The 72,089-nt window shown below is 40.0% G+C and overlaps 1 long non-coding RNA gene across 1 annotated transcript; it reads left to right on the forward strand.

Annotated features, from left to right (window-relative positions):
- The first annotated feature begins 8,595 nt into the window (after positions 1-8,595).
- LOC110148646 (uncharacterized) lies at positions 8,596-14,362 on the forward strand. Its single transcript, XR_002317220.2, has 2 exons — positions 8,596-8,919; positions 13,658-14,362. It is a non-coding gene; the product is annotated as an uncharacterized lncRNA (long non-coding RNA).
- The last annotated feature ends 57,727 nt before the right edge of the window (positions 14,363-72,089 follow it).

Genomic DNA, 72,089 nt, shown 5'->3' on the forward strand with positions numbered 1-72,089 from the left:
GGAGTTTCCTTTCAAAACTAAAAATAGAGCTACCATGTGATCCAATAATCCCAGCCCTGAGCATATGTCCCCAAAGGACGAAAACTCTATTTTTAAAAGATAACATGCACCTCAATTTTCATAGCAGAACTATTAATAATAGAAAGCTAGTTTTTATTCTTGTTCTCTAAGTCAATGAGAGCAGACACCTCAGAAGTCATATACCAAGAGTTAAAGGTGACCAATTCCATCTATTTAGCCCAGAGACCCTTCTGAAATTGAGTTCCAAGCATCCAGTTTGAAGAAATATGAGGCTCCTTATGGCTACTCCCAGCTTTCATGACCTACTGAGGAGGCACATGAAGAGGAATTTTAGTTCAGATATTGCCTGGAGGAAATTGTAGTTACTTCATAGTAACCCCAAGAAGCATACAAGCTCACTCTGAACTAAGGAATTCTGAAGACCTATGCCTTGCCTCAGAAGTTCAAAACTGCTCTAAAGAAACCTCGCAGTAGATCTGTAACCCAGAGTCACCTCCCTGGCGAACCCATCTTCCTTCCCAGATCACCCCTGAAGAACTCAGGTAAGTGCGGAGGTGCTGGGAGCTGTCCTCCACTAGTGGTGCTGAACTATGAGAGCTGAGCTGCCTGCCAAGACACCAAAGCAATATTGAAAGAGATGGGAGATAATGAGGAGTAGCTGCTGTCATCGTCTATAAAGGTTTCCAAAAGGAGCCATGATCAAAAAGTACCACCACCTCTCACCACTGAGCTGCTGTCACTGAGATCAAGTGCCGATCGGTCCTGGCCAATCGAGCAGCACCGTAAGTTGGGATTCCCACAGACGGGGCTATTCCTGGATGTAGCAGTGTCAGGCTAACGAGGAAGGAGCAGAAATTTTTCCCTGAGGGATTTTTGCAGCCCTTCTGCCTGCACCCCAGTGCAATAACACTCTTGCAATATCCAAAAGTAAATGGAATTATACAGCTTTAAATTTATACAATGTTATATGTCATATCTATGTCAATGTTCTTAAGAGAAATGAGAGATCACTGGGCCTTTGATATGTTTAGGGAAGGCCTTCTGATAAATTCACTGAAGCTAAAGGACAATTTTATACTCACTAATTTCATGGAGATGAGAGACCCAAAATGTGGGGCAGCATCTACTGTGTCTTCAATACCCAAGCCTCTGACTCTCTAGGTCCCAGTATGTGACACTGGAAAAGAACATTACAGATAATAAGATGGGGTCAATGGAACATTGCTTTTATAACTGCTTCAAACCTCATCTATAAACTGTGGTTAATAATATCTCCCTCAAAGATTGTTGTGGAAATTAAATCATTTTTAAAGTATGTGAAAAGTCTCTGGCATACTGGCTGGAAGATGCATATTAAGTGGGGGAGAATATATAAGAAAACCAAAAGTCAGGAAATTAATTAATTTTATACACATATAGAGATAGAGATTGCCATGATAACACTTATCACAATAGTAACAATTATAATTATGCATTTGTGTATATCCTTCAAAAAGACAAAATGCATATTTATTCAGATTCCTGTGTCTAGCTACTAAGATTGTTTGAGTGCTCAGTAACTATCTGTTGAATTAATTTTACTCGGATTCCCCACTACTAGCCTTGAAGCATGAAGAATGGAGACTAGCAATGAAATTATTGGAGTGTTCTCTAGTCTTCCTGCCTAGTACCCAGAAACATCAGTGGATTATAGCAGCAGCTATTCCTCCTTATCTCTAATCTCCTTAAACATCTCTCAGCATCTTAGCAGAAAGTCTAACATACTTGGTCCACTACACCCCATTAATGTGCTGTTACCATCTACTTATCATGCTTCCAGGCTAACAGTAGAAAAATACCACATACTTGAAACGTGCTTTCTGCACTGCTCACAGGTCAAACAGCAGGAAAGGGGGAAAAAGAAAACAGGACAAATGAAAAAAGAATTTGTTACATTTTCTGCTCTCATACCTGTGATCACAGATGCTGGACACTTTAGCTACATTTTTTTCTTTTTATTCCTACAAAAAATTCCGGAAGGTTCACTGAAGAAACAGCATCATAACTCTGCTATAAATCTCCATATGTAAGTTTTTAATTTTATTAATGTTTACTAATAAGTTAGTCCAAACTATGGTTAGTAATGTTTACTAATAAATCAGTCCAAAGTCTAGAGTATAGATGACATTTCTTAAAGCAAATAGATTACTAACTTAAAAAAAAAAAATTCTACTAAGCCCTGAAAATTCTACTAAGCCCTGGCTCATGGATGTCCATTTTACAACTCAGCCTACTGCTTCTAAAGAGCCTACTGCTTCTAAAGTGACAACCTCTAGACATTTCTTTTTTTAAATTCTGTTTCCTGTGCATAATTCCAAGTATATGGAGAAGCCTACAGATGTGGCACTAAATGGATTATCCAGACGAGAAAGAGCTTTCTTGCTATATGCATATTTATGATCAAATACATTTGCAGCTTCTAAACCCCAAACTCAACATTGCTAATATACAGGAGGAGTGAGGCAACACAGACCATGTAACACAAAAGCCAGGGCATTGATATGCATGATGAGAATTCACATCAAAAGATGTCACATTTGATCATGGACCCGGACATAGCTTCATAGTAAAGTGTAGGTATTTTGGGTCTTTGATGTAGATAATCAAAGGAAAAAAAAAAAGTCAGTGGTGTTTGATCAGATCTCAGAAGGAAATTAATCATAGCTGTCCCATGAAACAACTTGGGGGAAAACTCATTTTACAGAAACACATAACCTACATTTGATACTAATTTCAGACACTGTTTTAAGTACCTGTACCAAGTTATGACTAAGCCAGTGTAGAAAAGAAAAGTGAAAAACAAGTCCCCACCTCAATGGAAACTGAACAAACATTGAGAAAGAGCTCCACCTACTGGAATCAGTTTCCTTAAAACTGGCTAAAAATAGGAAAACACTCGAATCAGACTGGAGAACCACAAAGGTGCCCCCAAACTTTTCTGAACTAAAACTTCAACAGCATCAGAGGTCAAAGAACAGGTGCTGGTTGACCCTGATGTCAAGTCACACTGAGGTGCAGAAAATTTTCCAGTCAAGTCAAAGGAAACTTTTTAAATTAGTTATCTTCTTTCAACCATTGATCCAGAGAGTTGTATTCTAGCATCCAGAATCCACTTTATATAGAAAAATAGGGCTTTTCACATTATATTTCTAAGCAGTCAAACAGAGATAATAATAGTATTGCCTAACATTTGTGTAAGTCTTTAAATTCACAGAGCTCTTTTATATATATTATCATTAAATAATATCTAATAATAACTGGGAAACTACTGTTTCCATGGTTAATATCCAGCCAGAGCACACCAATGTGACACATTAAAAGCATTCATTTTAACTGGTCAGTACCTAAATGGTACCAGCTTTAGTGGTGGTGGTGGTGGTTTGGTGGTTTAGTCACGAAGCTGTGTCCGACTCTTGTGACCCCATGGACTGTAGCCCACCAGGCCCCTTTGTCTATGGGATTCTCTAGGCAACAATACTGGTACCAGCTTTAGATATTTTTAATATAACTTTTGACTCTATCACACTCAAATAAAACTAAATTGAAAACAGAAATCTGAGTAAATTTCAATCAAGAGATAAATATTTTCTTAAACCTATGCTGCCATTCCATCCTCCCACACAAACCCTAAGTCAATATTTGAGCTGGGGTGGGGAGGAGGGATTATAGCCACCAGTTCTAACCATAGTCTTCCTCGGTCAGAGGGAAATACCTTTCACAGGATTTATACACACTCACACCTTATACACTCACCCCACACACACACTTACACAATACACTCACACACCACACACATACACACACATCTTTTCCCCACTTTTGAGGAAACTTCAATTCCTTCAGTCAACAGACTTTACTGAACAGTACCATGTACCAATTGAGTTCTAGAAATATAAAGAAAATAATGAGGAAACTAAACCTGGATCCCTGCTCAAGCACATGCAAAGTCCTATACAAACTCTACCTGGATTACTTACTATGTTAGTTCAGACTGCTATAAACAGCAAGAGTGTCTTTCTCACAGTTCTGGAGGCTTAGAAGTCCAATCTCAAGCTGCCGACACACCTGGTGTCTGGGTGAGGGCCTGATTCCTGGGTTACTGGTGGCTGTCTTCTTGTTGTATCTTCACATGGTAGAGAACAGAGAGAAAAGGCAAGCTCTCCCACGTCTCTTCTTATGAGGGCACTAATCCCATCCACGAGGGCTCCACCCTCATGACCTAATTACCTCTCAAAGGCCCCACTTCTGAGTACCATCACATTGGGGATTGTATATGGAAGTCAGCATGTGAATTTGGGGGAGACACAAACTTTCATTCCATAACAGTTACCTAAATGCTAAAATGGTAGTAAAAGAAAAAGCAGAAGACCTACCATGACCTAAGAATGGGAAAAGACTTCTTAAACTGCAAAAACACAAACCAAGAATCAAAACACTGACTAATTAGGCTTCATCAAAATTAACTTGTCAGTTCCATAGAGAATACCATGGACAAAATTAATACAGCACTGACAGAACAGGAGGAGATATTCACAAAGCTTTACCTGTTTGAGATTAATATCTAGAATGTCTAAGAAACTCCTAAATCCAAAATAAAAAGACAGCACTCTCAAAGGAAAAACAGGCAAAGGATTACAAAATGCAATTTATGATAAAGGAAATCTTAAAGGCCAAAAGCATAAGAATAGACATTCAAATCAACAAGTAATCAGAGAAAGGAAAGTTAAAATAACAATGAAATGCAACTTTACAACAAGACTACTGAAATTTAGAAAGCTGGATTATGCCAAGTGTTGGCTGGGGTATAAGACAGTGAGAACTGAAAGACATAAAAAAAGATAACTAAGACCATTGTCACAATAGTGACTAATGATATCATACAGATCAAAAATATCTTTTTTAAAACTACAATTTTGAGCACCTGCTCTGAACCAGCCCCTGTCCTACTCATTCTAACATGCATTGTCTCTTTAATGTCTGTGACAATCATTACTATTCTCCACACTTTGTAACCAGTATAAGACAACTTCTGCTCAGAGAGATTAAGCAGTGCTCCTAGGGTCACACACCTATGAACACTTAGTTCAAAGGGCATTTAAAACCATGTCTTCTGACTCAGAGACCAAGGTTCTTTCTCCTGCACCAGAGTCCTTTCCCATTTCTCTGTATCCCCTACCCCTAAAAATACTCTAATGGACCCAGGAAAGAAAACTTTCTTTTAGAAATAAAACACTGTACCTGCTTCTGAAGCAGTCATATAAAATAACAGGAAAGTCAACTCCTTTGTTTGGGAAAGCTAATTAATGATCTTTTCTGGCTATGCAAAGGCAGGACCTTAGTCTGAGGTATACACTGAAAGAAATTATGAGCTTTTCACTGGCAAGTTCCAAAGGACAAGAAGGGAATGAATGTATGAAGTGTCCAGACTTAAAGGTCAAAAGGAGAGAAAAATCAGCATAGGATGAGAGAAGGGGTCCAGCAATAAGGCGGAGCCCAAGAAATGACTTAGGAGAAAGAGTGCCTGTGGTGGGGAGTGATGGCAACCTATTTAGGAATACAGACATTTTAAACCAATAGGAAATAGCTTCCTATTCTGTTCTGAGCTGGGACTCCAGGATCCCTAGTCCTCTAGGAAGGTCTGCCTTATCACAGCCAGGCCTTAGTCGTGCTGATTCATAACCCCTCTCCCCCCAGCCCACCAGGCGCAGTGGCATCAGACAGGACATGTGTGGCATTGTGGACATACACATATTTAACCAGCTGCACTGACCACAACTAAATCCAGGATTGTTTCATCCCTTTTATACATACAACCAACATTCCTTCCCTTGTGGTTCCATTTGTCTGCTGCTCAAACCCCTCCAGAACTCCTTCCCATACCTTACCATTGCTTGGAGCTATCCAAACCATCACTGCTCATCCTCTGATTAATAATCACTTTACTTACTTGTGGTTTTTCTTACCATGATTTCTTTTTTTTTTTCCATTTATTTTTATTAGTTGGAGGCTAATTACTTTACATCATTACAGTAGTTTTTGTCATACATTGAAATGAATTAGCCATGGATTTACATGTATTCCCCATCCCGGTCCCCCCTCCCACCTCCCTCTCCACCCGATCCCTCTGGGTCTTCCCAGTGCACCAGGCCCGAGCACTTGTCTCATGTATCCAGTCTGGGCTGGTGATCTGTTTCACCCTAGATAATATACATGTTTCAATGCTGTTCTCTTGAAACATCCCACCCTCGCCTTCTCCCAGAGTCCACAAGTCTGTTCTATACATCTGAGTCTCTTTTTCTGTTTTGCATATAGGGTTATCGTTACCATCTTTCTAAAGTCCATATATATGTGTTAGTATACTGTAATGGTCTTTATCTTTCTGGCTTACTTCACTCTGTATAATGGGCTCCAGTTTCATCCATCTCATTAGAACTGATTCAAATGAATTCTTTTTAATGGCTGAGTAATATTCCATGGTGTATATGTACCACAGCTTCCTTATCCATTCGTCTGCTGATGGGCATCTGGGTTGCTTCCATGTCCTGGCTATTATAAACAGTGCTGCAATGAACATTGGGGTGCACGTGTCTCTTTCAGATCTGGTTTCCTTGGTGTGTATGCCCAGTTACCATGATTTCATTGTCATGGTGGAGTGAGGGAGACCATGCAGCCAAGACAACCCAGAGGAGTGTGTGCTTAATTCAGTCTCACTAGACACCCTGTTCCATTAGGTCCCTTTGGTCTGGAGTAAGGGGAAACTCAGGGAGGCCTTCCTGGAAGAGGTAACATCTGAACCCAACCTGGAAGGCTAAGCAATAATTTGCAGACAGAGAAAGAATAACAGAACATTCAGACAGAGGAAAGGTGTATATCTGAGATAAATGGAGTGTGGAATGACTGGGAATAAAAACAAGGCAGGATTTGCTGGGACACAGAGCTGAAGAGGGCACTGAACAATGTGCATTTTCCCCTGAGAGTGACAGGGTGTTAAACTTAAGAATGACAGTTAATTCTAATAACCTAAGAACATGCTTTACTTCACCATACTGAAGGATTGCCTTGTGGAAGGTCAAGCAATGTTTTTCCTATTTTTTAAATCAATTGCTATAAAAATATTTACAAAGATTTTTTTTTAATGTCACATTTGTTTCCTTCTCAAATCCATAGGCATACCCTAAAAATCTGTGACACAGATACCAAATTACTTTCTGAAATATAACAATGGAAAGATAGTTCTTGTTCTCAGAGTCATAACTCCAATTTTTAAAAGGACACAGGAGTAAAACTTCACATCAAGAAGTTAAGGTCATCTACAAAAATCCAGGAGGCCAGCATATGGTACTGAAGACAAAACACCAGGTTTGAGGAGGAGGTCCTGCCAGGCAGGCTGGTAAATGACTTAGCCAGTGGCAGGGGGATCTGCCAGAGCCATGGGAGCGACAGAAGAAACTGGGCAGAGATGTTACTATCAGAAAAGCTTTTATCCCTAAGGTCTAAGACCAACCAAGGAATCCAGATGCACAAACTAGATCCTACAGGACTCACGCCTGCCCCTCAAAGAATCCTCTCAAGTCATGTGGGCCACACATGGCGCGACAAACTCTGTCCTCTCTCCCTCTCCTCGCCTAAACTCTCCTACATAACTGTCTCTCCTTTGCGTGCACTTACTTAGGTGCTTGCCTATTTCCATATGCATGAAAATCTGCCAGATACACACACACATGCACACACACACACACAATGCACCTGAGTGTTTGACAAGTACATTGTCCCCATTTCCACACTCTATAAGTATGAAAAGTTCCCATAGTGTACTTTGGCCCCAACCACCCTTGTTATCATCAGAATCAACCAGAAGCCCAGTCTTCTGTGCTGTTAGAGAAAGTACAACATGGGCAACAGTTTCTGGAGTTGTGCATATTGTTTAGTAATTCCCCTGCCAGGAATTTATCAAATCAATAGGCAAATGTGTATGGAAAATACCCATCACAGCATTGTGCATCATAAAAAATGAAAGTATTAACAACTTAGATAATCATCATTAGGAAAAAGGTTAAATAAATCACGATACCATACAACTGCACAAAGGAATCCTACAAAGAAATTAAATTTAATAAAGTAATTTCATATTGACTAGAATATAAAGATCTTTCATGATATAAAAAGTTGAAAAGATTATAAATTTATATGTCTAGTATTATTCACTTTTGTAAAATATATTCAAGAACATATTAAATACATTCCTAAAGTATGATGAACTTACTTAGGTGACTTTTTTCTATTTTTTACATTTCTTAAAGTTTCCACAATAACAATAGTTATATCTTTTATAAGAAAGACCCATGGATTTCAGTAGCCATCATAATATGAACCAATAACATAAGTGATACAAACATAAACCTGGTAGAAGTGTAGCGCTTAATAGTTCTATTCCTAGTTAATAGAACATAGTGTTGAGAACCTGGAAGGCCTAAACTCATTGTCCACAATACCACCTTCCAGTCTGAATTCCAAGTGTTGAGCGTGACATGAATAAACAAAAAGCTCATCCAGAGAAATGTTCCCAGGAGAGCGAAGGGCCAAGGACTGATGAAACTGAGATGTTTATCCCTGACACCAGATTCCCTGGGGCTAGCACGAGGGTTGGCATCAAATACAAAAAAGGGCTAACGTGTATAAGAAAGATCTGCATCATTCTATATAGCTTTGGAGAACCAGTGAGTGGAAGTATAAATAAATCAAGATTTCCATTTACAACAGAACAAGGAACAGGAGAAAAGATGGAAAAAAGGGAAGGAGGAAAAAACCAAAAAGAATCTTCTAACAATACAAACTTATTGAACTGAATAGGCTGAAGTGGTAAGTTAGATCATCATTGAAAATGTACAAACTGTAGCTGAGGTCCACCTGTCAGGAACAGTATAGCAGGGCTTCTTGTATCGGGGACCATCCCAAATATTCTTTCCAACTCTAAGGTGTTAGAGAATTCACTCACCCTCAATTTACTCCAATATACACTCTACAAAACAGACGACAGGAAATAAATGCTTGGGTTCAATAACCCAGAGAAATAAGGATAGCTAACTCCCTTGAGTGCAGAATGACTCATTCAGATCATTCACATTTTTTCTGTAGAGTTTGAAGAAACTGTTAGGAAAATGTTAAGTGCATAAGAAGTGACTGTCACTTAAAGTTAGAATTCTCTCATGTTTTCACACTGCAGTAATAACAGCCTCTTGTCCATCTTCCAGATCTAGTTAATCACAAAGAAAGTTGGCCTGAGGATTTGGGTAATGTATGGTCTTTCAACCAGGGAGGCTGCTAGTTGTAATCCTTTCTTAAGAAGTTCTTCTCACACAAAAAGTTGTCTCACTACTGTGATTCTGTTTCATCTTTTGAAAATGAATGGAATATCAACATATCTCTCATAAATATAAGGATGAATAATAATAATAAATTATTTAACTAGAATATAGATGAACTGTAGTGTGGGCTTCCCTGGAGGCTCAGACTGTAAAAAACCTCTCTGCAATGCAGGAGACCCAGGTTCAATCCCTGGGTCAGGAAGATCCCCTGGGGAAGGGAATGGGGTTACCCACTCCAGTATTCTTGCCAGAATTCCATGGACACAGAAGTCCATGGGGATGCAAACAGTCAGACACAACTCAGCTAATACTTTCACTTTTGATGATAAAGTGTATTTTGTTAGCACAATAAAAACATCATAGAATAGGAAATAATAAAATAATAATATAGAATATTGTAATGCTAATAGAATAGATACTATTCATAATATACAATAGTGTAGTATATATTACATTCTATACAATAATATTAATAAAATAAGCCCACATAGAATCATGCATCAGACCTTATGATCATTTCTGTGTATGCAATTGTTACCTAGCCGTGCCTCATGATAACAGCATCTGCACATTTCAGCATCCCTTAGAAGAGTGTGGTCCTTTGTCAGTAAGATTTCCCCATGTCCCTTGAGTTCTCTTACCCAGGGTGAACAAGTAGAGAGCAGTGGATCAAGGTCAGAGACCCATGATCCCATCAGACAGAAATACCAGACTGAGGGAAAACAGCCACCATGTCATATACGATGATGCTTCAGGCTCTCTCCAGGGAGTTCTCTACAAATAGTTGGTCGAGAAGATAGTCATACTCAAATGTCTTAATTTTATTGTTCAACTGAGCCAGAAATATGTCTTCACTGTAAAATAAAATGAGCCATTTACGCATTTAGCATCCACTTCTTTGGGGCTTCTCCAGAGTTTCCAGGGATTTCAGTAAGTGAGTAAGTGCCTCTGAAGCAGTACTTATGATAATCAGTTAATCAACAAAATTTACTTTTTCACTTATTGATTTAGAAAATTTAGGGAGTGCCTACTATACCCAGGCACCAGACATCAAGGTTATAATGATGAATGAGATGGTCAGTTCTCTCTCTCAAGGTTATAGTCTAATGGGAAAAATTACATTGAGTATCTATTTTTTACTGTCATATGCTGAAAACTGATTGTGTTAGCTGGGGAAATACAGGAGAGAGGAAGAGAGGGAAGAAAGAAGGAAAAAATAATATACCATGATATTATCTGTTCTAAAAATTTTTTCAACCTAGTTGGAAACACAGACATAAAATCAACAGAAGTGAAACACCATAAACTTTGGAATGAAAAGTTCAACTTCAAAGGGATCACACACACACACACACACACACACACACGCGCGCGCGCGGTTTGAACTTTGGTATCATCTCAGTAATGTGTCAGCAGTTTTTCTTGTCAGTGAGGGAATTTGTCTGAAAAAGCCCTAATTAATGAGTCTTCCTCTGAAATCTGAGTTGAAATGCTAAAAGGGCTCTCCACACTGACACAAGGCAATCTGTACACATTTGAGAAATGATTCTGTAAAGAAAAGCTTCAAGAACATCATTACATTTGGAGTACACCTGCTGGGGAGCCAATTGTTGGACATTATTAGATGATACCTCAGCAGCTGAAGAGGTTTGAATGTGTAACTATAGTATTCACATTTTGCCAAAATTCTACATTGTAAAATATTGTCATTTTCCATACAATCTTTGACCTGCTCTTTATGCCCTGGTCCGTTTGCTTTCCTAGTGTAACAGTGACTTAAAGTTGGTGACTGTGAAGCACAGAGTCAAGCTGTTCCATTAAAGATAAACAGAATATTCTCCTCCCTCAATTCAAACTTCTTAAAAATGCAAAATACACAAATCTGAGCCGTTATGATATATGCATCATACATGAAGCACAAAAAACCGGTATGGAAATAGGTTACCTCTTGAAATCATTCTTTTTGCTAAAGCAATTTTTTTTTAGACTCTAGAGTTATGCCTCTAATACCACAAAACCAAGGGTAACAAAATATGCCAATTCTTTATTATCTTAAAATGAACTGAATTAAATGAGAAGTGCTAGAAATACATTTTTGCAATTCTTCCTAGGCAAGTTCATCTCTGTGAGCACAAATGCCAGCTCACACATGTAATAACCCTATGTGACCACAACTAAAACAGTAGTTGGCACTTCTTAGGAGGGACTTAGTAAATATTTTTTACCTGAATGGATGATTTGAGTGAATGAATAAATAAATTAATGACCTCAAAGGACCTCTAAATGAAAGGAGCTTAGGAGGTTTCTTTTTAGAAAGCAGAGTGAGCAAGCAAGACAGTACTATGGGACAAGGGTGAGGATGAAAACAAGAACCAATAACACAGCAGCCTGTGCTCCATCATAAAGAGATAGAGTGTATTCTTGGTAACACTGGGAAACTTCTGATGAATTTGTAGCAGTCCAGTGACATGATGTGTGCTTTAACTGACTGCCATAGTTAGAATAGAAGAGAGTTAGAGCAGAATATAGAGAACAAAGTAGCAACTGAAGCAACTTAGCACAGTGTTTCAAAGAAAGGTGAGGCAACTTGGGATAGTCCCACAAAAACTGATACCTCAAAAGATCTGAAACTAGAGTATATCAAAGCCATGTTTATACATGGAGCACCTGGATCTAGCCAACTAGACAGTGCTACACAGAGAGTTTTCTTTCTTAACCTTCTGGGTAACAGCTGGTTTGCAAGGAGGAAATGTCATTATTCTGGGGAATGTATTCAACTACAGGTCCTGCTTGGCTTGTAAACTTGTCATTTTGAGTCTGGTTCTATATTTGCTGCTGAAATAAATACAGGAGCAATAAATCTATGTGCTGAGAACCCAGAGTAGAAATAGGTTTCCTTTCATTTTCTCTGACTCACCATCCAATCAGCACCACTGACCTACTGCACTGATGGGAGGAAACACAAAGTGAAGAAGATGATCAATTAGCACTGTGCCCTTCACCAGCCTAAAGATGACAGTCAGGCCACCCTCCAGTTCCTACCTCTTCCTGGACACATAATTTTTCTATTACCCAACACACTGTATATCTTATTTTTATAATCCAAAATAAAATTAGCTTGTTTTCATTCTATCAATTTGCAAAGTATATCTAATTCCACCTGCCTACCAAACATCTGTGCACCTTACAATTTTTCTCTCATTGTTCTGTTTTACTTTTATATAACTTCTTGACACACGCAAAAAACAGCCCCTACTCCCCAAAAAAAAACCCTCTGAGGAGTCATTCATTCAATTAGTCACATGCCAGCTTATTATTACCAGAATGGGAGAAATATAAAATATTATTAATAATTAAAAGAGACACAGAGCTCAAATAGTATAGCTTCCTCATTTTACAAATGGGTAGATGACCAAGGTCAGTGATATGTGGTAACCCAATCAGATTACAGAGGTGCTGTAACCCAGAACTGCTAACTGGTAAAGCATTGGACAGTCGTCTTTACGTGCCACTGGTTAGGAATAACAACGCTAAAGGAAGCATCACACTGGCTTTGTGTTATAATTATTTGGGACTCTTTGTCTCATCAGTAGATTGTAGGTTTGTCTTGTAACTAGAGCAGGGACCACGGTGTGCTTACTTTACTCACAGCAGCACATCTTGGACAAAACAGTTTCTTAGGGAATAGTTGCCATCTTCAGCGTGTTTGCTGCCTCTGTAGTGGGCCTCATAATAAACAGATGCCTGCTCAGTAACGAGGATCACCTTGCAAGCATAACCGGGCCCCACAGAAGAAGGCCTGGCTCTTCCTCTGCATCTCCTCTTTCTGAGAGGTATACTCAGCAGACCCTAGTCACATCACATGGGCCACAGCTGGTCACTTGAGCACCTCTGGGCCAACCCCTGGCAAGAAGCACAGGGAAGCCATGTCAGATTTTCAAACTCCCCACACCTGCATAACACTGTGTAACAGCGTGTGGAAGCTTGTTTATATAGACACAGAAACAAAAATGCAAACTGCAAGGTTGTGTGTGTATTCCAATTTGGACTTATAAAAGTTGACCAAAAAGAAAGGCTTGAAATATACACTAATTAAAAGAGTTTTGTTTGGTGGGATAAAGATTTTTTCCTTCTGTTGTCACTTTCTTCCTTAATCTGATAAACTTCAGTATTCCCACATGTAGCCCAGTTTAACTAGACACAAAACTTGGATCTTTGATCTTGCCCTTCAGGACTGACTACCTGGGGATTTGAATGGCCCTTCCCAGGGCAAGTCTGTCCCAGAAGCAGCAGGAGGCAGGCTCCCCGGATGGCAAGAACCAACAGCAACTTCACTCTTCTCGTCAATGTCCAATGAGAGCGAGCTGAGGATCACTGAGATAAGTGGGGACAGGTCACAGCACACTATTTGTGGAAAGTGGAGAAGGATGGCGGGGTTAGGGAGAGGTCTCAGTCACCCTTGTGATTTCCCACAGTCTCCTCAGATGCTGACTTCCAAAGGAGGCTGGTGACACTCTGTCGGATGACACAGCCACCTCACGCACCATGTGGTGTGATGTGATGAGAAGAACAGGAATCTGCACCCCCATGGAGCAGGTCAAATAAGCAGCCCATGCCTGCTGGGACACACTCATTGCAGGAAAAGAAGCAAAGGAAAAGAGATGAAAGCCACGAAACTTTACAATATTGTCTGTTGGATGATTTTCAAGAGTAGGAGCATACACTGTTTGGTTTCTAAAACTTCCTTCTTATAAGTTGCAGCCAGGAAACTTGTAAATGAGAATATGGTGCCAGGCTATCACGGAAGCTCAGAGTGGAAATTTTTTAAAGCTCATGGGTAGGGCTTACCCCAAGTAAACCCTCTCCAAAAAGAGATGCATCATGGGCTTCTGAACAGCTCTGCCCATTTGCCATCCTTATTAAAGTCCCCCAACAGGCGTAAAGGCCTGAGACTGAATTCACTAACTTCTTTACAGTAAACAAACATTGCTTTCTAAAGGTACAAAATGTTTGATATTGCATCTAATGAAATAAACTATAAGTATTAAATAATCACTACAGATGAAAATGAATTTTTAAAAAACATATATTCTACTGACTGATAAGAAGTAAATTAAAACACCAATGTTTTGCACTTATTATATGAAAATATATATATTTAAAGTTTGAAATACAGAGAAATGTCTTATTTTGTCTTAATTAATGATATATTAATAATGGTCTCTCATACTAAGCTCTCACTTTTATTTAAATGAATAAAAAATGCTTTTATTATCTGTCCAGACTGAGTATATCCATGTAATATTTAATACAACATGATATATCTCCTTTGGTTTATGGCTTCTACTGTTTCCTTTTCCATAAGATGACTGTGCTATGTGATGGAGTAGATGCTGCAAATGACATCACCCCTGGGCTTGCAGACTTCATGCTGCTGCCGACATGTTATCTCTAGACTGCTCACTTGCATTCAAGAATGGATTGCTCTGGTGTACATAGTAGTCGGTGTCTTGTTTCAGTTAATTAACTTCTGGTAATCTGACCTCACTTTGGAGCACATATAGGACTCTGAGACTAGCAGGTCCCACTCGCCCGGCCAGCATCATCCAGCCTTTGCCTTAGTGCTGTGCAAGCACACGCTCTTGTCTTTATGCATTAATATACGGCATAGAGATTCCTCTCCAAAAACTGAACCTCACTCTGCCTTTTCTTGACATCTTACATACTTTCTCTCGCATGACCAAGTGGTAGAAGCATAACTCCATGTTTTTTTGCTCAGTTACCCAAGAATGATCTCCTTGCTAAAATTCTGAAATAGAGCTCTGGAAACTCATTCTGAATGCTTGGTCCTTTTTCTCTCGCCATACTCCACAGTCAAATCCCTGAGCCCAAATGAGTTTACTTCTTTGTCCTTAAGGCTTCTTTCATCTAATTCCCAGTTAAGTCTAGAGGGCAGAGGTCTTCCACCTCGCTGGAGTTACCTGTAAACTTAAGTATTCGATTCAGTTCTCAATTGTAGCCAGGTTTGGCTGGCGAAAGGGACAGGGTGTGGACCAAGAGCGACGAGCTAAGAATTATAATCTCACGAAATCTCTCAGTTCTTGACCTATGTATAATTTAGATTTTGAATGTTCAAAGCAAATTGACCTTCATCTTCAGATAGAATCCTTTCTCCTTATAGAACTAACTCAATTTGCTTAATCAGTGTAGAAGCAGAGGTTTCAGAGTTTATACTGTACTTAGTGTCATTCCATCCTAGGTTCCTTTCATAACTTGTTAAAGGTCTGTCTCATCCATTGTACCATACTCCTCGCTACCCTTTTAAGAGCAAGAAAAGGATCACCACCTCTGCTTATCATCTAATCCAAGGTTCATCTATTAGCCAGATTGGATCTACCACCTTTGAATCTTATGTGCCAAGGATACAATACCGGACAAGACGGTTCTTTAGTCAAAGAAGCTGTGAAACAGACATGGATAAGCACCAACAACCCTGACTTCCACTTGGCTTGCATTATTCAGTAGCAACTCAAACATTTTGTGCCTAAGAAGTTCATCAAAAAATTGGTACCTTTAACAAAAAATATGATGAAAAGGATTTGAATATGTTACATTACAATACCTTGTAGTTGCATGTTGTATAACATGAATTATAGACAAAGCAATATTAAATGCCAGAGAATATGTGAAACTGTAATTGATACTTTGGTGCTAGTAATAGTGTAAATTAAAATTGCTTTATTGGAAAGCATTTCAGCATAAAAAGAAAATGATCATTTTGTTGAAACAGCAAACTTATTGCAGAAGTCTAATTCGAGAAATAACCCGAAATGTAGAAAAATCTGTATGCTCAAAGATGTTTGTCATGGACTATTGTGCCACTGTTATAAACTGCAGTGATGAAAACTATGTTTATCTTGAACACAGAAAAAATTCAATTCAACTCACACTTTAGTTTTGAAATACAGAGAAAATGCTTATTTTGTCTATAATTAATTGATATGATTAATTAATTTCATCATCATACTAAGCTCTCACTTTTTTTTAAATGAAAAAAATAGCTTTTATTATTCTGTCCAGACTGAGATGTATCCAATGTAATAATTTAATAATAACAATGATAATATTCCCTTTGGGTTTTATTCAGGCTTCCTTACCTGTTTCCTTTTTCCATAAGAAGATGGACTGTGCTATGTGATGGGAATGAGCGGAAAGACCATCACCCTTGGCCTTGGCAGGACCTTCCATGACTGCTGCCTCACATGCTCTGATCTCTAGACTGCCTCACTTGCATTCAAGGATGAGATCTGCCTCTGGTGTAACATGTAGTCTGGTGTCTTGTTTCAGTTAATTAGAACTTCCTGGGTAATCTGACCTCACTTTGGAGCACACTATAGAAGAACTCTGAGCCTCAGCCAGGTCCCCACCTCGCCCTGTGGCCCAGCATCCATCCCAGCCTTTGCCTTAAGTGAGCCTGTGGCAAGCACACTGCTCTTGTCTTAGCATCTTATATACGGCATAGGAATTCCTCTCCAAAAACCTAACCTCAGCTCCCTGCCCTTTTCTTGAACATCTTACACTACTTTTCTCTCCGGCCATGACCAAGGGGAGAAAAGGCAATAACCCTCTTCTTTTGGCTCAGGATTACCCCCCAAAGAATGAATCTCCGCTGCTAAACTAGAAAATAAGAGCTCAGGAAACTCATATCTGAATGCTTTGTCCTCTCTTTCTCTCCCGCCCATACTTCCCACAGTCCACAATCCCCTGAGCCCAGAAAGGTTTACTTTTTTTCCCTAAGGCCTTCTTTCCTCTAATTCCCAGTTAAGTCTTAGAGGTTGGCAGAAAGGTCTCCACCATACAGCTGGAGAACACTGTAAACTAAATATTCCAGATTCAGTTGTCAATATGCTAGCCAGAGGGTGGCTGGCGGGAAGGGACAGGGGTGGACACAGAGAGCGAGGAGAGCTACAGAATGTAATAAATCTCTCAAGTAAATCTCTCACTGTTCTTGACCTATTGTATAATTTGATTTTGAATGTCAAAGCAAAATATGACCTTCATCTCTCAGATAGAATCCTTTCTCCTTGAATACAGAAAACCTAACTCAAATGTGCTTCAACAGTGAAGAAGCCAGAGGTTTCAGAGTTAACTGACTTAGTGCTCATCAACACCATCCTAGGTTCCTTTCATAACTTGGTTCTGCCATCCAAGGACCATCTCTTCTGCTACCCTTTTAAGAGCAAGAAAAGACTCCCCACCCTCATATCTTATCATCTAAACCAAGGATCAACTATTAAGCCACAGAATGGGTCACCCACCTTTGAATCATGTCAAGGAAGACAATATCCGGACAAGATCAGGGTTCTGTTAGCAAAGAAGGCTGGTGAAACAGACATGGAGTAAGCAACCAACAAGCGCCTGACCTTCCAGCTTAGGGCTTGGCATTTATTCAGTAGCAACCTCAAACATTTTTGTGCCTAGAGAAGTTACACTCAACAAAAGTTGGGTACCCTTTAAAACAAAAAAAAAGAGAAAAGGAGGTTGAATATGTTACAATTACAATCCTTGTTGCATGTTTATAACAGAATGTTTAATGACAAAAGCTAGTTGACTATAACTAAAACTGTTTAAAAATACATTTTAATACGAGAAATAAAATATATCAAAGTAATAATAGTGATTGTAGTTGAGGTCGTGGGACTATTGGTGCCTTTTCCCCTAATTTCTAAGTCTTCTATAATATGAGCAAATTTCTCATATAATATCTTAATTATAAGAATTCCAAATTCCACATATATAAATTCTCTTAAAATTGTATCACCATTGTCCTGAAGCTTTCTTTATTTGAACATCCAAAATAATCTGTATAGTCTATCCATATTCATCTTATATATATGAGGCACAAATACTCTCCACGAACAGGATAATTAAACAAAATGGCCCTCTGTCATAAATGTGTGCTCACTGCATCAAAACTTGCCTTAAAATGTGCTCCTTCATTAAATTTGGAGCAGTTATTTCTACAGTTTTTCCCACAACCACGATAAAAATTCTAATGAGCCTTATAATTTTTTCCTATTTTTTCAAGGCATTTTCTAATTTGAACAATAGTGACACTGAACCTTTTAAGCCACCATTTTTGAGATAATATCCACCCCTCAAGCACCATTAAAAAAGGGAACTCTTAATTCTGCTCTCTCTTTATCTCCTGATTTCCTCAAGCTAGCCTGGCTTCCAGAGTAGTTAATATTTTGCCTGAAATATTTAGGGGGTTTCACCATGATGCCAACTCCCATTCAAGCAGAAGCTAATCCGAATATAATGTGTTCTCCTGCTTTGCAGCTGTCCTGCCCTCCATTCTGCTGGGCTTCCCCACTAACTGCTGCTATTGGCAAGCTTCCCCCTATTGGTTCTGGGTGTTGTCAAACATCTGCATCATTGACTCAATGGACATGAGTTTGAGCAAACTCCAGGAAATAGGAAAAGACAGGGAAGTCTAGCATGCCGCAGTCCATGGGGTCGGACACAGTCAAACATGACTAGGCAACTGAACAGTGAACACCACCACCACATATCTGTAAATCAGCCTGTAATTTGCCTTCTTCTAGCCTATCCAAACTGTATAATTTACAGGAATGAAAGTTAGTGAACTGAATAGTGACTACTGAAACTTCATTCAAATCTTCTCCACAGTTTTGGAATTGAAGAGCCTTGGAAGAGGAGAAGAAGGGGATGACAGAGGATGAGATGGTTGGATGGCATCACCGACTCATGGACATGAGTTTGAGTAAGCTCCGGGAGTTGGTGAAGGACAGGGAGGCCTGGTGTGCTGCAGTCCATGGGATCACAAAGAGGCAGACACGACTGAGCGACTGAACTGAACTGAACTGGGAGAGGTGATACAGTTGCTTTCTCTCTACACAACACTTGCTAATTTCTCCATTAAGAGACATCATCATAAACTAAAATCTCTTTCTAATTCTATTTTTTCTTCTCCTCCCAATTAATCCTCTAGCCTATATTTAACCAGGGTTCTGCAGATAAACAGAACCAGTAGGGTGCATGCGAGTACATGTGTGTAGGTGTGTGCAGTTTATTACAAGGAATTGGCTCACAAGATTATGGAAGCTGACAAGTCCCAAGACCTGCAGGCACCAAGCCAGAGACACCCTGGTGTATTCAGTCTGAAAGCCAGGAGGCTTGAGACCTAAAAAGAACCCATGTTTCATTAGAGTCTAAAGGCAGGAAAGAACTTGTATCCCAGCTCCAGCACTGTCAGGCAGAAAGAGTTCCCTCCTACTAAGGGAAAGGTCAACCTTTTTATTTTATTCGGACCTTTGGCTAATTGGGTAAGGCAATCCCCTGGAGAAAGGAATGGCAGCCCACTCCAGTATTCTCGCCTGGAGAATCCCATGGACAGAGGAGCCTGGCAGGCTACAGTCCATGGAGTCCCAAAGAGTTGGACACAACTGAGTGACTAACACCCATCTAAAGAGGGAAATGTGCTCTACTCAGTTTACTGATTCAAATGTTAATCTGGTGGCTAACAAATGAAAAGATGCTCAACATGACTCATTATCAGAGAAATGCAAATCAAAATCACAATGAGCTACCATCTCATGCCAGTCAGGATGACTACTATCAAAAAGTCTACAAACAATAAATGCTGGAGAGGGTGCAAAGAAAAGGGAACCCTCTTAAACTGTTGTTAGGAATGCAAACTAGTACAGCTACTATGGAGAACAGGGTGGAAAAACTGTTTAAAAAACTGGGAATAGAACTGCCAAACAACCCAGCAATTCCACTGCTGGGCATACACACTGAGGAAACCAGAATTGAAAGAGACATGTGTTCCCCAATGTTCATCGCAGCACTGTTTATCACAGCCAGGACATGGAAGCAACCTAGATGTCCATCTACAGACGAATGGATAAGAAAGCTGTGGTACATATACACAATGGAATATTACTCAGCCATTAAAAAGAATGCATTTAGATTAGCTCTAATGAGGTGGATGAAATAATGAGCGTATTATACAGAGCAAAGTAAGTCAGAAAGGAAAACACCAATACAGTATATTAACACATATATATGGAATTTAGAAGATAGTAACAATGACCCTATATGCAAGACAGCAGAAGAGACACAGAAATAAAGAACAGACTTTTGGACTTCATGGGAGAAGGTGGAGGGTGGGATGATTTGAGAGAATAGCATTGAAACGTGTATATTACCATATGTGAAGTAGATCACCAGTCCAGGTTTGATGTATGAGACAGGGCGTTCAGGGCTGGTGCACTGGGATGATCCTGAGAGATGCGATGGGGAGGGACGTGGGAGGGGGGTTCAGGATGGGGGACACATGTACACCCATGGCTGATTCATGTCAATGTATAGCAAAAACCACTACAATATGGTAAAGCAGTTAACCTCCAATTAAAATAAATTAATTTTTTTTTAGTGTTAATCTGGAACCCTGTAGCCTAGTCAAGTTGGCACATAACCATCACATAGGCCAAGCCTGATTTTTTAAATAACTCTTTTGGTTTACTTCCTCTTCATCAAACTTTTTTTTAATTGCTTGCTTATTGCTTTCCATTTCTCTTCAACCACTTTGCCCTGCTGCTTCTTTTTTTTTCCAATTAGATATCACCACTATAAGTTTCTTCTGCAGATACTTAGTGGAGCACTGTCAATATAAAACTTAGAAGATCTCGAGTTGTTTTAGTTTTTTAAGCAATAAGAGCTATTATTGTTAATACTACAGAGAAGTGAATGTAACAGCATCTTTACAACTTTTTTGCTTCTTAGACAAAAAAAGATGTTCATGTTAACTGAATATCAGCAGCAATGTTTTCAAAGGATTGAAAGCCTACTCTTTGTGAAAAGGAATACACAAAAATATGTGCAATTCCTCACAAGTGAGATGTTTACAAAAACTTGGAAAAGAAACATTTTTTGAAACATTCTTTTAATCTCATAATGTTTACTTCACCATCTGTACAGATAAGAAATTTCCCTTTATTGTTCATGAATGTTGTGAACATACACTGATTTGTGCAGTACTGGAAAATATAAACACAAAACATTATATGCTACTTCTGGTGGAAAGGAAGAAATACTGAACCAAATTAAAATCCTAAAAGGGACACTGACCACATCAAATGCAGGAGATTGTAAAAATGGCTACAATAGTTCCCTCCCCTGTCTTTCCCCTTCCCTGTCTTTACCTTTGGTAATCACATTTCATGCTAACTGTGTGCTTGGCCACTTGACTTGCTTTGACCAAGAGGATAATAGCAAATATGATACCAGCAGGAACTCAAAAACTTGCCTTTTTCTGGCAAGAACTTTCAAGTTCAGGAACTTGCCTTTTTCTGCTACTTTTAGTAAATTGCAACTTCCACAATTTAAGAAATGAAACACACAGAGCCAAGTCAGTTCCATCACCCCATAGACACCTAGGCAACTGGAAGACATGTGAGAGAGACCATCTTATACCTCCCAGCCAAGCCAAGTCTACCCAAATCAGAACACCACCCAACTTACTCACAGGGTGTGAGAAATAATCAATATTTCTTGTTTAAGCCATTCAGTTTGAAGATGATTTGTTACAAAGCAAAATCTGAGAGAGAAATCTAATTTCAGAATTAGAGCACTAATATAACAGAGTATACTAGTATAACTAGTAAAACAGGCAGCATTGGTTTTAAGACCAGGTAGATAGCAGGACCTGGAAAAGAAGCAGATACAATTTCAGACAATGCTGGAAAATGGCAAGCTAATTGTTAGCAGTGGCTAACAAAGCAATGAAGAGCCTGCTCCAGCAGGCTGGAAAATGACACCCCTGTTAGATGATAAAGAAACAATTGGCAAAACTATCACTTATGGTAACTTAGAAGATAGAAAATGAGCATAATGAAACTGTGGACCTTGGCGAGATGATTTCCTAGTAGAATGCTGAAAGTGTCCACTGGCTCCATCTAGTCTATTCTGAGAAAGTATAAGAAGAGAGGTGGGCTAGAGGAAGACATGCTCAATTTGCAAGCAGTATTAGAAGCTACAGAGAGGAGCCAGAACTTGCTGTATTGGATGATAACATTGTTTAACATTTCAGTTCCTATAGGTGGTAAAGGATTCGCAAAATAAGAAACAACCTCGGAACAAAGATCAAATCAAGGTGACCCTGAAAGCCTGTTCGTTAATACCTTTGAAATATTTTAGGCAGCAACTGGTAGGATCCCTCAGCTGTACAAAGTGCTTTCATTCAAGTTATTGTCTCATGGAAGCCGGATACAGCTCCCATAGAAGAGACAGACCTAGCTCAGAATCGCAGGTGAGACTTTTATTGCATGGAGTAGATCTGAATCAGTCTTAGAGAAACCCACAGACATTTTAGGAGAGTTGTTTTGATGCAAGTAATGTAGCTTTTTCATACTGTTTATGGGGTTCTCGTGGCAAGAACACTGGAGTGGTTTGCCATTCCCTCCTGCAGTGGAGGGTGGAAGATGGTAGATGATAACTGCAGGCTGAGCACAAGATTCCTGGAGCACTGCCCTGTTACCTCACCACCGACCAATCAGAAGAAAGAATGCAGTGCATGCAGTGAAAGATAACAAAGACTGTCAAAGACTCCTCAAATGATTTTCCCCTGAAAAACTTTATGGTCAGTTTGGAGCTGGTGTTTGGATACAAATCAGCCATCTCCCCCAGGCTGCCAACCTCCTGAATAAAGCAATCTTTCTTCTCCAACCAACACTAGCCTTTCGTACTGGTTTTTGAGCTGTGAGCAGCAGAACCGTGACTTCACTAATGTAACTATATTGTTACCCCCAGCCTTTGAACCTACCCCAAGTTCCCCAATTTCACCTATATCCAGACACTCGAATTTTGACTTCCTGTGGGACTTGAGCTAATCTTAATCTGCGTACAAACTCAGTTCAGCCAATGACTATCAAACACCTGCTTTGTGAAATGCTCTAGCCCCTCTGCAGGATGATCAAATAAAAGTTTCAGCTCTCCAACAGCTTAAAGAGGAAGCTATGCACAGAAGCTGCAAAGACAGTGGCAACAATCCCTCCCATCTCTGGAGGCGTGCCACCTTTGGAATGAGACTGTGTACGTCATCTCATCAATGTTGTTGTTTAGCTGCTAAGTCATGTCCGAATCTTTGCCAAGCCCACCAGGCTCCTCTATCCATGGGACATTCCAGGCAAGAATACTGGAGTGGGATGCTATTTCCTTCTCCAGGTGTCTTCCTGACCCAGGAATCAAACCCACATCTCCTGCACTGGGAAGGATTCTTTACCACCAAGCTACCAAGGAAGCCCCCTCTCATCAAGTGTTGTTGTTGTTCAGTCGCTGAGTTGTGTCCAACTCTTTGTGACCCCATGAACTGCAGCATACCAGGCTTCTCTGTCCATCACAACCTCCCTGAGTTTGCTCAAACTCATGTCCATTGAGTTGGTGAGCCCACCCAACCACCTCATCCTCTGTCACCCCCTTCTCTTGCCCTCAGTCTTTCCCAGCATCAGGGTCTTTTCCAGTGAGTCAACTCTTTGCATCAGGTGGCCAAAGTACTGGAGTTTCAGCTTCAGCATCAGTCCTTCCAATGAACGTTCAATGTTGATTTCCTTTAGGAGTAACTGGTTTGATCTCCTTGCTGTCCAGGGGACTCTCAAGAGTCTTCTCCAACACCACAGTTCAAAAGCAGCAATTCTTTGGTGCTCAGTTTTATTTATAGTCCCACTCTCACATCCGTACATGACTAATGGAAAAACAATAGCTTTAACTATATGGACCTTTGTCAGCAAAGTGATGTGCCTTCTTTTTAATAAACTATCTAGATTTGACATAGCTCTTCTTCCAAGTAGCAAGCGTCTTTTAATTTCATGGCTGCAGTCACCATTCGCATTGATTTTGTAGCCCAAGAAAATGAAATCTGACACTGTTTCCACATTTTCCCCATCTATTTGCCATGAAGTGAGGGGGCCAGATACCATGATCTTAGTTTTTTGACTGTTGAGTTTTAAGTCAGCTTTTCACTCTCCTCTTTCACTTTGATCAAGAGGCTCTTTAGCTCTTCTTCACTTTCCACCATTAAAGTGGTATCATCTGCACATCTGAGGTTGTTAATATTTCTCCCAGCAATCTTGATTTCAGCTTGTGATTCATCCAGCCTGGCATTTCGCATGATGTACTCTGCACAGAAGTTAAATAAGCAGGGTGACAATAAACAGCTTTGATGTACTTCTTTCCCAATTTGGAACCAGTCTGTTGTTCTATGTCAGGTTCTAACTGTTGCTTCTTGACCTCCATACAGACTTCTCAGGAGGCAGGTAAGGTGGTCTGGTATTCCCATCTCTTTAAGAATATTACACAGTTTGTTGTGATCCACACAGTCAAAGGCTTTAGCAGGAGCAGGTTAGGGAAAGTTTAGGAGCAGTTTATTGTTCTCATCAATAGGTGGAGTCTATTATTCCACTCCTTAAGTTCTGGCTGACCGTCACTGACTTTGACCACTAGAATGCAACAGAATGGCATCGTGTGATGTCTGAGTCACAGTGTGAAGAGGCCTTGCAGACTGAGGTCTCGCTCTCTCTGGAAGCCAACGCTACCATGTGAGGAAGCTCAGGCTGGCCAGCTGGCCTGCTGGCAGATGGGTCCGCAGGCAGCAGAGAGAAGCCAGTCCAATGTAAGAGCTCCAGATAACTGCAGAGGTATGTGTGACCTCCAGAGAGACCAGCAGGAGAGCCTCTCATCTAACGCCAGCCCAAATCACTGACTACAGAATCATGAGCAAATAAAATGATTGTTGTTTTTAAACCACTAACCCTGGGTGTTTTGCTGTATAGCAAGAGGTAACTTACAAAATTAAGGTAACTTACAGAAAAACATAGAGAAGGAAGAGATTAATTCTACTTGGGAGACCATTGCTCATGCTTTCTGCAGATAAATGCATGTTTTTAACAGGTGTTTATTTACCCAAATGAGTATCTGCCTGACAGGATTTCAGGCTGAATTACAAAACAAAGTAACAGGGCTGGAGGATCAGCATTAGCTAGAACAGTCCTACCTGGGAGCTACCCTGGGTTGGGGAAGGAATGTTCACTTCCTCTAAACTGCTCCTGATTTTCACAGCTTCTTCCCCATCTCATTACCAATTCTGGACTCACTATCTTCAAGTACTGGTGTGTTGACAATGACGTCCACATCAGTGACAATCAAGCAAAAGGACAGGACTAGAGTGGAGACCTCCTGTGTAGAAGAATATCCATTTGATATATATAGAAGATATATATAGGTATTGCAACCATCAGGCAATAATTTCCAAATAAAGTTTTTTCTGTTCTCTGATAAAACTTTATTTTTTTATCTCAAGCACACAATGGGAGAAGGAAATGGAAACCCACTCCAGTACTCTTGCCTGGAGAATCCTGTGGACAGAGGAGCCTGGAGGGCTGCGGTCCATAGGGTCACACAGAGTTGGACACGACTAAAGTGACTTAGCGTGCATGCATGCATTCGAGAAGGAAATGGCAACCCACTCCAGTGTTCTTGCCTGGAGAATCCCAGGGACAGAGGAACCTGGTGGGCTGCCATCTATGGGTTCACACAGAGTCGGACACGACTGAAGCAACTTAGCAGCAGCAGCACCACCACACAAAAGGGAGGGTACTTGCCATCTCCCTCAAACAAATGTGAAATGAGTACTTAAAAATTCAAGAAGCAAGAAAAACTCATTATAATGTATCTTATACTCAGATTTCAAACAATAAGCCCATTCTCCCCAGAAGTGAGAGAAGACCTACCATTAATGATAATTAACACTAGAAATAGTCCATGGAGATTGTGCAGGGTAAGACAAAAACCCATATAGGAGCCATTCCCCCAAATCTAGGGCAGAACCAACACCACTTAACAACTATAATTAATTACAGCTGTGCCTCCCAGGAAGTGCTAACCAGGATCTGGAGACTATAAATCTGAGATGAGCCACCTATAGCTTTCCTAAAGCAAGAAAGAATGGTATACCATGAGTAAATTCTGGGTAAAGGAAAAATAAATTACTAGCTATGGTCTATGGGGGAAAGCAACATAGGTTCAAATCTACCTAAGAGAAACATTTCAGACTTTCACATTCAAGATAGCAACCTGAGTCCATAAACTGACCACTCATCTGCTAAATCCCATTGACAGGACCAAGGAAATCTAAAAAGTAAGACCTCTGCAACAAAAACAGGAATACAGGGAAGAGTGCCAAAACAGAGATAAAACAGAACTCTGAAACATGCAGCAGAATATGACCAGATTTAAATTAAAGTCCATCAGTGCAGAAGAGTCAACACCTTACACAGGCAAAGAAGGCTCCCCTGAGAAGCCAACCTCTTCAAAAAACCTTAATAGGGATTTAGGAATCAGTCAGAACCCACAACAACTGTTCGGTTCTCTAACAAAACATTCCCTTCTTCTTTCATCTCCCTTTTGCCTTCTCTGACTGCTGTTCTCATTTGCTCATTTTTTAATTCAACAAATATTGTTGAGAAACTCTTCTGAGCAAGGCACTGTCATAAGCTCTAAAGATCCAGTGATGGAAAAGGAAGACAAAGTTTAGGTACCCTGGAGCAAATATGCTAAAGGGAGACATACAGTAAAAATACCAGAAAATAGTAAATAATGATAAATGCTCCAAAAAATAGAAGAGTGATATGGTAGATTTTCTGTGAGATATCCTTAGATTGACTGCTCAGGGAAAATGTCCCTGAGAAAATTATCTTTAAGCTATTAAGGAGACAGCTATGCAGAAGACAGGGAGAATAGCAATCCAGGCAAGGGAAACAGATGGCTCAAAGACCCTGCGGCACAAACAGCACATTTACTCTCTGTTTAGACATCACTTCCTCCAGGGCCCACGTACACAAGGGCAGATTCTATGTGTTCTCAAAGCATCCTGTTCTCCCTTACTACAGTATTATCATACTCTACTAAAATTGCTGCCAACTAGCCCATAGCCTCTTCTAGAGCTACCCCCATACTGTATCTCAGCACCCAGCAATGTCGAGACATGGAAGATACCTAATTAATATATTTAGTGAACTAACCAACCATTGTCTCACTCCAAGCCCAGTCCTCTTTCCATTGTAGCAGCAGAGAACTGTTTTTCTTTTCCTTTTTTTGTGTGTTTACTTCTTCCATCTTAGATTTCCAGCAGTTCATATCTGGATAATAATTAAATCTTTGTTCTCTGTATAAAGCTCTTCTATTTTGTTGAGAACAATGGAGCAATGGAGAGATGGATGTTACCCAGTCTACTTCCTCTTTTAAATTATCAAAAACAATCTCCCTAGTTTTCATAATTTTCCTCTATCATCACTTCTATAAACAGCAGCCAAAAATACCTCTGTATGCTTGTTTCTATCAACTCAATGATATCTTTCCCAAATGCCTCCTTCTGTTTTTCCCCTTCTTTTGATAAAGCCCAATTTCTGACTTTATTATTATGATTAGTCTGATTTTTAAATCCCCAATCACTTTCCTCAGATAATCACACCTTTATCATTCCACTCTGCTAGCAACTGTCTATATGTTTACGTTACCCTTGGTACACTAAATTCAAACTCATTCACTCTGTAGTACCCAGACCAAGTACTGCCACATTCAAACATAGCAGCCAGAATGCTCCCAGGTGCCTGCTGTAATAAACACTGCAATCAAGTCATTTGATTTTACTTTCCCAGGTTCCTAAGCTCATAACTCTTTTCTGCATATATGAGTTTAATAAAAGAGGGGAATGTGCAATGCCTGCAGCACAGGCATTCAGAAATGAGAAAGGGCAGTTGTCACTCATAATCTTAGAGCTTGCACTGTCCTCTGTGTTCCCATGCACCTCCATACAGGTGATTCTATTCAACTTTCACAGCACCGTGTGGTGCATCTAAATGGTACTACTTAGGATCTCTACCAGAAATAAACTATGAAGGCCAGCAAAGTTTAAAAGAATGAATGACCAAATACAGTTAGTATTTAGTAGCATTTAATCATTTACTCAGGATTCATTGAAAATGAAAAGTGAAAGTTAGTCACACAGTCATGTCCGACTCTCTGCAACCCCCTGAACTGTAGCCCACCAGGCTCCTCTGTTCATGAAATTCTCCAGACAAGAGTACTGTAGTGGGTTGCCATTTCCTTCTCCAGGGGATCTTCCTGACCCAGGGGTTGAACCCAGGTCTCCTGCATTGCAGGCAGATTCTTTACCAACTAAGCTACTGGGGAAGCCCCAACATTCAGTAGTACATACTATCTGCCAGGCCCTAGTCTAAGTGCTGGTGATAATAGCAATGAACAAGGCAAATAGTATCCCCGCTCCCATGAAACACATTCTAGTGGAGAAAGATTATTTAAAAGTAGTCAATTGATAAGATATTTTCACAAAACTCTTAAGTGCTAATTTAAATATATATCCTGATAGTGTCCAAACAGGACTTAGAGGAGCGGTCCGACTTGAGACTGGGTGGTCAGGGACCTCCCTGAGGAGGTGAATGGAAATCTATCTGTATGAAGAAGAGGCAACCATGTGATGATACAGTCTGATTCAGATATAGACCTGGCTGGGAAGTGGTAGAGTTTAGTGTTTGAGTGATAAAGATAAGAAACTGGTTCAGAGGTCAAAGAATTTTAGAGTCAACATCTCTGTAATCCTGTAGGTCTTTTCTTCATTGTCAGAAGATGGCTGCAGTGGTTCCAGATACTATGTCTACAATCATGGCAGAAAGAACGGGGAAGGACCGAAGTGTTAGGTTTATTACCTCCTTTCAACAAGAAATGAATAGAGAAAACCTTCTCAGAAACCCTCTAGCAAAATTCAATTTGGTATTATTGGCCTGACCAATAATACCAATAATACTGATCATCCGCCAACCATGCATCTAGCAGGGAAGTGGGCTGGGAAAGTAAGGATTTTCCTAATTGCCTTGGATTAGTCTTATTACATCACCTGGAGATATTGACATCACGCCAAAAAAAAACCAAAATTCTATTGCTAAGAAGGAGAGGAAATGACTGTTGGGTAGGCCATAATAGTGACCATCATGATAGAGGAGAGACGTAAAGATGAGGTCAGAGAAATTAGGAAGGACCAGATAGATCATAGTGGGCCTTGTAAACCATGGCAAAAAGCTTTAGGTTTTTTCTAAATGCAATGTAAACCATTAACTGTCTAAGTAAAAATGTGACCTGGTCCTATTTACATCTAAGGGATCACTGTGTTGCCACATGAAAAATTAATTGTAGAAAATAAGAGTGCAAACAAGGACTTAAAAGACACATGCAGTAGAACAGGCAAGAGACAACAGTAGCTTAACTAAGATAACAGCAATAAAGATACAGAGGTGAATGGACTCAAAACAAATATTTTGGAGTTATTGTTGGGAGGACTTATTGGCATATTAGGTGGGGGTTGAGACAGGAAAGAAAACAAGAGCTATGATCTGAACCTCATAGATGCGCTATTTTAGCATTTACAGAAAAAGACTCTGAAAGGCAGTCTTGGATAGAAAAAACACAAGAGCCATGCTTTATATATAAGCCTCTGATGTCTGTTAGACTTGTGAGTAGCAATCTCAGATCACACTGTAGTGAATGCTATGTTGTCTCCTGGTTCTCTCATCAAGATCAAGGTACTAATGCCCCCACCTGCCAGGAGTGATGGTGGCTCATAGCACATAGCTGAGTTCCTCCACAGACATTGCCCTTGGCCCAAGAAAATTGTCCCATCTAAGGTTATTCCCTCTCCTTGAGGATGGTCCACACCCAGTGATTGTTTGCTACAGGGGTTCAATGGCCTGGCTCCCCTGCCTCAGTTTGGACCTACTTTGAAGCATCATCCCCAAAACAAAGGCCCTCGTGGAATCGGTGGAGGCCTTTGCTGTGACTGTGTTGCAGCTCACCTGCTCTCTCTGCCAACCATGCTGGCTTTACTTCCTCCCAAGAACTGTTCCCAAGACCACTCTCCAGTCAACTTCCTGCATGTGAATCTCTGTCTCACAATCTGTTTCTCTCACACCCAACCTAAGATACATGATGCCGGGAGCAACTGAGAAAGCAGAATCTAACATGGGATTTTGAAGCTTGTCTACCTGCTAACTGACTGACAATAAAGACCCCATCACTGGTGGAAGGTGCAGAACTGAAGCCCCTGGCATTTGGCTGGAGTGCAACTGTTAAAATCTTCACTGGCAGTGAACCAGAACAGGATACTCTCAGGAGGGAACGCAGTGACAGGTACAGAAGCAATAGTTGTAAAGGCACCAGAACCAGATGGCTACTGCTGAGTTTTATCAATACACTGGAGAAAGACAAGGAAAAGCTAGGGTGATTAATCACTAATTGAAGGTGAATTATGAAAAGCAAAGGTTCTAGCTGGTAATATATAAAAACATTTTTATCTCCTGCAGCCAAAAGATACAAAAAGCTAAGACTTAGGACTTAGTTACAAGCATAGCACAGCTAAAGAGAAGGTTGAGTTCTCTCCAGGGCCAAGCTCAGAACTCTGGGTATGAAGATTCCTGAGGACTAAGATGTAGGCATAAAACTCCAGATTCCCCTACATAAGTGTCCCATTCCCCAGCACTGAAGGCTAGAACTTCCTCCCTTGCAATTAATACAGAGGCCTCTACATTGCAAGACAATATGAGCATCCCCTTTATGATCTTCCGCTAGCATCTCACTCCATAGTCAGTAACTAAGACCAGTAATCAAGATCAAGTCAAACCCACCCAGAAAGTATTGGGTCTGTTAGAAGGACAGGCATCCTTCCCTGAAGGAAACACAAGGCCTAGACAATGTTTACCAGCATGAGCCAGAAGCATATGTATGGGGCACATACAAGTGATATCATATGCTACTTGTATTCCTCTATCTGACTTATTTCTCTTATGATAATCTCTAGGCTCATTCATTTTGCTGAAAATTGCATTATTTCATTCTTCTTTATGACTAAGTAATATTCCATTGTATGTCTATGTACCACGTCCCCTTTTTTTACATACCACATCTTCTTTATCTATTCATCTGTCAATGGGTATTAAGTTGTTTCCATGTCATGGTTACTATAAATACTGCTGCTATGAACACTTATGTGTATGTATCTTTTCAAATTAGAATTTTCATCTTTTCCAGATATATGCTCATGAGTGGGATTATATGGTAGTTCTAGCTTTATTTTTTTTAAGGAATCTCCACACTGTCCTTCACAGTGGCTGCACCAATTTACATTCCCACTACAATGTAGGAGTACTCCCTTTTCTCCATGCCCTCTCAGCAGTAACTATTTGTAGACTTTTTGATGATGGCCATTCTGACCGGTATGAGGCGACACCTCATTACAGCTTTGATTTGCATTTCTCTAATAATTATATATTAGCTAAATTTTTAAGTAAAAAATAAAGCGCTTTTAGATCAGTGGTTGCCAGAGGAGGGGAAGGAGGTGGTGGTGAAAGGGTGAATGGGGTCAAACAGCACACACGTTAAGCTATAAAATAAATAAGTGCTAGAGATGTAATGCATAGCATGGTATATAGTTAATAATACTATCTTTCATATTTTAAAGGCATTAAGTAGATCTCAAAAGTTCTTATCACAAGAAAAATAAATTCTGTAACTATGTATGGTGATGGATGTTAACGTACTGTGGTGATCACTTCACAATATATACAAATATTGAACCATTTTGTCATACACCTGAAACTAGTATAACGTTGTATGTCAATTACACCTCAATTTTTTTTTCCATTTATTTTTATTAGTTGGAGGCTAATTACTTTACATCATTACAGTAGTTTTTGTCATACATTGAAATGAATTAGCCATGGATTTACATGTATTCCCCATCCCGGTCCCCCCTCCCACCTCCCTCTCCACCCGATCCCTCTGGGTCTTCCCAGTGCACCAGGCCCTCAATTACACCTCAATTTTTTAATGAAGTTGTTTTAACTTTGAAAAAAGTTTAAGACCACTATGTACATAAGAGCCTCTTAACTCTAAACATGTGTATTTACATTGCTTTTCCATTTCCATGAATATATTTGGATATAAACGCCCTGGGAAGTTATACACAGACATAAATCAACATGTCACAGATGGTTGAGATATTTGAAAAGTCATTCTCGGTACTTTCTCCTCCCTCTCCAGTTTTCTCACATATCCCTCTGCCATCAAGCTCAAGTTGAAGACACTCACCACTCAGCCTCACATTATCTTTCACTTAAAAACATTCAGGTTGTAACTCTTCTCTCTTTCTCTGGCTTGCCCCCTTCAAGTCTCTTCCCCACAAAGATCGTCTCAGATCACCTCGCCTGCCTTCCTCTTCGACTTTCACCTTCAACAGTCTCTACACACTAACCTGCTTATGGCTCCACACTGCAAAGTAGATTATTTCTCCCAAATTTCTACAGGGAGTCTATTTATTTATCAGTTTGTGTTCTGAAAAAAATGAGGGTTGATATGTGTTTCTTCACGCATAAGCACAAAAAAAAGAGAGAAAACAAGCAGTAGTGATAAGGGCAATACTGGTGAGGAAGAAGGAAAAAGAGGGGGTCAGAGGATGTTGGTTAGAGCGAGAATGAGGAACTCCCTAGCAGTCCAGTGGTTAGAACTCAGCGCTTTCCCTGCCTTGGCCCATTTCCATCCCTAGCTTGGGAACTAAAATTCTGAAAACCATGAGGAGTGCCAAAAAAAAAAAAAATGGTGAGAATGGATAAGAATAGTCCCTGCCCTGAGAATTTTGCAGGATTTTCAAGAAAAATTTTCTTCCTAACATAACATACATAAGTTGACAGCTACACAGAATTACAACATAAACACAGCTTGTTTGAATGCCCTCCACCTATAGCACTTTCTCACAATCAGGAACTCAGTTTGAAATTTCTCAGACTCTTCTCTATAGAACACTACTGTGTCCTGAGCTATTAGCAGGTATGTGAGAAAAGAGTCCTGTGTTAAAATGTGGGGAATATAGCTCACAGTCACACCTCTAGGAAGACACATTAACCGATTAAGACTTCTGAAGAGATTACATTGTCAAGTATGTGAAAATACAGTTGAGTACATTTAGCAAGGAGTCTCAAAGTCTTTAAAGTATTTATGTTCTTTGACTCAGTGATTCCCAAGTATATGATTTTATCTTAAGGAAACAATCTTGGATGTGTGCACAGATTTTCCCACAAGGATGTTTATCTCCCTGTGCTATGTATTGAATACATTAACCAAGGAACTACAGAAAGCCCAGTAGAGAAGGGAATTGGTTATATAAAGAATGGTATGAAAGTGAAAGTCAAAGTGTTAGTTGCTCAGTCATGTCTGACTCTTTGTGACCCCATGGACTGTAGCTTGCCAGCCTCCTCTGTTCATTGAATTCTCTAGACAAGAATACTGGAGTGGATTGCCATTCCCTTCTCCAGGGGATCTTCCCAACCCAGGGATCGAACCCAGGTCTCCCACGTTGCGGGTAGATTCTTTACCATCTGAGTTACCAGGGAGGCTCAAAAAATGGTATGGCCATATAGTAAAATATTATGCAGACAAAAGCAAAGATATAGAACATTTAATGGCATAGAAGAATGTTTATAAAATAGCAAAAGGAAAACTTATACCTGAATATAAAAAGATAAGTACCTTTTAAAAGTTAAATGTTATGCAAGAGGAAAAATATGGCGAAGGACTTATAACAGGAGTTTCATACCCAAATATTTCCCTATACAGGCAGATAAACTATGACAGGGTGTTCTTTCCTAAAGACAGCAGTTGTGAGTCCTGACATGCCAGAATGCAGGTCACATGATGCCAATCTTCAATATTTCAGAATAAGCTAGAAGATATATGTGTCTGTAAGAAATCACCCAATTTTTACATGTTGACAGTCTAATTTTTAAAAATGTAAATATTACACAGCCAAATAAAACACATCTGCAAACTACCATCAGCAGCTCTGATTTATGCAGAATGTCAACAGAGGTTTTCTCTGGGTGTCAGGATTTCAAGCAAATATTATTTCTTGCATATTGTTGTTTATGCTTTTTCTGTATTTTCTATAATAAAAAATAAATCATTTAAATTTTTTCAAAAAATCATTTTGTGTGAATTTTTAAGAGTTCTATTGTAATCCTTGCTACTGGAAATAGAATAGTTGGAATTTAAGAATTTTGACTAGAAATAAAAACAAAGTATTACCAACCTATATGGTGCCAACATGAACCATACATTTACACTGTCAGTGTACTTCCTTCCCAGCCTTGGAACTATCTGGGAAAAAAAGACCTGTCTGACATTTTTACTGATTTTTTTTTTTTGCCTTTATTCAAAACATTGGCAATACTACAAACATAAACAACCTAAGGTTATGGAAACTGTGTTATAGTAATTCTATAAAAACCATAAGAAAAATTAGACCCATCTATCCAGAATCCAAACCGGGTTCCTTGGAAGTTCCACAGTCAAATCGATTTGTAAAGTACTGCATACAAAGATCAACGCATCCTGGCAGGGCTAGGCTCCAAAACGTCCCCTAGTTTAAGCGCATGCGTACACGGTCTTGGTTAGCCAGAGAGTCTCAAATTTATTTGTTCACAAAACTCTTTTTTGGAGCATTTATTACCACCCCCTACGAGCTCAGATTCTTTAGGATGCAGATCAGAAAACAGACTGTCCCTGAGTCAGAAACAGGAAAAAAAAAAAAAAAAAAACAATCCCTTAGAAATCCATTTTGTGTAATTGATCACTTGTAGTGAATTTCCATATCACATAGTCCACTGTTTTTAAAGACGAAAGACATGTTTCTGGTATTTAGAAACTCAAGGAACAAAGAACTGGCTCTTACCACTCGGGAGATTAACCCACCATTCACAGTAAGGTGTATCTCAAAAATCCACACATTAAAGGGTCCCTTGAGGTCAAGTTTTAGAGTCTCATAACAAAATGATACTGAACTAAAACTCGGTAGGGGTCAGGTGTGGGGCGAAAGGAAAGACAGTCTGAAAATGGTTTTCCTTTTTTAACCATTTTACTTAGACTTCAGTTAACAGACTTCTATTCAGTACAATGGTAAAAATAAACTTCATCATTTTATTTTAAAAGAAAACAACTATTAAAGCTCCAAATCTGTCTCTGGCACACTAGCACCACTTCAAAACCGTATCCACCAAGGCAACTGTTTTAAAACAGACTGTCTTCCAAAATCACCTGATATATGACTATAAGTTCATTCACCCCCCACAGCTGCATGAAGGGAACCCAGGGTGATTAGAGAGCAACATTTCTTCATTTCCTTTCTCCCCTCTCCCTGGCTCTTCCTCTCCCAGCCCCTCTCCCTCTCCTTCTCTGTGTTATGCTGGTTCCTATCATCGCAGGAGGCAGGGGAGCAAGGCAGACTAGCCTGTTTGTGAGGTTTCTGCTTTCATGTGTCAACATGCATTATGGGATCTTAACATCCATGGCTATTTATTTTACACGTATTGTTTCGTCTGCAGAGGATAATATATCATGTTGCGGTCTGACAGCTTCCTTCCAACAGACCCCAGTAGCGGGGAGCCAGCTCAGCTTGCTTTCCCTCCCAGCTAAGCTCCAGATGCTGCCCCCTCCTACTGAAAATGGGAAGCATCTCCCACACAGCTAATTTTTTGGTTTTTCCTGGTTTTGACTTATCCAGGAGATAGACTATACCCAGCTGATCCAGCACTTAGCAAAGTTCAGAAAATGGCCTCTGGGGGAGGATTCTGCCTCTTTGCTTTTGCTTGTTTGTTCACTAACTCTAAAGAAAATGAATTTCTGGTCAATAACCACTTGTTTCAGAAATGACACAGCCACTAAAATACACCAAAAATCCGAAAGACATTGTTCAGACCCAGGGGGAGAAAAAAAAAAACCTACCTTTTTCAAGGATCCCATAAATACCGGGAGGAAGATAAGAACTCTACAGTCTTTGTGCCATAATAAGCTTAAGTGAACACACTTTTCCAACCCAGAGCTCCCCTTTGTGGTTTTCCTCACAAACAGCCGAAGGGGGGATTTTTTTCCTATGAATCATGTTCCCCTTCACATTCAGTTGATGAAAAGCCTTCTTTCGTGTGAGCCATTTGATGTTCAAAGAGCTCTTCAAAATACATATGAACAGCCTTTGGAGAACTCTTGGAACACCAATCTAAATGTGTATCTTAATAACAGGAAAGCTTCATTAGCTGTAAACAGACCCCAATGCCAAATTCCAAGTAGTAAAAATTCATGCCATTGTCATCTGCCCCTGAAGTCAAGAGCAGCTTAGAGTTTGACCTTCCACACACTTCTATCCTTCATCATTTAAATGTCAGAAACTGATACTACTATACAAAGGTTACTACTGCTGAGCTGATGTGGCTTGTCATGGCTAAACTCACTCTGCTGCTATTGTCCAATCATAACACAAAAAAAGCACAAAAATATCCATGGTCCCCAGATTTCAAAATATTTCTACCTCTAAGTTACAGTTCCAGGTTCCCCAGTGCATCTGAAACTCCATGAAAACTCAGGGAAAGACAGCATCATGGCTTGCATCCTTCCCCACCCTCCCACCCCCATACCATAGGCATCTTTAAATTTTTTTAGCAAAGAAACAGACCTTAGAGCCATAGGAAAAGTATATAGGAACTGGGTCAAAGAGAACAGACTGACTGATGTGATTTTCCATTTTTCACCATTTTATCCGAAAACAAATTGCTTTTGGTTTGTGGGGGGCGAGCGAGGGGCATATTTTCTTTTCTCTTTCAGGGAAGGTCCAAATCCTTCACTGAATGCAAAATAGCCTTGCAAAAAGAAAATGAGCCCTGGGGAACGCTGTCTCATTGGGTTTTGCTTTGTTTGTTTGCTGACTCTAAGGAAAATATATTTCTGGTAAATAACCCCTTCTTCTGGGCTCTCATAGCCTCTGGAACACAATGAAAATTCGTTTTATGGTCATCCATTAACCATCTGATTCTCATGTTCTAACTTACATTAGCTCCTCACTCAGAGGGTAAAGAATCTACCTGCAATGCAGGAGACCCAGGTTCAATCCCTGGGTCAGGAGGATCCCCTGGAGAAGGGCATGGCTACCACCTCCAGTACTCTTGCCTGGAGTATTCCATGGACAGAGGAGCCTGGTGGCTTACATTCCAGGGGGTTGCAAAGAATCGGAAACGGCTGAACTGACTAACACACACACACAATCATAACAGAAATAACGAGATATATTGGACATTTATTAGGTGCATCTTACTATCTCACAAAATTCCATTTACTCCATACAGATTTTCTCTCAACTGGAGGTGTGGGAGGGCAACGCTAGTTTCACCTAAACATAAGTTATGCAACCAATGAGCTGAAATTAAAGGTGCCACTAGCTCCATTTGTCCATTCTCAAACCTACCTCCCAATCCACATCTCTCTGGATCATAGACCCCCACATCCAGCACAACTTGGATATCCCACAGGCACTGCAAACTCAGTTTCTCTAAAACTTAATTTGTCTTTTTTTTTAAACCAATCTTCTATTCCTCTTCTCTTCTCTATGAGAGTGAAGTATTAGTTGTTCAGTTGTGTCCGACTCGTTGCAACCCCATGGACTGTAAACCACCAGGCTCCTCTGTCCATAGAATTTTCCAGGCAAGAATACTGGAGTGGGTTACCATTCCCTTCTCCAACCCAAGGATCTTCCCAAGCCAGGGATCAAATCTGCATCTCTTGCACTGCAGATGTATTCTTCACCACGGAACCATCAAGGAGAAAATGGCATCAAAAAAGAAAAGAAAGAAAGAAACCCAAGACCAAAGCCAGAAACCAAAGAATCATCTGACATACCTTCCCCTCAACCTCTACATCCAAATCCACTGATCTGATCAAGACAGCCTTAACAATCCCCTCTACCGGATGTAACCTTAGGCTGAGTTCTTCCTCAGTCCAGGCCCTGACCTTTTTCTTAGGACATTTCCTCTAGAAAATCCTCTATAAATTCTTTTTCTACCCCTTTGATATATAGTAAATCTTTTAAAGGTGCTCTGGCCACTTTTACAACCCAGGACTGTCTTTCTCCAGGACCTGGGAACCAACTCCTTGAACTGAATCATCAAGGAGCCTGTCCCTGCCAGTCTTAGTGGCAGGGTGCAGAACCCTAACTTCAGCTAGCACTCAACGCCACAAAGTAAAACTACCTTTTGTAACAAAGATACAAGCATGCTTAATTTGGGTGGGGGGTGAGGGGCAGGGGGTGAGTGGTGATTAGTCAACACGGATGACCTGTGTTTTCTCTTAAAAATCCTCCCATCTGGAGAAGCTAGGTCAAGATGGTGAAGTAGGAGTACCCTGAGTTCACCTCCTCCCATGGGCACTCCAAAATTATACCTATTTGCAGAGCAATTCGGAGACGGCAATGGCACCCCGCTCCAGTACTCTTGCCTGGAAAATCCCATGGATGGAGGAGCCTGGTAGGCTGCAGTCCATGGGGTCGCAAAGAGTCAGACACGACTGAGCGACTTCACTTTCACTTTTCACTTTCATGCACTGGAGAAGGAAATGGCAACCCACTCCAGTGTTCTTTCCTGGAGAATCCCAGGGACAGCAGAGCCTGGTGGGCTGCCGTCTATGGGGTCGCACAGAGTCGGACACGACTGAAGCGACTTAGCAGCAGCAGCAGCAGCAGAGCAATTATTGATAAGAGAGACCAGAATCTACCAGAAAAGATCATCTACAACTAAAGACATAAAGAAGGAACCACAATGAGACCAGTAGGTGGGACAGAGTTTAAGTATTGTTAATACCCATACATCCTGGTGGGTGACCAAGAAAAGGGAAAATAATTACAATTACAGAGATTTACCTCAGGAACAAGGGGGCTAGCCCACATTGGGTTCTACAGCCTGAAAGTCCTGCATTGGGAAGACAAGCCCCCAGAAATTTTGGTTTTGAAGGCCAGTAGGGCTCACTTTCAGGTGAGTCAGACAGCTGTGGGAAAGAGAGACTCTATTATTGAAAGGCCTCTGGTGGCTCAGAAGGTAAAGCGGCTGCCTGCAATGCAGGAGACCCAGGTTCGATCCCTGGGTCAGGAAGATCCCCTGGAAAAGGAAATGGCAACCCACTCCAGTACTCTTGCCTGGAAAATTCCATGGATGGAGAAGCCTGCTAGGCTACAGTCCATGTAGTTACAAAGAGTTGGACATGACTGAGCAACTTCACTTTCACTTTTCACAAAATCTCACATGCTCTGGGACCTAGGGCAGAAGCAGCAGTTCAACAAGAGCCTGGGTCAGACCCACCTGCCGATCCTGAAGAGCCTTCCACAGAGGCAGGAGCAAACTAGAGTTCAACCTGGGAGAGAGACACTGCCCAGCTCAAACTGGGACAGAAACAACAGCCATTCTGGGGAGTTTGTTCTACCACGTGGACACTGGGGATAGAAGTGCCATTTTGGAATACTCCTTCTAGCTTATTAGCCTTGAGATCTGGCCCTGGCTTTGTCAGCCAGCCTGTAGGCAACTGTACTAGAATCCCTCAGGCCAAGCAACTAGCTGTGGGAACCGGGAGGAGACAACTACACACACCAGCAGGCAGGATCTGTTAAGATGCCCTCCCCCCATCCCCCAACACACCCTCCACCCAGCCTTAAGCTACCAGAGGACCCAGAATGTGGCTCCACACACCAGTGTGGAGGCACTAGAGCTGAGATACCCAGAGCCCTGCAGCCGGAAACCCTGGGACCCAGCTCTGCCACCAACGGGCAGACACCACTCCCAGGGCTCCCTGGGCCCTGCCCACCCACCGTAAGCTGACCCTAGCCTTGCAACCAGCCTCACACACTAGTGGGCAGGCATCAGCCCCTGGACCCCACTGAGCACCAGCCCATCTCACCAGCTGGCAGACATGAGCCTCAGGACAATCACAGTGCCACAGACTGATATGGAAGGGCATAGTCCACACCTCAGTAGTCCAACACCAGCTCTAAACACCTTGGTCCTCTCAGTCAGCAACTCCAGAATCCAGCCCCACTCACCAGTGGACCAATACAAGATTTTGGACATCTAGACCCCGCAGCCAGCTATGTCAGGAACCAGTCCCACTTGAAAGCAGTCCTACACCAGCTCTGGGACCTTGTGTCCTGCACCCAGAGACCCAAGGACCTGGCTATGCCCATGAGTGGACCAGCACTAGCCCTGGCTGCTTCACGCACTGGTGCATATCAATCCCAGAATATCCTGGATCCCCACCCTGCCCATCAGCGGGTGGACACCAGCCCCAAGACCACCACAGCCATGGAGTTTGCCTTGTCAGAAACCAGCCCCCACACCAGGAGGCCAGCACCAGTCCTAGGACAACCCAGGCCCCAGCCTTGCCCACCAGCAGGCCAACTCCAGCTCTGGAACACCTTGGGCCCCTTAGCCAGTATCCCTGAGATCCAACCCCACCTACCTGAGGGATGGCAACAGCCTTAGGACTCCCAAGGCCCTGCATCCAGAGACCCCAGGACCCAGCTCTGCCCACCAGTGAGTCAGCAGTAGCCCTAAGACTCCCCTGGGCCCCATTCTCACTCACCTTCAGGCCAACATCAGTCCCAGGAGCCCCTGGGCTGTGGTCCCACCCACCAGCACACCAATACCAGCTCTGAGATACCTTGGACTCCTCACCCAGCTGCTCTGGGAATCAGGCTGACTCACCAACAGACCAGAACCAGCTTTGGGACACCCTGTAGCCCAAAGTAGCCATACCAGGAAACAGCCCCATCCACCAGTAGGACAACACTGGATCTGGGAACCCCAGCCCTACAACCACCCACCCCAGAACGTGGCTCTGCCTACCAGTGAGGTAGTACTAACCCCAGGTCCCCGAGACTTCTTAAGCCAACTTCCTCCTGACCCAGCCCTGTCAACCAGTAACCGGCAGCATCTGCACAACACAGGCCTTGGTAATTCACTGGACAGGGACCAGCAAGGCTGACCAGGCCACCCACAGTAGTCAACCCACCACAACAGAAGGACCCATTCACCCCTCGAGAATACAGCTCCAGTGACTAGAGCAGGGGAGGGGGTGGCGGGGGGAGATGCACTGCTAGGATGCACAGAACATCGCCTACAAAAGGCCACTTCTCCAAAGCCAGAATAAGTAACTAACCTAACTAATCAGATACACAGAAATAAAAATTGCAAATTAGAGAAAATTAGGTGACAGAAGAGCATGTTCCAAATGACAGAATAAAATAATACCCCAAGAGAAAAATTAAGTGAAATAGAGATAGGCAATCTACCTGGTAAAGAACTCAGGGTAGTGATCATAGAGAATCAAGGAAATCAGAAGAAGAATGGATAAACCATGTGAGAAGTTAGAAGATTTTAACAAAATGTTAGAAAAGAAGAACCAAACAGGTATGAAGAACACAATAACTGAAATGAAAAACATTAGCTTAAGACACAGAGGAATAGGAAAAAAAAAAAAAAGAATCTAACAATAGAAACAGGAATTAGAAAAAATAAAAGTAAACACAAATTAACTTAAAATTAGTAACTGTATAAAATTTTCATTGACTAATTCATGACATATTAAACACAAATTAATTTAAAATTAGTAACTATAAAATTTTCATTGACTAAAAAAAAAGATACAGAGGAATAAATCAGCAAGCTGGAAGACAGTAATGGAAATCACTGAAGCAGAACACAAAAGAAAAAAGAATATAAAAAATTAAGACAGTTTAAGAGATCTCTGGGACAACATCAAGCATACTAGCATTCCCATTAAGAAGAGTTCGAGGAAAAAAATAGAGAAAGGGGTTTGAGAACATATTTGAAGACATAACAGCTGAAAACTTCCCTAACCTGGAAAAAGAAACAGCCATCCAAGTACAGGAAGCAAAGAGAGTGCCAAACAGGATCAACCCAAAGAGGTCCACACCAAAATACATTGTAGTTAAAATGGCAAAGGTTAAAGATAAAGACAGAATGTTAAGAGCGGGAAGGGAAAAACAAGTCAGACAAATACTGTATGTTATCACTCATGTGGAATCTAAAAACTAAAGTGAATGAATGAATATAACAAAACAAATGGATTTATGGATAGAGAACAAACTAGAGGTTATGGCAGAATGATCCCTGTTTGTTCTCAAGCCAATCCATTCAATATCACAGTAACCCAAGTCTATGCCCCGACCAGAAATGCTGAAGAAGCTGAAGTTGAACGGTTCTATGAAGACCTAAAAGACCTTCTAGAACTAACACACAAAAAAGATGTCCTTTTCATTAAAGGGGACTGGAATGCAAAAATAGGAAGTCAAGAGATCTCTGGAGTAACAGGCAAATTTGGCCTTGGAGTACAGAAAGAAGCAGGGTAAAGGTTAACAGAGTTTTGCCAAGAGAACACACTGGTCATAGCAAACACCCTCCTCCAACAACACAAGAGAAGACTCTACACATGGACATCACCATATGGTCAATGCCGAAATCAGATTGATTATATGCCAAAGATGGAAAAGCTCTATACAGTCAGGAAAAACAAGACTAGGAGCTGACTATGGCTCAGATAATGAACTCCTTATTGCCAAATTCAGACTTACATTAAAAAAAGTATGGAAAACCACTAGACCATTCAGATATGACCTATATCAAATCCCTTACAATTATACAGTGGAAGTGACAAATAGATTCAAGGGATCAGATCTGATAGACAGAGTGTCTGAAGAACTATGGACATCCAAGAACAATGTTCATGACACTGTACAGGAGGCAGTGATCAAGACCATCCCCATGAAAAAGAGATGCAAAAAGGCAAAATGGTTGTCTGAGGAGCGCTTACAAATAGCTGAGAAAAGAAGAGAAGTGAAAGGCAAAGGAGGAAAGGAAAGATATACCAATCTGAATGCATTGTTCAGATTGTTTGAGTAAACTCTGGGAGTTAGTGATGGACAGGGATGCCTGGCATGCTGCAGTCCATGGGGTCGCAAGGAGTCGGACATGACTGAGTGACTGAACTGAACTGAACAACAAATTATTTATTTACATATCCCTCAATAGATAAGTCCTATCAATCCATATTCAATCTGCCTCACCTCAGTTCCCCCAAACTAACTCTGTATAACATCTCAGGTGACTGCATAAGCTCCTAACTACTTTTTCTGCTTCCAATCCCACCCCCCCTCCAAATTGCTCCCCCTTATCTTTAAAAATCAATTGAATGATATCACTCCACTATCATTCCACTATCAAGTTCCTGATGGCTCATTATCTACTACACCTCCAACCCCACAGGGTAACTCATTCAACCCTAGTTAGCCACTATATTTTTGTTTGAGCAGCTCCTTCTACCTAACGTGGCTCACACTCATTTTCCAAAAGGCAAACTCCTTATTTTCAAAAGTTCTGCCAAAGTGTTATGTCTCAAAGCCATCCACCACCAAAAATTAATCACTGCCTCCCCTTTCCCACATTTTCCCATTTTAAATCACTGTAGATCAGTTATCACAGTTTGGCTTGCATTATGTAAATGCCTGCCTCCCTCCTCGACAGTGAATATCTCTAGGACAAAAGTCAAGTGACACTAGTAATATCCCCACTGCTAGTAATATCCCTAGTAATATCCCCACTAGTAATAAGTGATTGTTGAACTCATTTGAGAAAGCATTTTTAAATCCCTAATTGGTAAATTTAAGATAGGCATTTCTAATAATTTCTGTCCCCTCACCCACTGGGGGAAATGGCGGTAGAAATAGCTTAGGTCTCCAAGTCTTTAACATCATAAGAATTGTAGAGCTCAAAGAAGTTGTTGGAGACTGGGGTCAATAAACATTTGACTGGTGAAAAAAAATTGAGACTCTTTCCTGACAAAAGTACTTCCAAACATGATCTTTATTAAGCCAGTGCCTTATAGCTTTTAGATTTTGATGCTGTATTTTAACCATGCTACCTGGAAGGTCATTTATTGATAGAAATGACACAGCCAAGTGATTTCTTACAAGATCTTAAGATCGTTCAAGGAGGTCTTCTCATTTCTAACCTTTACAGCAGAGTTTCAGAGCCTCTGTTTTTATACTAAAAGCTATTACAAGCTGCAAAGTAGAGAGTTTTGAAGCCTTCTTTATGCTCTCAGAAGACTGATACCATGCTAAGACATATGCTATACCTTTAATTCTGGGTTGGCAATGACTGGTTTAAAAAGTAATATTCAATGACAGGGACTTTCAGACACTTTCAGGAATCACTTCCACTGCCTTATCAAATACCAACAAGGTATCTACCTCTGCATTAGGATAAATGAGATAAAGAAGAAATACATTAAGGATAAGATTCAGAATTTTTTCTGAAATATCCTAAAACATATACCATTCTCTCAAATTTCTCATACACAAAAATGCAGTAAAAACCTTGATGCAGATGAAAATTTATTAATATTATCATTCCTTAAATGAATGCTCTTACTACATATTGTTACCTGAGCCAAATGTATGCAGACATCTTCCTTCATGGGCAATATGATGAGGTAGGAACCACAATTTTTATAATTCTGTATTTATTTTAAAGTATCTTAGGAAAAAAATATATAACTAGTACAACACACCCAAGGGTCTTGTGGCTTAGAACATAGGTCCCTAGCCCCCAGGCCACAGACTGGTAAGAGTCCACGGCCTGTTAAAAACACACACAGCAGGAGATGAACGATGGGCAAAACTTCATCTGTATTTACAGCCATTCCCCATTGCTGCCTCCTGTCAGAGGCATAAAAAATGCAATGTGCTTGAATCATCCCAAAACCACCCCAATCCCATCCCATCTGTGAAAAATTGTCTTCCACGAAACTGGTCACTGGTGCCGAAAAGGTTGGGGATCACCGGCTTGAATGAGACAATAATTGTTGCAACTGCAGTAGCCTATCTTATTCCGATTGAACAAGGCACTGTGCCCTAGCACAAGCTTGAATGCTTCACATCTTTAGGGACTGACTTTCTTAATTTCTTGGGAGCATTACTAAGGATGATGGCCTAGATCTCTAACACAGATCCATATACCACCTTTCCATACCCATCACTGACCTTGTGTGTGTGTAAGCCTGAATAATTATCCTTGACTCTTTCTGAACACAAAACACCTATGAGGGACACTCTCTGTGCTAAGTGACACCAGAATCAAAAAATAATGCTACTGAAATAGAACTTCAACTTTGTTTTAAACTAGGTGACATTAAACATACTTTATTACTGACTGCTAAAAAATTCCATTCTTCTCCTCAAGGAATTTACTTTTAGGTATACATTTTTGTAAAATTAATTACATTTATAACTTGATATTATTGTTTTTCTTTGTTCTTTAGTTAATGACAATATGGAGTAAAGGTATTTTATTTATTATTATAGCTATATTTGTGACAAATGAAATTAGCTTTTACTAATAGTAAAAATGTTTCTTTTTAAAATATATTTAAAGTTTTTATAAAGGGATTGTATTTAAAGAAAAATGAGTAAATAATAGCACAGATGAGAGGAATATCATAGAGATGACATGATGGATATGTTTTGGAAACACTATCCTAGAGAAAAGCTCTTTAGAGAGATGAACTCTCTTCCACAGAGGGTAAATAACTTACACTCTTACCACTGTTGGTTCCAAAAGCTAAGAACACATAAACAGGCAGCTGCAAAGAATATCACTCTAGAAGACAGAGAGAAGATGAAAAATTGAAAAAAGAAGTATGTGGATTTTGGATAATACAGAAAAACTCTAACAGGGATGAGTAACTTTTGAATCAATAGTAATACACTCAAAGACTACTTGAGCCCCTTTTTAACCTCTTATGCCATTGCGCCTTCACAATCATATAAAATCTTAAGTTTTCCAAAAAAAATCTTTAGCTTTTCAGTAAGAATCACTAATAAAAAAAAAAAAAGGTACTATCTCCCATAAGCATCCTCAACCACTCAAAAAAATTTATTTTGTTATGCTTTATGTTTCATTGTTTGTATTTAAATATAAGGTTCCCCATACAGACTTTTGGGCTTTCCAGGTAGCTCAGTGGGTAAAGAATTTGCCTGCAATGCAGGAGACATGGGTTCAATCCTTGGGTCAGGAAGATCCCCTGGAGGAGTGCATGGCAACCCACTCCAGTATTCTTGCCTGGAGAATCCCACAGATGGAGGAAGGAGCCTGGGTAGCTACAATCCATAGCGTGGTAAAGTGTCAGACAAGACTGAAGCAACTGAGCAAACACACATACAGACATTTCAGGAATTCGATTCTGGTAAATATTACTTTACAAACTCCCCATTTTGGAGGTTTCCTAAGTCACACCCATTAGGGAGTCACGTACCATGTGTTGGGAATTACTCTCTACCTTACATTATCATTAAGAAAAGGAGAAGCTGCTCTCAGTAACCAAGACACTATCCATTACTCCTTGTAAAGGCACACTATAATTACTTCAGACTCCTTAAATTTTCCCAATGATAGTGAAATGCACTGTTAGAAGCCATTGTTAACTTGTTTCAATAAAGACAAATTACAGAGCAATACAATTAAACTAAGTTATTTTCAGTCTTATTTTTAATAACATGAGAAGAGTGAGTTTGAGGTAACACAGTAACTCTGTAGCTTGTAACAGAAAAATAGAAGTAGTAAATATGATTTTTATGATGAAAACAAACAATTGGTATGAAGGGAATGCAAGCCTACCCTGATTAGCATTACTAACCTTGCAAATATGCATACAAATAATTTTTATACAACGTCAAATGCCAAGACTAAAAATGTTTCAAGTATACTTTGATGGATAACACATCTACAGTGTGCATTTTTAAATAATGTAAAACAGTCTGTAAAATAAAATCACAAATCAGGAAATGTAGAAAAGCAGCACCATAAGGTACATATGGGAAGTCAAGTGTTCTTCCAAAATTCACTTTTTATGTAGCAGGGTGACCTGCCTCTTGAGAAACCTGTATGCAGGTCAGGAAGCAACAGTTAGAACTGGACATGGAACAACAAACTGGTTCCAAATAGGAAAAGGAGTACATCAAGGCTATATATTGTCACCCTGCGTATTTAACTTATATGCAGAGTACATCATGAGAAACACTGGGTTGGAACAAGCACAAGCTAGAATCAAGATTGTGGGAGAAATATCACTAACTTCAGATATGCAGATGACACCACCCGTTTAGCAGAAAGTGAAGAGGAACTAAAAAGCCTCTTGATGAAAGTGAAAGAGGAGAGTGAAAAAGTTGGCTTAAAGCTCAACATTCAGAAAACTAAGATCATGGCATCTTGTCCCATCATTTCATAGGAAATAGATGGGGAAAGAGTGTCAGACTTGATTTTTTGGGGCTCCAAAATCACTGCAGATGGTGATTGCAGCCATGAAATTAAAAGATGCTTACCAACCTAGATAGCATATTAAAAAGCAGAGACATTACTTTGCCAACAAAGGTCTGTCTAGTCAAGGCTATGGTTTTTCCAGTGGTCATGTATGGATGTGAGAGTTGGACTGTGAAGAAAGCTGAGGGCCAAAGAATTGATGCTTTTGAACTGTGGTGTTGGAGAAGACTCTTGAGAGTTCCTGGGACTGCAAGGAGATCCAACCAGTCCATCCTAAAGGAGATCAGTCCTGGGTGTTCATTGGAAGGACTGACGCTGAAGCTGAAACTCCAATACTTTGGCCCCCTCATGCGAAGAGTTGACTCATTGGAAAAGACACTGATGCTGGGAGGGATTGGGGGCAGGAGGAGAAGGGGATGACAGAGGATGAGATGGCATCACCAACTCAATGGACATGAGTTTGGGTGGACTCTGGGAGTTGGTGATAGACAGGGAGGCCTGGCATGCTGCGATTCATGGGGTCACAAAGAGTCAGACATGACTGAGCGACTGAACTGAACTGAACAGACCATAAAGAATTTCCAATGGACCCAAAACTTGCACTTCCCTAGTGGCTAAGCAGGTAAAGAATCCACTTGCAATACTGGAAATGCAGGTTTGATCCACTTTTCCATAATAATAGGGCTTCCCTTGTGGCTCGGCTGGTAAAGAATCCACCTGCAATGCAGATTGGATCCTGGAGTTGGGAAGATCCCCTGGAGAAGGGAAAGGCTACCCACTACAGTATTCTGGCCTGGAGAATTCCACAGTAATAGAATCCCTTTTTTTTAACTGAGTACCTGGCAGCCAAGTGTTTCAAATCCTTTTAGAACACATTTATTATAGATAATTTAAAGCATTAACTGTTATGAACAGTGGCAAATATATATATACAAGCAATACAAAAAGAATTCAGGATTTATTCATTTAATACAAATGCTTCCAGTGCTTTTAAAGTTCTTGCATTTCACTGATGAGTAAAGGAAAGCATAAAAAATAAGTAAATTTGTTCAAGTTCACATTCAACATTCAACAAATATTAAGTAAATTATAAACTTGAAGTGAAGTTTAGATTCTATTGGACAAGATGAACAAAAAATAAGTAAACAGATAAATAAGGATGAATACAGACATGATGAAGGCAATTAAGGGTTGAGATACAGCCTAGCAGGCAGGAGGGGGAACATGGCAGGCCAAATTTTGATCAGTATCATGGAAGGCTGAGGGGTAAAACAGCAAAGGTTGCAGGAGAAGATGACACAGGTAGAAAGAGGTTCGAAGGCCTTCATGTGGACAATGCTTCACACTTAAGTAACTGGAGGTGCCTCTTTCACATTCCTGCAGAATGCTGTATTGTGTAATGTTTTCACACTTCTCTTGCTACCATGAAAGGATCTGTAAATGCATGATTGCTTATTCTCCCAAAAGAGCACATCCCTGGAAGCATCTGCATTGAAACTTGAATCTGCCAGCACCCATGCTACCACATGGGCAATGGATTGGGAAGGAGACAGCAGGGGCTACCATGGATCCTAACAGCCATAATGGGACATTGGCAGAATGAATCTGAAATAGAGTCAAGATCAGTAACTCTGGTATGAGCGTCTGAAAAGCTCACCAGGCTAATGACCTGGAATATTCTCCAAAACAGTCTTGTCTCCTGCTGCTCTTTCCCACAGCCCCTGCCCCCTTACACTTCCTTTTTTTTTTTTTTTCAATTGGAGGCTAATTATTTTACAATATTGTAGTGGTTTTTGCCATATATTAACATGAATCAGCCATGGGTTTACATGTGTCCCCGATACTGAACCCCCCTCTTACCTCCCTCCCCATCCCATCCCTCAGTGCACTGGCTTTGAGTGCCCTGTTTCATGCATCAAACTTGGACTAGTGATCTATTTCACATATGGTAATATACATGTTTCAATGCTATTCTCTCAAATCATCCCACTCTCGCCTTCTCCCAGAGTCCAAAAGTCTATCTTTATATCTGTGTCTCTTTTGCTGTCTCACATATAGGGTCATTGTTACCATCTTTCTAAATTCCATATATATATATATGTGTGTGTGTTAATATACTGTATTGGTGTTTATCTTTCTGACTTACTTCACTCTGTATAATAGGCTCCGGTTTCATCCACCTCATTAGAACTTATTCAAATGTGCTCTTTTTAATAGTTGAGTAATATTCCATTGTGTATATGCACCACAGCTTTCTTATCCATTCATCTGCCGATGGACATCTAGGTTGCTTCCATGTCCTAGCTATTGTAAACAATGCTGCAATGAACATTGGGGTACACATGTCTCTTTCAATTCTGGTTTCCTTGGTGGGTATGCCAAGCAGTGAGATTGCTGGATCATATGGCAGTCCTATTTCCATTTTTTAAGGAATCGCCACACTGTCCTCCATAGTGGCTGTACCAGTTTGCATTCCCACCAACAGTGTAAGAGGTTTCCCCTTTCTCTGCACCCTCTTCAGCATTTATTGTTTGTAGACTTTTTCATAGTAGCCTTTCTGACTGGCATGAGATGGTACCTCATTGTGGTTTTGATTTGCATTTCTCTGATAATGAGTGATGTTGAGTATCTTTTCATGTGTTTGTTGGCCATCTGTATGTTTGCTTTGGAGAAATGTCTGTTTAGTTCTTTGGCCCATTTTTTGATTGGGTCGTTTATTTTTCTGGAATTGAGCTGCATGAGCTGCTTGTATATTTTTGAGACTAATTCTTTGTCAGTTGCTTAGTTTGCTACTATTTTCTCCCATTGGGAAGGCTGTCTTTTCACCTTGATTATAGTTTCCTTCACTGTGTAAAAGCTTTTACATTTAATTAGGTCACATGTGTTTATTTTTGCTTTTATTTCCATTACTCTGAGAGGTGGGTCAGAGAGGATCTTGCTGTGATTTATGTCAGAGAGTGTTTTGCCTATGTTTTCCTCTAGGAGTTATATAGTTTCTGGTCTTACATTTAGATCTTTAATCCATTTTGAGTTTATTTTTGTATATGGTGTTAGAAAGTGTTATAGTTTCATTCTTTTACAAGTGGCTGACCACTTTTCCAAGTACCACTTTTTAAAGAGATTGTCTTTTGCCCATTGTATATTCTTGCCTCCTTTGTCAAAGATAAGGTGTCCATAGGTGCGTGGATTTATCTCTGGGCTTTCTATTTTGTTCCATTGATCTATATTTCTGTCTTTGTGCCAGTACCATACTGTCTTGATGACTGTGGCTTTGTAGTACAGTCTGAAGTTAGGCAGGTTGATTCCTCCAGTTCCATTCTTCTTTCTCAAGATTGCTTTGGCTATTCGAGATTTCTTAAATTGTGAAATCATTTGCTCTAGTTCTGTGACAAATACCATTGGTAGCTTGATAGGGGTTGCATTAAATCTATAGATTGCTTTATGTAATATACTCATTTTCACTATATTGATTCTTCTGATCAATGAACATGGTGTATTTCTCCATCTATTTGTGTCACCTTTGATTTCTTTCATCAGTGTTTTAGTTTTCTATATATAGGTCTTTTGTTTCTTTAGGTAGATTTATTCCTAGGTGTTTTATTCTTTTCATTGCAATGGTTAATGGTATTGTTTCCTTAATTTCTCTTTCTGTTTTCTCATTGTAGGTGTATAGGAATGCATGGGATCTTTGCGTATTAATTTTATATCCTGCAACTTTACTATATTCATTGACTAGCTCTAGTAATCTTCCAGTGGTGTCTTTAGGGTTTTCTATGTAGAGGATTATGTCATCTGCAAACAGTGAGAGTTTTGCTTATTCTTTTCCAATCTGGATTCCTTTTATTTCTTTTTCTGCTCTGATGGTTGTGGCCAAAACTATGTTGAATAGTAGTGGTGACAGTGGGCACCCTTGTCTTGTCCCTGACTTTAGAGGAAATGCTTTCAATTTTTCACCATTGAGGATAATGTTTGCTGTATTATGTTGAGGTATGTTCCTTCTATTCCTGCTTTCTGGAGGGTTTTAATCATAAATGGATGTTGAATTTTGTCAAAGACTTTCTCTGCATCTATTGAGATAATCATATGGTTTTCATCTTTCAATTTGTTAATGTGGTGTATTATGTTGATTGATTTGTGGATATTGAAGAATCCTTGCATGCCTGGGATAAAGCCCACTTGGTCATGATGTATGATCTTTTTAACATGTTGTTGGATTCTGTTTGCTAGAATTTTGTTGAGGATTTTTCCATCTTTGTTCATCAGTGATATTGGCTTGTAGATTTCTTTTTCTGTGGCATTTTGTCCAGTTTTGGTATTAGAGTGATGGTGGCCTCATAAAATGAGTTTGGGAGTTTACCTTCCTCTGCAATTTTCTGGAAGAGTTTGAGTAGGATAGGTGTTAGCTCTTCTCTAAAGCTTTTGGTAGAATTCACCTGTGAAGCCGTCAGGTCCTGGGCTTTTATTTGTTGGAAGATTTTTGATTACAGGTACAATTTCCATGCTTGTGATGGGTCTGTTAAGATTTTCTATTTCTTCCTGGTTCTGTTTTGGAAGGTTATGCTTTTCTAAGAATTCATCCATTTCTTCCAAGTTGTCCATTTTATTGGCATATAGTTGCTGATAGTAGTCTCTTATTATCCTTTGTATTTCTGTGTTGTCTGTTGTGATTTTTCCATTTTCATTTCTAATTTGTTGAACTGATTCTTCTCCCTTTCTTTCTTGATGAGTTGGGCTAATGGTTTGTCTATTTTTTTTTCTTCTCAAAGAACCAGCTTTTAGCTTTTGCTGATTTTTGCTATAGTCTCCTTTGTTTTTTCATTTATTTCTGCCCTAATTTTTATGATTTCTTTTCTTCTACTAACCCTGGGGTTTTTCATTTCTTCTTTTTCTAGTTGCTTTAGGTGTAAAGTTGGGCTATTTATTTTATTTTTCTCTTGTTCCTTGAGGTAAGCTTGTATTGCTATGAACCTTGCCCCCTTAGAACTGTTTCTACTCAATCCTATAGGTTTTGGGTTGTTGTGTTTTCATTTTCATTCATTTCCATGCATATTTTGATTTATTTTTTATTTCTTCTGTGATTTGTTGGTTATTCAGAAGTGTATTGTTTAGCCTCCATATGTTTTTATTTTTAATAGTTTTTTTCCTGTGTTTGACATATAATCTTACCACAATGTGATCAGAAAAGATGCTTGAAGTGATTTCAAATTTTTTGAATTTACCAAGGCTAGATTGATGGCCCAGGATGTGATCTATCCTGGAGAAGGTTCAGTGAGCACTTGAGAAAAAGGTGAAATTCATTCTTTTGGGGTGAAATGTCCCATAGATATCAATTAGGTCTATCTGGTCAATTGTATCATTTAAAATTTGTGCTTCCTTGCTAATTTTCTGTTTGGTTGATCTATCCATAGGTGTGAGTGGAATATTAAACTCTCCCACTATTATTGTATTACTGTTAATTTCTCCTTTCATACTTCTTAGCACTTGCCTTACATATTGTGGTGCTACTATGTTGGGTATATTTTGGTAATCGTATATCTTCTTCTTGGATTGATCCTTTGATCATTATGTAGTGTCCTTCTTTGTCTCTTTTCATGGCCTTTATTTCAAAGTTTATTTTATCTGATATGAGTATTGCTACTCCTGCTTTCTTTTGGTCTTCATTTGTATAAAATATCTTTTTCCAGCCCTTCACTTTCAGCCTGTATGTGTCCCTTGGATTGCAGTGGATCTCTTGTAGACAGCATGTATAGGGGTCTTGTTTTTGTATCCATTCAGCCAGTCTTTGTCTTTTAGTTGGGGCACTCAACCCATTTACATTTAAGGTAATTATTCATAAGTATGATTCCATTGCCATTTACTTGTTTTGGGTTCGAGTTTATAAACCTTTTCTGTGTTTCCTGTCTAGAGACGATCCTTCAGCATTTGTTGATGAGCTGCTTTGGTAATGCTGAATTCTCTCGGCTTTTGCTTGTCTACTTTTGAAGAGAATGGGCTGCCTTTTTGGGTGCCTGGTGTCCTCCGCCAGCGTTCAGAAGTTGTTTTGTGGAAGTTGCTCAGCATTCAAATAATCTTTTGATGAATTTGGGAGGGGGGGGCGGAATTTTCCCTGTCCTATTCCTCTGCCATCTTGGGACCACTCCCCCACCTTTCACTTTCCTGTTGCCCTGTCTACAATAAAAAGAAAAAGAAAAACCTACAGTTTAGTTCAGTTCAGTTGCTCAGTCATGTCCAACTCTTTGCAGCCCCATGGACTGCAGCATACTAGGCTTTCCTGTCCATCACCAACTCCCAGAGTTTGCTCAAACTCATGTCCATTGAGTCAGTGATGCCATCCAAACATCTCATCCTCTGTCATCCCCTTCTCCTCCTATCTTCAGTCTTTCCCAGCATCAGGGTCTTTTCCAATGAGTCAGTTCTTTGCATCAGGTGACCAAGTATTGGAGTTTCAGCTTCAGCATCAGTCCTTTCAATGAATATTCAGGACTGATTTCCTTTAGGATTGACTGGTTTGATCTTGCAGTCCAAGGGACTTTCAAGAGTCTTCTCCAACACCACAGTTCAAAAACATCAATTCTTTGGCACTCAGCTTTCTTTATAGTCCAATGTTCACATCCATACATGACTACTGGAAACACCACAGCTTTGATTAGATAGACCTTTGTCAGCCAAGTAATGTCTCTGCTTTTTAATATACTGTCTAGGTTGGACATAGCTTTTTGTCCAAGGAGCAAGCGTCTTGTAATTTCATGACTGTAGTGACCATCTACAGTGATTTTGGAACCCAAGAAAAGAAAGTCTGTCACTCTTTCCACTGTTTCCCCATCTATTTTCCACAAAGTGATGGGACCAGATGCCATGGTCTTAGTTTTTCAATGTTGAGTTTTAAGCCAACTTTTTCACTCTCCTCTTTCACTTTCATCAAGAGGCTCTTTAATTCTTCTTCACTTTCTGCCATGAGGGTGGTGTCATCTGTGTATCTGAGGTCATTGATATTTCTCCCGGCAATCTTGATTCCAGCTTGTGCTTCATCCAGTCCAACATTTCGCATGATGTACTCTGCACATAAGATAAATAAGCAGGGTGACAATATACAGCCTTGACGTACACCTTTCCCAGTTTGAAGCCAGTCTGTTGTTCCATGTCTGGTTCTAACTGTTGCTCTTTGACCTGCATACAGATTTCTGAGGAAGTTGTACTTACAACAGTACAGAAAGGTACGAAATGGAAAGCAGCAGTTTGCAGCCCTTTCTGACCTACCAATAATCTCTCCTCTCAGATAAACTCACTTTTGTCGGTTTCTGCTTTGACTTCCTTTGGTTGTTACCCTCATACACGCGAGGACTTCCCTGGTGGCTCAGACAGTAAAGAATCTGCCTGCATTGCAGGAGATCCTGGTCTGAGCCCTGTGTTGGGGAGATCCCCTGGAGAAAGGAATGGCAACTCATTCCAGTATTCTTGCCTAGACAATCCCACGGACAGACCATGGGGTTGCAAAGAGTCAGATACGACTGAGCGACTAACACACACTCATACCATACATCTAAATGGTGAACTATGCCTATTCCCTCATTTATCAGTTTTAAACAGTTTCTGTTTACTCCCTGTTCTTTCTTTTTACTTAACTAGGCATCTTTCAGATCTTTCTATTATCAGTATAAACAGTGTCTTCATTGCTTTTTTTATAGCTGCAATAATTTTGTCCTGCCCTCACATACTGAGCTGACCCATTTGTGACTCAAGCTTGGGAAATTTTCATCCTCCGTCAGCTAGTCACAGGAACCCCACCCCCACCCCATGAGGCAGGAGGTATGGATCACCCTGTGAACTTTCCATAACCATATTACATGGGAGTATAAGATGAGTATTTCACCTTAAAATTAACATAGCTTCACTAGGAAACTATATACTCCAACACAACAATTCTGATCATTGAAAGCAGGCCCTATCACCAGCTCTACCATGTGAAGATTACAGATCAAAACCTTTCTCACCCTACCTATAAAATAACCAAATAGCTTCACCTACCTACCTTAAGACCTAATAGGGGAATTTTAATCTGCCTAAAACAAAATTGAGAAGGCCAACAGTCACGTGAAAAGATGCTCAACGTTGCTAATCATCAGAGAAATACAAATCAAAACCACAATATCTCACCTCACTCCTGTCAGAATGGCTATCATCAAAAAAGACCAGAAATAACATATGTTGATGAGGATGTGAAGAAACGGAACACTTTTACACTGTTGGTGGGATGTAAAATGGTGCAGCCACTGTGGAAAAGAGTATTGACATTTCTCAAAAAGCTAAAAATAAAATGATCATATGACCCAGCAATTCCACTCCTGGGTATATATTTTTTAAAAAAAGAAACACTAATTCAAAAAGTTACATTTATGTTTATAGCAATATTAATTACAATTGCCAAGATATGGAAGCATTCCAATATACACAATAGGATATTACTCAGCAACAAAAAAGAATAAAATAATGCCACTTGCAGTAACACGGATGGATCTAGAGATTAGCACACTAAGTCAAGTAAGTCAGACAGATACCATGTGATATCACTTAAATATGGAATGTGAAATAATGATACAAATGAACTTATTTACAAAAGAGAAACACTCACAGACATAGCAAACAAACTTATGGCCACCAAAGAAGAAAGTATGGCTACAAAACAAACTTATGGCTACCCCTTTCCCCTTTCCCTCCTCCCCTTTGGAGGGATAAATTTGAAATTTTAGAAATTTAACATATGTATACTACTATATGTAAAATAAACAGCATTGACCTACTGTATAGCACAGGGAACTATATTCTATATCTTGTAATACCCTATAATGGAAAAGAATCTGAAAAAAGAATAGGTAGGTAGGTAGGTAGGTAGGTAGATGACTGAATCACTTTTCTATACACCTGAAGCACTGTAAATCAACTACTGTTGTTATTGTTTAGTTGCAAAGTCATGTCCAACTCTTTTGCAACCCCGTGAACTATAGCCTGGAATGGAATGCTCCTCTGCCCATGGGATCTCCCAGGCAAGCATACTGGATTGGGTTGCCATTTCCTTCTCCAGGTAATCTTCTTGACCCAGGGATTGAACCTGTGACTCCTGCATTGACTGGCAGATTCTTTACCTCTGAGGCAGCAGGAAAGCCCAAATACTTCATTTTTTTTTTAAAGAGTATTATAAGGTGATAAGTGCTATGAAGAAACTAATAAAAATAAATGGAAAATAAGAAAAGAAAAATATAGCACACAGGGTAGATAAAGTGTCCCATGTATAGTGTGATGCTGTGAAGGAGTGTGTAGTTTTAATTGGGTGGCTAAGAAAGACTCACTGAAAAAGTGACAATTAATTAAAGACATGAAGGAGGGAAATAAATTAATGCATTAAATATTCACAAAAAAAGATTACCCCAAACTATTCATAGCCCTTAAATTATTTGGTTTAATTACACCCTGTTCCCTGAAATAAAATGTTAAATTCGACAGATATCTCAAGATTTAGTCAACTCATGTCTATTTTTTATCCTTTTCTCTTATCTTCAATTTTATTTTTTCAGTCCTCACTGAATTCCTCATGTGGTCTATTGAGTCCTACTTTCAGCCCATAATGGGAGCTTCAAAACAAAAGTAGATCTTGAGTACTTTATAATCAACTCAGGCTATTATACACTACTTGTTTGGATTTTCAATTTCTTCGACTCTTAAGATTTTAGATATCCTTTCATCTAGTTATAACTATCTTTGCATATGACAGAACTCTGCAACTTATCATATTCTCCATATCTGATGGGACCTTATAACTCATAAATATATTAAAATGGTATTCAATTAACTTCTGGTTATTTCTCAAGGCCTTCTCTGGCTTGCCATCCCAGCTTTTTAAGATCATTCTACTGACAAGCACTTTATAAACATCTGTCTTAAAGCATTCTAGAATAGATGATAGGAATATTTACTCTGGAGACAAAACATGGCTATGCCAATCATTGCCTGTGTCACCTTGGGCAAGTCACTTATACTTTCTAGGATTCAATTTCCCTACTGTAATACGGAGAAGATAAAATTGGTACATATCTTACTGAGTTATTGTAGGGATTAAGCAAGAAAAGTGCCTAAAACGCTGCCTGGAACATAACATGTGCTCAATAATTTTAATTTATTATTATCATTATATTCCCAACTTGTGATATATAATTTTTATATTCATTTGCTATTTGTCCTCCTTGATAGTAATTCCTATATGTCAGAATCTAAAAAACAATCCTCAATTTGAGATGACTTCCATTTACATCCCATAAGAACAAGCTGAATTGAGCACAAAGCTTGGTTCTTTGGCTCCTAATATACTTAAGGATTCCCAGGTGGCTCAGTGGTGGCAAATCTGCCTGCCAATGCAGGAGACAGCAGGAGACTCAGGTTCAATCCCTGGGTTGGGAATATCCCCTGAAGGAGGAAATGGCAACCCACTCCAGTATTCTTGCCTGGAAAATTCCATGGACAGGGGAGCCTGGTGGGCTACAGTCCATGGGGTTGCAAAGAGTTGGACATAACTTAGTGACTGAACACACACTCACACAAATATTTAAGCATGTGCTAATTTAAGTAGTTTCAATGCTCTACTTTTGCACTTGCTCCAGTAATGAATTTTACTAACGTAACACACAAATCCAAAAGGAGTTCCCCTATTGTTTTCCTCAGGCTGGCAGAATCTCCCCTCACTGCAGTTGTCTAAATCTCCTTTCCAGTTGGGTGTTCTCATCCATCTTCTCTTAGGTGCAGTTCATCTGCTCTGTGTACCACCTCTTTGAGGTGAATGATGAAACCCCATTCTTCAGTATCAAGGGTCCTGATCACTAATGTGTTGTGCCAACTTTTCTGGCTGCCTGAATGGGGTGCATGACCTGCTGTATCTACTGGACTTGAACACTATGTGTATGCAAATCCATCTAAATCCATTGCCCATTCCTATAATTCTAATTGCCTGAATCATTACAATAGTTATATGGCTTCATAGTTTACAAAGTACCTTCAAGGACATTTTCTTCTTTGAGATAGAAATACTCATATTATTATTCCTAATGTGGACTAGGAGAAATTAGAAAAGGTCAGAGAAGTAATAACTCTCAAAACTAAGACTAGAACAAGGATTTACAGTGTGAGTGTATTGTATAGATGCCAGGAGGCAATAAAGACCAGAAACTGTCCTGAACCCAAGAGAAACAAACTGAAGGTAAGTTAAGTAGTCAACCTCACCAGGCTGGTTTGATGGATGGACCTTTAAAGGAATGTGGAAGTACCTTCAGTATGAACATGGAAACTTCAACTCTAACACAAACATTTGAGTACCACACAAAGAGATGATTCTATGAAAACTTTCTTCCAAAGTAGACACTGTATTCTCTACAGTTTTTCTCAATCAAAGTTCCACTGGAGAATTAAATCCTACAGAATATGATTGGTGTGTGATTTTTTTTTTCTCAATTCTTCCCAGAATGGAACAAAACTAGTACCATTCTAGAGGCATAGACAAGAAGTTAATTCATTATATTCATTGGATGCCTTAACACATTAGGAAGCAATTTCTTTGTGGGATCTTGGTTGAGAAGAACTAAACGAGAGCACTTATATTAGACCTACTCTGTGGAACAACCATCTTCACCTGAAATGAGTATTTAGTCTTAAGAATTTAAAAAAAGCATCAGAACTGAATAAATAACTCCTCTAAAGAGTGGGCAACCCATGCCTATGTACAGTTACTTCTCCAACAGTAACCCATTCTGGGTGTCAATCTTACGAAGGGCCAACTCATTGCAAAAGACCCTGATGCTGGGAAAGATCGAGGGCAGGAGGAGAAGGGGATGACAGAGGATGAGATGGTTCGATGTCATCATCAACTCAATGGACATGAATGTGAGCAAACTCCAGGAGATAGTGAAGGACAGGGAACTCTGACATGCTGCATTCCTTGTGACATTCCATGTCACAAAGAGTCAGACACAACTCAGCTAATGAATGGCAAGAACTTATGAAGGGCAATGCTTTAAGGTTAAGGACTATATACGTCAATGCAGCAAAAGTCTAATACTCCCAGGCAAATATGCCTATTAAAGCCACATGTTTCGTTATATGGGAACCAGGGAAGACAATCTAAAAAGTTTAGCACCTTCCAGTCCTTCCAGATGGGAGAACATCTCCAGAGAATGTTCTCCAGGCAGGGGACCTGTCACAGCAGTTCAGTCTGTGAACAAGAGTGACTTCAGGTATCAAAATAGATGATAAACTTTGGAAGCAGGCTGACTGAATCAGGTTAGGCAGTTTTTTTCCGCAAAAGGCTTTCAGAGATGTGCGGAGGATGTCTCTAGAGGCTGGAAAATTGATCCCCATTGATTCCAGCATGGAGATGATGACTTACAAGCCCTGTTTTGACTGTGGATTGGTGAGCCAGGAGAGTCTGGCAGTAAAAACAAACCAACCAGGCCTGTTCTGAACTGACTAATCACCTCCAAGCCAAGGAAACAAATCTGCCTTTGCCATTAATACAGCTCTTAGTTCAAATAACAAGCAAAAAGGAAATACAACCAGACAGATTTAAGGAAACAAGGGAACAAAATCAGGGGAGTTTTGCCTCCCGTTCATTTTCATCCATAAGATCTTTTTTTTATACTTTAAACATGTTTACTTTGAGAATGAAGTAAGGAAGGAAATGCCCTCAGAGAGAAAAAAAAAATTGTGAATTTAGAACAGAAGCATAAAGGCCTAAGGAAATAAACCCCAAGGAAACAGAATAGAATATTATTTGAATAAACTGGCTTAATCAAGATTAATTTTGTTTATTAACAAGCAGAATTGTTATTAAAGCTAAGTAAGCAGTGGTCTGTATCCAATTAGAGCAGACAATTCTCAGGAGAAAAACAGAACAGGAACCAGAGTGAAAGCTGCCCTCAATGTAGGGAGGAAGGGAAAGTCCTTTATTCGAAGATCTTCAATGTGAAGAACTAGAAATGGGATGGAACACAGCTTTGAGACAAAGTCTCTATTTATTCTCATGCTTAAAAAAATGACAGTGTATTTGAAAAACATAAATGAGTATGGAAATTTGCATTTAAACACTACCTGATCCCTTTATGAAAGTAAAGAAAGCGTTAGTGCTCAGGGTGTCCAACTTTTTGTGACCCCATGGACTCCTTCTTTGCAAGCCCACCAGGCTCCTCTGTCTATAAAATTCTCTAGGCAAGAATACTGGAGTGGGTAGCCACTCCCTCCTGCAAGTGATCTTCCTGACCCAGGAATCAAACCCAGGTCTCCTGAATTACTGGCAGATTCTTTACCATGTGGGCTGCCAGGGAAGCCCAGTGAAAGTAACAGTAGTTAAAATCCCATCTTCTCCAGAGGCCATACTAAGTGTGTTGTGAATTCTCTCCTTTTGTCCAACTCTCCTACAGCTGCTGCTAGAACCTTAGGGGGAGGCACTAGTGTTATCTCTTTTGACTGAATTGTTGTTGTTCAGTCACTAAGTTGTGTCTGACCCTTTGCAACCCCATGGACTGCAGCCAGATCCCTCTGTCCTTCACGATTTCCCAGAGTTTTGCTCAAATTCACGTCTGTTGACTGAATTAATTGGTTTCTTTTCTGCTACTTGGGATTTTTTTTAATACTCATTGTGTACCTTCTGTGTGCCAGGCACTGTGCAGGACTCTCGATATGGTTGCTGCCTTCAGAAAATTTACAGACAGCACAAACTGTAAGGAAAAAGAGAGAGGGTTGTAGCAGAAACAGTGAGGGAGGGAAGCACCTATTTAAGTGGTCAGATCAGCTGAGGCCTGAAAGAGGAACAGGAACCATCATGTGAAGTGCAAGAAGGAAACAGAGGCCATAGTATATGCAAGGGCCAGGCTGGAAAGAACTTGGCACATTAACATGTTCAGAAGGTAGATTAGTGAGAGAACAATGAACAAGAGTGACAGGAGGAGGAATTGAGGGGAGATAACAAGGGGTTTTAGAACTTGTTACAGAGTTTAGTGGATATTAAGTAGAGTGGAAGCTGCTGGAGGGTTTTAAGCAGGGATGATGTAAGATCTGATTTGCATTTTCTAGAAAATTAATTCAACTCTGGAGCATAGCTTATAGGGATTCAAGAGGGGAAGCAGAGAGACAAATGAGGAAACTATTTTCCAGGTAACAGAGACAGTGGTGGCTCGGTCTATGGGATGGCCACAGAGAAGAAAGAGAGTCAAGATATGCTTTGGAGGCAGGATTACTAGAACTCAATCTATACATCTGGGTCTCTTTTTCTGTTTTGCATATAGGGTTATTGTTACCATCTTTCTAAATTCCATACATATGTGTTAGTATACTGTAGTGGTCTTTATCTTTCTGGCTTATGCGGGTGGAGAGGGAGGTGGGAGGGGGGACCAGGATGGGGAATACATGTAAATCCATGGCTAATTCATTTCAATGTATGACAAAAACCACTGCAATGTTGTAAAGTAATTAGCCTCCAACTAATACAAATAAATGGAAAAAAAATAGAACTCAATCTTCTATATTATTCTGTAATCACACTTACCACATTTTCTAGTAACTTTCTTTGTCTCTTTCTGACAGTGACTATGACCTCTTTGAAGGTAGGAGCAATATGTCACTAGCCTGGGTTCCTCAGAGCCAACCATAAGGTCTGATAAACCCTCAAAAAGGATTGGATAAATATATGTTAATAAGATAAAGATAAGAAAATGCAACCACCACGGGGAGGATAAATTATCTATTCTTTGTTGTCTTACCTAGGTTAGGACTGTGAAAGATCAAAATCAGAAAGTACCATCCTGAAAGAGACACATCATCCTAGTCATGCCCCTAGATCAGGGGATCCATGACCACCATGCATGTGGTGCATGCGTAGATTCTAGTTAAGGGATATGTTGGTATCATTGTGCTTGAATGACCCAATCTCCTGCTGCCAAAATACCAATAGAAGTAATATAGTACAGGGATTAAAAGATTGGACTCTAGTGTCAGGTTCAAATTCTGCCCCAATCCTTCTTAGCTAAATGATGTGCAAATTACTTAACATCTCTGCATTTTATCAGCTATAAAATGGGTAATAATAATACTTACTATGGAAGGCAGAATTATGGCCCCCCAAATATGTCCACAGGCTTCCCTGGTGGCTCAGTGGTAAAGAACCCACCTGCCAATGCAGGAGATGAGGATTTGATCCCTGGGTTGGGAAGATCCCCTGGAGAAGGAAATGGCAACCCACCCCAGTATTCTTGCCTAGGCAAGAATCCCATGGATAGAGGAGCCTGGCAGGCTACAGTCCCATGGTGTCATGAAAGAGTCAGACATGATTTAGGGACTAATCAACAACAACAAAATATGTCCACTTTCTAATCCTTAGAACTTGTAACTATGTTATATTACACAGCAAGGGAGAATTAAGGTTGTAGATAGAATTAAGGTTGCTAGTCAGATTACCTTAAAATAGGGAGATTATCCTGGATTATCTCAGTGGGCCTTAGGTAATGACAAAAGTCCTTAAATTTAGAAGAGAGCGATAAAAGAGTCACTCTCCAAGTGATACAGTGTGAAACAACACTCTACTGTTTGCTGGCTCTGAAGGAGTGCAGAATGACTAAAAGCAGACAAGGGCAAGGAAATGGATTCCCCGCTAAGGCCTCCAGAGGAACATTATTGTACCAACACCTGGCTTCCCAGGTGGCTTGGGCGGTAAAGAACCCACCTGCCAGTGCAGGAGACCTAAGAGGTGTGGGTTCTATCCCTGGGTCAGGAAGATCCCCTGGAGTAGGGCATGGTAACCCACTCCAGTATTCTTGCCTGGAGAATCCCATGGACAGAGGAGCCTGGCAGTCCATAGGGTCACACAGAGTCAGACACGACTGAAGCGACTTAGCATACACATGCCAATACTTTGATTTTCAACCCAGGAAGACCCATTTTGGACTTCTGACTTACAGAACTATAAGATAATGTTTGCTGTTTTGGGCCACTATATTTGTAGTAATATTACAGAAGACATGTAAAGCTAATACATTATTACCCTTCAGAAATACTAAGTACATCTAAATGAGTCAGCATGTGTAAGAATGTTCTTAATACAGACCAGAGTAGTATAAGCATTATCTATCATCCTGCATGAGGATGCCTGACTCGTTCAATGTTCTTGGCTGCACAGCCCACTCAAAATAGCCCTTCATCCTACAATTACATAAGTTATGATAAATACATTCAAAAATAATGATGTTAGAGCATCCTTCAATACACAATTTTAGACATTTTGGCTTAAGATATAGACAACATTCTCAAGCATTTTCCAAGTCCCAATATCATTTTTCTCTCAACAAGTTTCTCCAACTGGGTAGGAAACAACTGACTTGGCTATAAAGATCAGTCTGGAAATTCCAGATGCCAGTTTTAAAACTGAACTGGCATGGGATTTCTTGCCTACTCCTCCCATCACCTAGAAAGGAAGGGTTTTTATATGCATCGTTAGACACCTCTGTCATAAATGAATAACCTGAGCCAACGTGAAGAGAATTATTAATACTTTCACCAATTAAGAAAGCACACACTTCTGTTATCAACTATAATCACTGGTTGGCTTCAACTGAAATCTCCTTAGTTTAATAAAAACATCACTGCCATTTATTAAAATATAATATGCTTTGCCAGGAACACTCTTCTACCCTGCGTTACTGGCCCAGTCTCACTGGAGATTCAAAGTGTAGTATCAAGTGAGAATTTAATGCCTGACCTGACCCCATTCATGATTAAACCTGTCTTATAAAACCTAGGTCATTCCTGGAATGTTCATGACCTACAAGGCTAAAAGATGCCATTGCCTTCATGAGAACCACTTATTGAGAGAAAGGCTCTGTTTATTCCAGTCAGGTTTCACCCATCCATTTACAGCTTTCTAATTTCACTTCTTGGTAATTGTTCCCTCAGCATTTCCTGTAACTGTGCCTTATCTGATTCCTGCACTCTAGAGTGTTATTTTTATTGCAGTGTAAGACAGAAAACATTTTTGAATTATAATTGGAAGTCCTGACTGGTTTCCCATTTGATGCTGAATAATTGAATCCTGGCTAATTAGGTGTGCGGAACCCCCAATTCACCCTGAAGCAAGGCTTACCCTGACTTCTGATGATGCTTCTGAAATATGGGTAATTGTCAGAAGCCATGCATATTGATAATGAGCACATCTTTGCCTCTCTTGCCCTCATGAGGAAAACTGGAAATTTCTAACGTATTTAAATGAGCTATGATGCTTTTGCAAGTGTCCTAAATTATCAGCTGAAACATCCTGAAAATGACTAGAACATCAATCTTACTCACCTCTCTCTTCAAAGGGAAGGTAGCCACGTCAAGGCTCATACTGTGGGATATTCTAGGAAACAGAAAGTTAACCTTAAGTCACTTTTCACTTTTTTTTAATCTAGGAAAACTAGACAGTCATATTGCTCTGCAGCCTCCACAAACTCGAGTCTATTCTTTTGAAGATTTAAGCAGAGTTACAAGGTGAAGATGTGTGCCTGGGCTAAGTAGCAGTTCCTGCTTCAGTCTGAGGACTTACCCTAAGAAAAGACAAAGGAGGCCTATAGGACCAGAACACTTCTGGAATCCCCATACAAGTGTGTCTTTGACAAATACAAATTTTCAGGCCAAAAAAATCACATCTATTCTTAAAGATATTTTCATCAGAATCTGACAGTACTGCAAGGGCCTTCTGCCTATATTTATTTTATTAAAGTTTGACTTCATATCACCAACCATTTCCATCTTTTAGAAAAGTTTCTGCTTTCCTTAAAAGGAAAAAGAAAGCTGTCAACATAATTTTAATTCTTTTGCTAACCTATTTTTTTATGTTCTTGTATTTGCATTTTTTCTTTTTTGCATTATTTGGTCTATTATATGAAAGGATCTCTTTTCAAGTACTGATAACAGAAAATTTAGAAGGACATCAAATTCAATTGGTTTCTTTTAAGGGATGAAATACAGCTAAGGAATAAGATTTATGGGGCTGAAAAGAAGCTTTAAGACCTTCCACATCTGAACACATGTATTGGAAGTCCTGCTCAATATGTCTTTCCCACTGGGACTTTTGCTTGGCTGCTCTGCAAAGCCAGTCTAGGGTTTGTAAAGGCTGTGTAAAAGGGCAGGTTTCACCTTTGACGATAGTCCAGGCAATTTTGCATCTATATTGTATAACATTCCTGCAACTTCACCCATTTACACTAAGAAGATGCCCTTTGCACACAGGTTTGACCAGCAGCCTCACTGCTTAGCAAATGGATGCTATGGTCCAATCATCTGCCCGTGACCATTGCTGGTTAGTGACTGTACCAAGGGTGAGAACCAGAGACTCTCAATCACCAACCCAAGGTCCTCTCCACACTGTTCTGTCCCTCACCAGGTCCAAGGGACTGAAAGATTCTCGAATTGTTACCAAAGGTTTTAGTTCTGATCTTAGAAGGAGAGTAGTGAGCAGTCCTGAAGAACGATCTTAGTTCCCTGCCCAAGAATGAAACCTGGGTAACCTGGATGAAAACTAGGAGTCCTAGCCACCAGACCACCAGGAGCTAAAGGCTAGAAGCAAAGTGGCCCTGGCTCTTGCCCCTGTTTGAAAGCAAGGATGTTTCAAGGAGGTGAAAATCTGTAAAAACAGGTACAAAGTTTATTATTAGAGATATCACACAATGTATGGGAGTGCACACAGGAAAACATTTTATCTAACTCAGAAGCAGGGTAGAGATACACACCCAAAGAGAAAGGGTATGGGCATCCTGTCTAACGAGGAGGACTGCACTAAGTTGGAAGCTAACCTGAGTTACACACCCAGAGAGGAGTGCGGGCATCCTGAATGAGGCCGAACACAATAAGGAGGTGATATAAATCACTTATATAGGACAGTCCTTCCGGGTCTTTGCTTACCTTTGGCCAATTATCTTATTTTTTTCTTCACTTGACTGGTCCTTGAACCCTCCCCAAGATGCGTGCACAACTTTTTTCTAAGATGGATCCCACTCCAGAAGCCTATGGGTGCATGTCCACACTTATTACGGGGTGGAGTCCCTTCCTTTTTTGACCCTCAAGAAAGCTTCTTGCTCATGTGCAGACAGGAAAGTCTTCCTTGATCTTAGGAGTGGGCACCTTATCTCTTTGCTTTAGCAGAGCTCAGTTTTTGCCACTAGCTTTGTCCTTGGAGTGTCTGGGTGAGAAAAAAGCTTGAATTTTATTCCACTTGACAAACACCAGGTGTCCAGCCCAGAGGTACACTATCTCTTGCCTCAATACTGTTTTTCATATCAGGGAATCTGACATCCACGCCTATTCAGAGAGAAGTTACCAGATAATTGATAGCTGAATAAAAACTAAAAATTTAACCGACTGTCAAAATTCAAAGATTTCTTCACACAAGTTCTAATGAGTACAGTTCTTTTACTGAAATTCCCTCCAGATTTTGGCTAATTATTATTTACTGAGCAATTAGTATGGTGCTAGTAGCATGCAAGTGGTTTATATTTCAGGATTTCATATTATCTCATCTTATCCTCATTCTCCTATGAAGTAGGTCTTGCTTTACAGAGAAGGAAACTGAGGCTTAGAGACAATTAAAAAATCTCCTAGGTTACACAGCCAATAAGTGACCAAAGCAGAACTTTATTTGAAAATAGAGCTCAATATACTGCTATACTCAGTTAGTAACTCCTCCCCTATATAGTCACATCAAGTAAACTTTATCAAAAATAATTTTCACTCTGTGCCTTTTATTCTGGACTATCCTTGATCAAGCAAAGAAAATATATTCAATATTACTAGCATTCTCCCAAAGCTTGAAAATTTTATTATTACATCTTTCTTAAAGTTATCTCAAAAAAGGATTAATGATACATCCCAATGATAGAAGCTTTTTGGACTCTGGTCTAAATTCATTATATTGATTCTTATTATATTCCCAATAAAATGAAGAGTAACTGCTCACCACCCACCAGACCATATCTTTTTATATTCCTTTCCCTTCTCTTGCTTTTCTCACAGATTAAATAACTCCAAATCCTTAAGGTTTTATTCCAAAAGGGCCCATTTCCAGTAGTGTAAGGAAATCTGCATTGTTCCTGTCAACTGAAAAAAACACACAACCTAAAAGTGGTGAGTGATGTTCTACTCAGTGGACAAATCTGAGAACATAAGCCCAGGACACAGCATCTCAGATAACTCTGAGAGACTGCTCTGAGGAGGCAAGGAGGGAGCCAGGATTTATAGGAGTTTTCGAAATAAAAGACCAGGTAGTTGGAATATCAAAAGATCACTGTTAATAAAAGAAAACCAGATATCTCAAGTTAAGAATTTAATGCTTTTCTATGGATGGGAAGCTGCAAGAGTCAGGGCTCACTGAAATCATTCCTTTGATATGCACCTCAGCTGTCGAGGGCCAGTATCTGTGTCTTCCCCCACTGGGGGGAGAGGAAGGACTGTAGTGTACCAGCTGGATGGCTGCAACATTTTGTCTACTGATATGGCAGGCAATATTTTTCATTCACGTTCTTAAGTGAGAGGTCCTCTCACTGGGGTAGGAGTGTGCAAAGGCTTTCCCTTAGGCTCTCAGGCAGTCCTAGAGGAGACCATTTCAGGATCCTCAAACGCCTAAAAGTGATCTTCCTGAGAACAAATGTCCTCAAGGCACCATGCTGACTCTCCTTTCCTTCCTCCCCTTTCAGGAGAGCCCTTCTCCTATTCTATGAAAGAAAGGTGGAGCTCACCCAGGCTAGATCATCATCAGTGCTTTGCCCTGCAATATAGAAACCTCAGGCAACAGAGACAAATCAAAACACTGCTGAGAAAGTAACTCTGACTGGGTTATGCATCCTTTTACAACTCAGATGATGTCCAATTTCCTGCTTTTAATCCGGTTAAAGAACAAGTCAACAATTCACTGATAAAAACTCTTCCTTCTATTCTAATGAAAGATCAAGAGTTGATTTTTCTTTGGCACTTAACTTGAAAGGAGTCCAAAGAATTGACTGACATTGAAATAACCAGCTTTCCATTTTTTCATTGATGAACAAAGTTTCAAATGCTTACAAATATAAAAGGATAAAAATAGAGTTTATATCGATGCTAACTCTGTTCCTTTCTAGCAAAATTCATCCACAGATAGAAGAATTTTTAAAACTGTCTCATTATGTGATGCATTTCCAACTAATTTTTTACTTAAGAATCATCCCAACCTGTAATAACTCTGTACAGAAAAATGTTAACGCTTTGAGACTTATGGTGAGAGAAATACATGAGATAAATTCAACTTCAGTGTAAATTGCTATGGTCTTCAGACTCTTAGAGAGTCAAAGGGAAATGCAATAAAATAAGAATAATGTAACAGTCTTATTTTTTAAAGCCCATATTTACATGTGGTAAATTACATCTTTTCTTGTATGTAAATATGTTAAAATTTTAGAAACTGACTTTAAAACGTGGGAAGGAATACTTTGTTTTTCAAAATTCTTTAGTGATACAAAAGGAAAAAAAAATTGAAGATAAGCTCTTCTGCCAACTGCAAAGCTCTTTTTATCCTTCTTAGTACTTATTCCTACTACCCTAAACTGAAGTGTTTAGCAGAAATATCCTAAAAACTCACAATGGCTTGATTAAATCTTAGCCCAGTGCTGCATCTAGGAGAATTACTTTGTAATTCCTACACCTTTTTTAATTTCCTGTTTAACCACCTCAGATTCATACTTTTTAAGAGATAGTTCTTATTGCTCATTGGCCCACAAATTCTCTTCTATCATAGGTAGAAGAGAATAACCACTATAGACATGTGATATTACATGTCATGTAAAACAAAATAGCAGTGAACCCAGAGGGAGCAGAATATGTTCACTCTTTGGTCTTCTTGCCATTCACTTCCCATTCTTCCCTATCTAGGGAACAACTTAGGTAAGGTGGCTTGGAATGATCAGACATCCCTTAATGGCTTTCCTTTGCTCCTTTTCATCCCTCGATCAAATAACTTTGCCTGAAAACCTTTAGCCCAGTTAAATTCCCTCTGCAAACAGGGATAAGAAGGGAAAAGAAAAGAATATTAGTGTCCCTATTTGATACATAAAATCAATAACTCTATATTTTTTAGGTTTGGCATGGGGAGCCAAGGAGTCTGATCATAGTTTCAGATTCTTTAAAAACAAGATTAGACTTCAAAGGACCAAGGATCAGTTTTGTCATATATATAACAAAGTGTGAACAGCAAGTGTCGTCCAGCAATTTCATGAGAAGGATGGACTTGTCAGCTTTCGGAAAGGATCTGGGGAGCTATTGTAAGTTTGGTGCTTAAATCTTTCTCTCTTCTGAACTACCTCCACCTTCTGAGAGTTGGTCATGTGGTCAACAAAATCTCCTAAGATCCTGTCTGGCAAATGATGTTTCTCTTTTCTTACTCTGGACAGTGTAGGCCACAGCCTTCAGAGAGGATGGACTTGGCTGTCCCAATACTCAGCCCTTTTACCAACCCTCCTACTCAGGCTAGGGTATATCTAAGCATAGAGGCAATGAGAGCAATTTTCTCCTACATAATAGAATTAATGGAAGTTTCTCAATTAGCATTTGGGGAACTTTAGGTTCAAGAGCTGCAGTGGAAAGAAGAAGAGGCAACAGGAAGGAAGGAAGGAGCCAAGGAGGATAGGGGGAAAGAGGAGGAGGAGGAAAACAGGGAGAAGGAAGAGTGTCCCTAGCCATAAGGAGCACAACATTAGTTGGGAAGGCAGGATAACAAAAGAGAACATGTTCAAATAAAGGAAACCGTTCAGATGCTTAGTCATGACTTAAAACCAAATACGGTCTATAGACACAGCAGGAAATAACAGTTAGCAAATTTCTTAATTAGGGTCCTTCTTAACCTTCTAGAGACAATTCTGATTCTTTTCATACAACTAAGAATTCTTGCTACTTGCTAAATACAGAAGCACTGGTAAACAAAAGTAAATGAATTTCTACCAACATGTTAGCATTTCACCATCTCTCATTTCTCCACAGGGACCCAGGTTGAGTCACCATCACACTGTGACTCCCACAAGTCAGGTATGGGGTAGAAGGGAAGCTAACATTTTCCTTCCAGATAAATGTATAATTAAAATCCTGATTCATAGATTTGTTAATTGAACTTCCTGCTGTGGACATAGGACATTCTTGGCAGGAAGAATATGGAACTGTTCCAGATGGCTCGAATTGCTTTATTTTTTTCCCCACTACTTCAATATACTCTTCTTTGAACAGTGATTGGAAACAAAAGAAGGTGTGTGCTAAATAGCTTCAGTCATGTTCACTCTTTGTGACCCTGTGGACTGTAGCTCTGTGTGTGTGTGTGTGTGTGTGTGTGTGTGTGTGTGTGTGTGTGTTAGTTGCTCAGTCGTGTCCAGGTCTTTGGGATTCCATGGACTACAGCCCACCAGGCTCTCTCAATGGAATTCTCTAGGCAAGAATACTGAAGTGAGTTGCCATTCCCTTCTCCAGGGGATCTTCCAGGCCCAGGGATTGAACCCTGGTCCCCTGCACTGCAGGCGGATTCTTTACCAGCCAAGCCACAAGGGCAGCCATGTGAGGGGGAGTTAATTCAAGAAGAAGAGAGAGAAGACTAATGTTGTAGAAATGTGATCGATGCTTCTCAAATAAGAGGAAATTGGTAGAGGAGGTTCACTTCCTACGATAGGGCTCTCTGCTCTTGAAACCCAACAAATCATTAGGAGCAAGGAGCTTACTCTCTGTTTCCACCATGGCATGGATGGCTATGTCAGTCCCTGGCTGATCCCAGCTCTCTGTGCTCTTTCTAAGTCACCAGGCTGCATGTCAACAACCATGTCCTTTCAGGTTTTGGAAACTACAGCGAATGTCCTTGGCCACAGGGCAGAAGCACCAGGATGCTCCTGAGCAGTCCATCTCTGCAGAGCACCCCCATCCACACTTTTCAACATTTGCACAAATGTCTTAAGGATCTGGTTTTCTCCATTCCTCTTCTCTCCACTCCAAATTTTCAAGCTAGTTAGGAGGGTTCTACTTGGTCACTTCATTCCTTCAGACCCTCTCTCTAATACATAATCAATGATCTACAAATATGTGATGAATTTATGAATAGTCATGCTCATTTCCATCTCTTTTACTTCCTGATTTTCTGACAATTGTAGCACAGCACTTTCAAAGCCATTTCTCTATTCCACAAGCCACTGGTCATGTAACTCTGTCCACTAAATTTTCACAACCTACCTGGAACTGGGTCAGATCTACGGACCATTTGGTCTGGATC

This window comes from Odocoileus virginianus, chromosome 6 (assembly GCF_023699985.2).
Source record: "Odocoileus virginianus isolate 20LAN1187 ecotype Illinois chromosome 6, Ovbor_1.2, whole genome shotgun sequence".
NCBI lineage: Eukaryota > Metazoa > Chordata > Mammalia > Artiodactyla > Cervidae > Odocoileus > Odocoileus virginianus.